The sequence below is a fragment of the Nicotiana tabacum genome, chromosome 6, assembly GCF_000715075.1.
Source record: "Nicotiana tabacum cultivar K326 chromosome 6, ASM71507v2, whole genome shotgun sequence".
NCBI classification, from domain to species: domain Eukaryota; kingdom Viridiplantae; phylum Streptophyta; class Magnoliopsida; order Solanales; family Solanaceae; genus Nicotiana; species Nicotiana tabacum.
The window spans coordinates 184579299-184651387 of NC_134085.1; the positions used below are offsets into that span (position 1 = coordinate 184579299).

The 72089-nt window shown below is 38.4% G+C and overlaps 3 protein-coding genes and 1 pseudogene across 11 annotated transcripts; 2 read left to right on the forward strand and 2 right to left on the reverse strand.

The window, feature by feature from the left end:
- Nucleotides 1-29173: 29173 nt before the first annotated feature.
- On the forward strand, nt 29174-36433 carry LOC107813408 (pentatricopeptide repeat-containing protein At4g14850-like). 9 transcript variants are annotated; one of them, XM_075256126.1, is made up of 6 exons: nt 29174-33314; nt 33581-33673; nt 34244-34338; nt 34839-34912; nt 35078-35421; nt 35906-36284. In XM_075256126.1, exon 1 carries the CDS (start codon nt 29855-29857, stop codon nt 32504-32506), a length of 2652 nt encoding a protein of 883 aa, XP_075112227.1. In that variant the 5' UTR covers nt 29174-29854; the 3' UTR covers nt 32507-33314; nt 33581-33673; nt 34244-34338; nt 34839-34912; nt 35078-35421; nt 35906-36284. The 9 variants fall into 9 exon arrangements, 8 of the variants coding, with proteins under 8 accessions (XP_075112227.1, XP_075112229.1, XP_075112228.1 ...); XM_075256128.1 differs by having other exon boundaries at nt 35152-35421; XM_075256127.1 differs by having other exon boundaries at nt 34244-34912; nt 35152-35421; nt 35906-36288.
- A 92-nt stretch (nt 36434-36525) lies between these two features.
- LOC107788421 (serine/threonine-protein kinase ATG1c-like) lies at nt 36526-43172 on the forward strand (annotated as a pseudogene).
- Nucleotides 43173-50311: 7139 nt separating this feature from the next.
- Nucleotides 50312-52814, reverse strand: LOC107803699 (trimethyltridecatetraene synthase-like). The gene is made up of 2 exons (XM_016627467.2): nt 51844-52814; nt 50312-51262 (listed from the first exon to the last, which is right to left on the reverse strand). The coding sequence occupies exons 1-2, from the start codon at nt 52744-52746 to the stop codon at nt 50633-50635; spliced, it is 1533 nt and encodes a 510-aa protein (XP_016482953.1). The 5' UTR covers nt 52747-52814; the 3' UTR covers nt 50312-50632.
- Nucleotides 52815-68374: 15560 nt separating this feature from the next.
- Nucleotides 68375-71298, reverse strand: LOC107803700 (cytochrome P450 71A1-like). The gene is made up of 2 exons (NM_001325739.1): nt 70344-71298; nt 68375-69034 (listed from the first exon to the last, which is right to left on the reverse strand). The coding sequence occupies exons 1-2, from the start codon at nt 71241-71243 to the stop codon at nt 68405-68407; spliced, it is 1530 nt and encodes a 509-aa protein (NP_001312668.1). The 5' UTR covers nt 71244-71298; the 3' UTR covers nt 68375-68404.
- Between the last annotated feature and the right edge of the window lie 791 nt (nt 71299-72089).

Genomic DNA, 72089 nt, shown 5'->3' on the forward strand with positions numbered 1-72089 from the left:
ACAGCGGGGCCAATTATTATTATTTTTTATTTCTTTTGGAGCGATTGTCGTGCGAAACAAAAATCACGTGCTCACAGCTGCCTCTCTTTGTTCGGAAACACGAAGAGTTTTCGTGCAAAGATAAAGTGAGCGTGTATGAGCGATTTTTGCCTGTGGACCACTCCGTATGAAGCATGTTTTTGAAGGATCTGACCGAATCTTGCTTCAAAGATTTCCTACATATCCTGGGCTAAACAGGAATCAGGTCAATGTAGTTCGAGGAGTTTTGGTAGCTGGGACTACCATGGGATTGCAATGCTTGCTGCTACTGCTGTTGCTGTTGTCACTGTTGCGTCACTGACCGCCTTATTACAACCAAACGAAAATTAGAAATTGAACTAGCTACTTATATGCATGTCAACTGCTAGTTACAAGATTCCTATCTATGATTCTTTTACGACTTGATCTTGGGTCTTAGCTGATTCTGCTTGTAGACTCCGATCTGAATCTTGATGCTTGCGAGTTGCGGCGACTTGTTTAACCTCTGGGATACTGAGTGAGACGCGATCGGCAGGGTTCAGGACCTTAATCAAATGTTGGAGTCAATCTACCTTCCATTTACTCTGATATCTCGGGACATCTTCTTTTTTCTTTTTTCTTTTTTTTTCTTTTTCTTCTTTGATTCCGAACTGGGAGTCATCTCGTGGTTCATTTCGATCCATGTGGCTCGAGGTCAGACCTGCGGGAGAAAACAAACGAACAAAATTTTCTGCCCCAGTTTCACTAGGAAAATTTCGTTAATTATTCGCCAGGAAGTTCATAAAATTGATGAAAGAGGATATGCATGCTCAGTTCAGGGTTGGAGCCCTAATACCGACTAGCTGGGGAAAGGTTCAGTTTAGGGTTTAAAACCCTAACGCCGAACAAAGGAAGAATTCAGTTTAGGGTTTAAAACCCTAATGCTGATTGCATGGAAAAGCTCAGTTTAGGGTTTATAACCCTAATGCTGGCTGAAAGGAAAAAGTTCAGTTTAGGGTTTAAAACCCTAATGCTGACTAAAAGGAAAATTCAGTTTAGGGTTTAAAACCCTAATGCTGATTACATGGAAAAGCTCAGTTTAGGGTTTAAAACCCTAATGCTGGCTGAAAGGAAAAAGTTCAGTTTAGGGTTTAAAATCCTAATGCTGACTAAATGGAAAATTCAGTTTAGGGTTTAAAACCCTAATGCTGATTGCATGGAAAAGCTCAGTTTAGGGTTTAAAACCCTAATGCTGGCTGAAAAGGAAAAAGTTCAGTTTAGGGTTTAAAACCCTAATGCTGACTAAAAGGAAAACTCAGTTTAGGGTTTAAAACCCTAATGCTGATTGCATGGAAAAGCTCAGTTTAGGGTTTAAAACCCTAATGCTGGCTGAAAAGGAAAAAGTTCAGTTTAGGGTTTAAAACCCTAATGCTGACTAAAAGGAAAACTCAGTTTAGGGTTTAAAACCCTAATGCTGATTGCATGGAAAAGCTCAGTTTAGGGTTTAAAACCCTAATGCTGGCTGAAAAGGAAAAAGTTCAGTTTAGGGTTTAAAACCCTAATGCTGACTAAAAGGAAAATTTAGTTTAGGGTTTAAAACTCTAATGCTGATTGCATGAAAAAGCTCAGTTTAGGGTTTAAAACCCTAATGCTGGCTGAAAAGGAAAAAGTTCAGTTTAGGGTTTAAAACCCTAATGCTGACTAAAAGGAAAACTCAGTTTAGGGTTTAAAACCCTAATGCTGATTGCATGGAAAAGCTCAGTTTAGGGTTTAAAACCCTAATGCTGGCTGAAAAGGAAAAAGTTCAGTTTAGGGTTTAAAACCCTAATGCTGATTGCATGAAAAAGCTCAGTTTAGGGTTTAAAACCCTAATGCTGATTGCATGGAAAAACTCAGTTTAGGGTTTAAAACCCTAATGCTGGCTGAAAAGGAAAAAGTTCAGTTTAGGGTTTAAAACCCTAATGCTGACTAAAAGGAAAACTCAGTTTAGGGTTTAAAACCCTAATGCTGATTGCATGGAAAAGCTCAGTTTAGGGTTTAAAACCCTAATGCTGGCTGAAAAGGAAAAAGTTCAGTTTAGGGTTTAAAACCCTAATGCTGACTAAAAGAAAAATTCAGTTTAGGGTTTAAAACCCTAATGCTGGCTGAAAGGAAAAATTCAGTTTAGGGTTTAAAACCCTAATGCTGATTGCATGAAAAAGCCCAGTTTAGGGTTTAAAACCCTAATGCTGGCTGAATGAAAAAGTTCAGTTTAGGGTTTAAAACCCTAATGCTGACTGGTTGGGGATAAAGCTCGAGAATACTACACGATCTATTTTTGAGTTTTCTTGTTTTAATAGAAGATAAAAGGGAGTTTCGTGGAAGCTTACCTTTCGAGTGAATTCATCATTGTTGAAGTACTTCCTGTACCCGTGTACATTCTTCTTTGGGCGACACCTGCTTCTTGCACGATTGTCTTGGATTAGACCTGTTTCAACCTTTCAAACAAAGAATCGTTTGTTAGTTCGGAAATGACGGTCGGTTTGGTGACCTTGATCGTTCCCAGTTGCTTTCTTGCATCTTTATTTCTGTCGTGAAGTTCCGCCATTGATTTGATTCGAATGGCGAAACCCTTCCAGACTGTTCAGGCTTGTATTTCCAGATTCTGCGATGATTTGCCTCGTAAGGCCTCTCTTTTTTTCTTTTTGTCCCGTTTTGATTGAAGGTTCTCAACGGGGATTTTATTGGGGGTGTTCTGTGGGAATTTGTACAAAAGGAAGCTCTTGTGGGGGGAATATTTACAAAGTGGATTTTTTGTGCGGATTCTGTACAATGGGGTATGCTGGGTTTTTTGTTTCAAAACGAGTTTCCCAGGGTTTGTTGGGGTAAGCTTGTTGGGGAATATTTACAAAAGGACTCGCTGGGGATGTGCTGATGAAATTCCAACGGGGATTTTTTTTTTCTCTTTTTTTTTCATACTGGGGAGACTTTGTGGGAGATTGTACAAAAGGAGAAACTCTGTGGGGATTTGTACAGGGGGAGACTCTGTGGGGATTTGTCCGAAGGCGGACTTGCTGGGGAATATTTCAAGATTTCTCTCTTTCCTCTTTACTCTGAAACACCATCAAACGTCATGATTCATCATGCTTGGGTAATCATACCAACGAGATGAGGCGCTTTCCTTCATGAGACGGGATTCCGTGCAAACAAACCATGCTACCTGTCCTTTCCGGTGTGTCCTGATTTTGGGGTTAAAACACAAAAGGGATTCGAAAAGAAACAAAGAAAGGGGAAAGCAAATCAGAAAAGGAATACCCTTTTCGGGACGAGAAAGACTTATCTGAGGAAGATAACGCTGGCTTTAAATGACATGACATGCTCTTTGGACTGGACGTCTGACCTTCTAAGAGCTTGTGTTTTCCTGAACCAGAACGGATCTGTGATTCCAAACCGGTGGCACTCTGCCGAAACTTTCTTGGGGTGGCGTCATTCTTTTTCGGCCAACAGCGCCCTTTGCGGGTTTTCGCTGGCTGACCTCTCTCATTTCTCTTCCTGTCATCGCTTGATAGCACTCTTTGCGAGTTTTTACTAAACAAGCTCTCTCATTTTGGTTTCTCTACTCCCGTTGCCTCGTGGTGCCCGAAGGTTTTCACCGCCGAGACTCTCTCATTTTATCTCTCTCAATTCAGAGTGTGCTGGTCTCCATTTGTGACGCTTATTGGTTCCCCACCATATTTGGTAATTGATTTGAAGGCTTGTGCTTGGTAAGGAGAGGTAGTGATACTAACCTCCCAACTGCTCGACGTGCCCCGGTTTTCAATTTCAGGGTGAATGGGATTTTATTGTTGGTGTGACTGAACCTCAGGGAGAGGCTGCCTACGTATCCTTTCGGAATCAAGTCAAACGTAGTTCAGGCCTCAATCAATTTTTGTTTTGTTTTGTTTTCTTTTTTTTTTGTTGTTTTTTTTGTTGTTTGTTTGTTCTTTTTTTTTGTTTTGTAAGCGGCTCGAAAGTTGGCAGAGAGAATTGGGTAGTGTTTGGGGAGTAGTGGGGAATAAAACCTTCGCCATTTTCAAACGTGTCAGGACCACTGGAGTATGATTTAGACGTAGTACCTCTTGACTGCATCTGCATTTACTGCTGTGTCGGGGTCATTTCCTTCGATATCACCTAGATACAATGCTCCTCTTTGCAATATCTTCCTTACGATGTATGGGCCTTTCCAATTCGAAGCAAACTTCCCTTTTGCTTCCTCATGATGCGGCAGAATACGCCTCAGTACCAATTGTCCTACTTCGAAATTCCGGGGTCGGACTTTCTTGTTGTAAGCACGGGCCATCCTTCGTTGGTATAACTGTCCGTGACAAACTGCAGCCATCCGCTTTTCATCAATCAACGTCAATTGCTCTAACCGAGTCTTGACCCACTCGCTGTCCTCGATTTCTGCTTCGACAATGATTCGAAGTGAAGGAATTTCTACCTCTGCCGGTATTACAGCCTCGGTCCCATAAACCAAAAGATAAGGAGTCGCTCCTACTGATGTGCGTACCGTAGTGCGGTACCCCAATAATGCAAAAGGTAACTGATCATGCCACTGTCGGGAACTTTGGATCGTTTTCCTCAGAATCTTCTTAATGTTTTTGTTTGCCGCTTCCACGGCACCATTGGCCTTTGGCCGATAAGGCGTGGAATTCCAATGCGTTATCTTGAATTGCTCGCATACATCTCCCATCAAGTGACTGTTCAAGTTTGCTGCGTTATCTGTAATGATAGTCGCAGGAATACCGAAGCGACAGATAAAATTTGAGTGTACAAAATCCACCACAGCTTTCTTAGTGACCGACTTGAGAGTGATAGCTTCTACCCATTTCGTGAAGTAATCGATGGCAACCAGTATAAACCTGTGTCCATTCGAAGCCTTTGGTTCAATTGGTCCAATGACGTCCATGCCCCAAGCGACAAATGGCCAAGGTGCGGACATGGGATGCAATTCCGGGGGAGGTGCATGAATCAAATCACCGTGCACCTGACACTGATGACACTTCCGAACAAAGCTAAAGCAATCCTTTTCCATGGTCATCCAGTAATAACCTGCTCTAGGATTTTCTTTGCTAAGACGTACCCGTTCATGTGAGGTCCGCACACACCTGTGTGTACTTCGTGCATGATCTTTCTTGCTTCCTCGATATCGACACATCTTAGGAGATTGAGGTCCGGGGTCCTCTTATATAACAATTCACCGCTCAAAAAGAAACCACTTGCATGTCGCCTAATGGTCCTCTTTTGATCTCCAGTAGCGTGCTCGGGGTATTCTTGCGTCTTCAGGAACCTCTTGATGTCGTGGTACCAAGGCTGCGTATTTGATCCCGCCTCGATTACATTGCAGTAACCGTGTCTTTCCTTGATTTGGATTTCCAAAGGATCGACGTGGGCGTTGCCCGGGTAGGGTAGCATTGAAGCCAAAGTAGCAAGTGCATCTGCCAGTTCATTGTGACACCTCGGAATGTACCTGAATTCTATTGATGTAAAGCGCTTGCTGAGGTCCTCCACATGTTGTCGGTATGGGATAAGTTTGACATCCCGAGTTTCCCATTCGCCTTGAGCTTGCCGGATGATCAGGTCAGAATCTCCCATAATCAGTAAGTCTTCGACATCCTGATCGATTGCCATATGCATACCCATAATGCAGGCTTCATACTCAACTGTATTATTTGTGCAAAAGAAATGAAGTCTAGCTGTGGCGGGATAATGCTGACCGGAAGGCGAGATCAATATTGCCCCAATCCCTACACCCTTGGCGTTCACGGCTCCGTCAAAGAACATCTTCCAAACATGAACTTCCTCCGAGATCACTTCTACGGTGTTTACCTCTTCATCTGGAAAGTAGGTATCCAATGGCTGGTATTCCTCATCGACCGGATTTTCAGCCAAATGATCTGCTAACGCCTGGGCTTTCATTGCCGTGCGAGTGACATAAACTATGTCGAATTCCGTAAGCAAGATTTGCCATTTAGCCAGTCTCCCAGTAGGCATTGGTTTCTGAAATATATACTTCAAAGGATCCACCCTGCTTATGAGGAATGTAGTGTGAGCTTGGAGATAATGTCTCAGCTTTTGAGCAACCCATGTGAGAGCGCAGTATGTCCTTTCCAGCAGAGTGTATTTGGCCTCGTAGCCGGTGAATTTCTTGCTCAAGTAGTAGATTGCTTGCTCTTTCTTTCCGGTTACGTCGTGTTGCCCGAGGACGCAACCGAAAGAGTTCTCCAAGACTGTTAGATATAAGAAAAGTGGCCTTCCCGGTTCTGGAGGGACCAAGACCGTGGGATTCGAAAGATATTCTTTGACTTTATCAAAGGCTTCTTGACACTCAGTTGTCCATTTGATCGCCGCATCTTTCCTTAACAGCTTGAATATGGGCTCACACATGCTTGTCAGCTGGGCAATGAACCGACTGATGTAATTCAACCTGCCCAACAGACTCATCACGTCTTTCTTTGTTCTCGAGGGAGGTAGATCTCTGATGGATTTTATCTTAGTTGGATCTAGCTCGATTCCTCTCCTGCTTACGATGAAGCCCAAAAGTTTGCCCGACGGAACTCCGAAAGCGCATTTGGCTAGGTTTAGCTTCAAGTCATACTTCCTTAATCTCTCGAAGAACTTCCTCAAGTCTTGGATGTGATTATCCTGCGTCCTGGACTTGACTATCACATCATCCACGTACACCTCTATTTCCTGATGCATCATGTCATGGAAAATGGCAGTCATGGCCCTCATGTAAGTAGCCCCCGCATTCTTTAAACCAAACGGCATGACCCGGTAGCAATAGGTGCCCCAAGGCGTGGTGAAGGCAGTTTTCTCGGCGTCCTCTTCATCCATCAATACTTGATGATACCCAGCATACCAATATACAAAAGACTGTATCTCGTGCTTGGCGCAATTATCAACGAGGATGTGGATGTTGGGCAGCGGTAAATTATCTTTAGGACTTGCTCTGTTCAGATCTCGGTAATCTACACATACCCGAGTTTTCCCGTCCTTTTTTGGTACTGGAACCACATTCGCCAACCATGTTGTATATTGGACTACCCGGATCACTCCTGTTTTCAGTTGCTTGGTAATCTCCTCCTTAATCTTGTCACTGACCTCAGTTTTGAACTTTCGTTGCTTTTGTTGAACTGGAGGACAATCAGGATGAATCGCCAATTTATGAACCACTAGATCAATACCTAGTCCCGGCATGTCATCATATGACCAAGCAAACACGTCTTTGAATTCAAGAAGAAGTTGAATTATCGCTTCTCGCGTTTTCTTGTCCGTGTGAATGCTTATCTTGGTCTTCCGGATTTCTTCCGGGGTTCTTAAATTTACCGGTTCAGTGTCATTCAGATTTGGCTTAGGTTTATTCTCGAAATATTCCAACTCTCGGTTTATCTTCCTAAAAGCCTCTTCCGCATCATATTCTGGTTCTGGGTTCATTAATTCGCAGTTAAATAACTCATTGTGATCTGGGCGTGAAGTCCGCAAGCATGTCATATTTAAAGCCGCATTATTAGGACTGAAAAGGAAGATAAAAGGAAAAATGATAAAAATCAGAACAAAAGAAAGAATAGGAAAGCAATGATGATTTTTTTTATTTTCTTTGGAAAGTTGGAAGACAACAATGTTTACAACTAGGAATTCAAAGCAACAATTGAAAAGAAGAAAACGTTCAAGTTATGTCCTGGGGATAACTTGTGACACAGGAAAGGTGACAGGACAGGTCTACCCGGACTTCCGTCTAGTCGGGAATGGCGTGGCCTCCCAGTTTTGAAGTTGGGCGCTCGGCCCTACGTACAGCATCTCAGCAGTGCTTGTTCCTTCACCTGGTTGAACCATATGGACCTCGTAGAGCATCTCTCTCATTGCCCCCCCATATCTCCTCGATTTCCTCAGCTGTGAAGACTTCATCATCTTCTTCTTCAATGTACCTCGGCCTGATGAAAGTTGCGTATAAATCTGGCAGTGGTTGTGGCAACTTCCAACCCTCATTTTTCCTTTTCTTTGCCCACTCTTCGTCTGCTGGAGTAGGTTTGAAACCTAGTCCAAAAGGTTTCTTGATGATTGGCAAAGTAATGGGTTCTGTTATTCCCTGAAGGGTTCGTCCAAGTCCCTTCCCTGGCCTAAATCCGTGCCGGATCATCTCTTTGGCCACCATAACCGAGGCGTTAGACAAGAAAGGCTGGGGGCAGGGTATTCCCTCTTCGTGCTGCTCTGCCAGTACAATCTCGAAAGCTTGATAGACCGTATGTTCACTTCCTTCTCTCGGTTCAAGGTATGGGATGGATGGGTCCCGATAAATGGCATGCTCATCTTCCCCATGGACCACGATCTCTCGGTCTTCGTACTCGAACTTCACCATCTGGTGAAGAGTGGAAGGCACGGCTCCTGCCACATGGATCCAAGGTCTGCCAAGGAGAAAATTGTAGGATGTGTCCATGTCGATCACCTGGAAGGTTACTCGAAATTCGACTGGTCCTATGACCAACAACAGGTCTATTTCTCCCATGGTATCTCTCTTGATGCCGTCGGAAGCTCTTACGCAGACATTGTTGGGTCGGATTCTTCCTGTCCCAATTTCCATTCTTTGTAGTGTGGAGAGCGGGCAAATGTCAACACCTGATCCCCCATCCAACATTACCCGCTTGACATAGTAGTCCTCGCATTTAACTGTTAAATGCAAGGCCTTGTTGTGTGCTGCTCCTTCCGGGGGTAAATCATTCTTGCTGAAAGAGATTTGGTTGACAGCGAAGAATCTTTCTGTCATCCACTCTAGTTGCTCCACCGAGGTTTCAACTGGTATATATGCTTCATTCAGGGCTTTCAGTAGGATCTTTTGATGCTCGGTCGACCTCATCAATAACGACAGCATGGATACTTGCTCAGGGTACTTGCGCAGCTGATCTATCACTTCGTAATCCGACATTTTCATTTGTTGGAAGAACACTTCCGCTTCTTCAACACTCACAGGCTTCTTTGGAGGGAAGCGCCTTTGTGTGGCGTTGTTCAGTTCTTGGGTATTTGAATACCTTCCAATGAAAGTATTTTCTGGCAGTTCTCCCATGACCTCTTTACCTTTGTACATTACCAAAGTCTTTTGATAATTCCACGGCACTGTGGACGGGTTGGTCATTGGCTTTTGTGGCACGCGTCCGATAATCACCGGCTCATTTAGCCGAGGTGGTTGAATCGTCCCCCGAACCACATAGGCCCCTTTCGGCACGTACATAGGTTTTGTCTTTTTGATCCCGAAGTTCTGCGTCTTCTTAGCTCGACCTCGTGGTATGTAAAGAACTTCATTTTTTACAGGGACCACTTTCTTCTCTATCTTCTTTTCAGGCTTGCTCTTTATAGCCTTGGCCTCTTCCCCCTTTTCTAGCTTCTGGTCTATTTCAGGCCTCTTCCCTGTGTCGACAATGGCAATTATGGCTTTCAGAGCAGGGTCGAACTCTTTGTCTTCACAAATCATTCCGATCAGCGGCCCATTATTGTGAGCGGGCAATGGATTGTTAGTCACATTTGGGGTCTCTTCGTCCCTTAGCACTATTTTCCCCTGCTCTATCAAATTTTCGACCACTCTTTTCAATGACCAGCAGTCGTTCGTATCATGTCCCTCGGCCCCTGAATGATAGGCGCATCTGACTCCGGCTTTGTAAGAAGGCGATGTTGGGTTTTGCCTCGTTTGGGGAATTGGTTGCAAGAAACCCAACTGGACTAGCTTAGGGAACAAAGTAGAGTATTGTTCACCGATGGGCGTGAAAGTCCGCCGTCGAGGTGGCTCCTGGGGGCGATAGTTATTCTGCGGGGGCTGTGGGTTATAGTGGTTGCGGTAAGGAGGCTGATTTCTGGGAGGTGGAGCTGGGCCTTGGTTGGCTTGTTGTGGTGGATGGTTATAAGGTTGGGCATTCATGACCATATAAGGTTGATGAGCATATGCCAAATTTGAGTGGGGGTAGTAATGTTGTGGGGCTCTTTCCGGAAAATGGGGCCTGGGATGACGATACTCCCTTGCTTCAGAGGCTGCCATAATCGCTTCTTCCTTTTTCTTCACCCTCGTCGTTCCTCCGGACCCGCTTTGGACAGCCTGGGAGGTTACCCTTATGGCTGCTTGACTCAGAATCCTACCTGTTTTCAAGCCATTTTCCACCATCTCTCCAATCTTGATTGCTTCCGCGAATGGTTTACCCATGGCTGACATCATGTTTTGGAAATAGTCAGACTCTTGAGCCTGGAGAAAGGTAGTGACCATTTCCACTTCATCCATGGGAGGCTTCACTCTCGACGCCTGTTCACGCCACTTAATAGCATACTCTCTAAAGCTTTCCGAAGGATTCTTCTTCAAATTCGACAGAGAGTTTCGGTCTGGCGCAATGTCGATGTTATACTGGAATTGTTTTACAAAATCTCTGGCGAGATCATCCCATATATTCCATCGGGACATTTCCTGATCCATATACCATTCCGAAGCTATCCCTACTAGACTTTCCCCAAAATATGCCATTAGCAGTTCTTCTTTTCCGCCGGCTCCCCGCAATTGGTTGCAGTATTTCTTAAGATGTGCAATGGGGTCACCGTGCCCATCGTATTTCTCAAACTTGGGGGTCTTCAAACCCGTTGGCAGGTGCACGTGAGGAAACATGCACAGGTCGGCGTAAGAGACGCTTTTTTGTCCGCTCAATCCTTGCATATTCTTCAGACTTTGTTCAAGGCTTCTCATCCTTTTGGCAATCTCATTTTGTTCTACAAATCTGGGGTTCTGATCCTGTCCTGGTGCGAGCTCGCACTGAGGCGGTAGAGGATTAGTACTGGTAGCGAACCTAGTTGGTTCCATTGAGAACGATGGCGCTTGGAATGTAAAAGAGGATGAGTCAAAGCTTGGCTTGTATGTGGTAGGTTGTGCCGTAACTGGGCAAGGCGATGCAGTAAAGATGTTCATGCTTGCATCAGTGGCCGACATTCGGGGATGAGGTTCAGAAGGCGATCCAGCGGAGAAGGCTGAGGTGGCTGGGTACCCGAATGGGGTAGCAGGATAATTTATGGGGACATTAGAAGTCCCACTTGACCTGGAGAATAATTCAGGGAATCCGGGGACGACACTTGGCGGCTCTTTCCCATTGTTCCAGTCGTCCAGCATTTCCAACATGCAGAGCCGTAGGATTCTATTTTCCTCCGCAGTTGCGGATTCAGGTGTGAGGACGGCTGAGATTGAGCTTTCCTCAGAAACAGGGATCGTTTGCAATGGAATTTCTGAAGACATTTCCACACTTCCTTTTGACCTGGTGAAGTAAGTGTGAGTACTGCTTCTGGCCCTAACAACAGGTAGTTGAACACTTCTCCTTGACCTCGTGAAATATGAGTGCGATGCCAGACTTTCACCAAACCAACCGTCTTTTCAAAAACCCTGGAGAAATGCTCAATGACAACCGCACGGTTAATTTGTAGCAAATAACAGATAGTTAATCTCACGTTGGGCATGATGCACCTATACAGTTAAGTGGATTACTATATGTTTGCTACGAGAGCATGCGTCATTCCGGCGTTTTTTTTTTCTCTTTTTTTTATTTTTTTTTCTTTCTTTTCTTTTTCTCTTTTGTTTTTCTTTTATGTTTTTTTTTATTTTGCAGTAAAAGAAATGCGACCGGATCCGATGAGGATTGCCTACGTATCACGATGCCTACGTGAATCAGATCATTACGTAGTTCGAAAAACACAAATGATCGTAAAAGAAAGCAACCTCTTTATTGTTGAAATGGTCTATTACAAACTACATTTTGCAAAAGAAAAGCAAACTTTGAAAATAAACCTAGACTCAAAATAGACTAAAAATCACCCTGATGGGAAAAACAAGCAGAAGATGCTAAGATACAGATTTGACCTATGAGTGCATTATGGTTTTGAAAATTGGTGTCCGCGGGGCATCGTTCGGCCTCACCGCGGTCCTAGGCGTGAGATCCCTCTCAAGTTGCTCCAGCTCATGCATAGTTTGCTTGACATAACCCAATACTTTCGAGAGGACGGTAACGCTGGACATGTTCTCACATCGTAGACATCGTCTGGTGATGGCATGGGCAATGGCCTTGATCCTATCTCTGGTTTGCTTTTTCTCTATGAGTAGGCGTTTTATCTTATCGCTACATGTCTTGAATACTTGAGCATCCTGTATATGCTGATGCTTCAGTCGCCGTACTTCCAACTTTATCTGGGCTATTGAGTCGTACCAGTATCTGCTCTCAATTTGGAAATCCTTGGCCTGATTAGCTGCTTTGATCTCAAGCGTAGCCATCTCTCTCTTCATTTTAGCAACAGTCTTCTCGTGATCGCCTTCCAATTGATTCAGGTATCTGCGACGCTTATCTGCTCTTGTATCCCACTGTGCCCTAAGCTCTGCTATGACGTTTTCAGATTTCTCCAAACCATCTTGCCACTCCCTGATTTCACTTTTTAGCCTTTTTATCAGTTGCTCGTCTGATCGACGCCTTGGCTGTTTATCCGCATCCACCCTCATCTGTTTGATCTGGGCTCTGAGTATTTCGTTTTCCTGAATTAACCTGTTCCGCTCTCCCAGATTGGTAGCAACTTGTATGTGTGCTCATATTTCAAGCTTCCCACTTGTTGCCTTAACCTGCTGATTTCGGCGCAATAGCCTCTTTCCTTTGCTAACCAATCCCACTGTCTTTGCGATGATTCGGTGAAATTCCGGATGTGGGGTCTCTTAGCTGGCCTTTCATGCTCAAGTTCCCTTCTATACCATGCAAGGTAACCTGGCGCCATCTCTCTTTTGGCTCGATCCCGCACGCAAGTACCTGATTTCAAATATTGACACTCACTCCAGATTTGGCGAATCTTCGCTTCTGGGAATTGTCCGTTAGGACTTATCTCAACTGCTTGAGTGCTAAGATCTTCCTCATGAGGTACTGTCTGGCATCTTCCGAACTGTCTCAAAACTCGACAGGGTGCGTAAGGTTGAATGCTCTTAAGCCCCATCAGTAAGAAATGAGTTTTAGCTGCAGACATATATAGGATCTCATCAACAGGCAACCATCCCAACGTCCATTGTATTTGGCTGGCAGTAAGAGCTTGAAAGAACGAGGTCCATGCCAGGACTCCTTTGGGCAAACTGATCTCTTTGGTTCTCGTGTAAGATTCTTCTATGCAGGTCTTTTCCGGGGAACCATGGCTCAAAATCTCGGAATGATGGCAGAGGTGCTCGGTCATCCATATCTGTAGGAGCAAGTTACAACCTTCGAAGAAATTTCCCCCAGCTTTACAAACCGTAAGAGCTCGAAAGATGTCAGACACCACCATAGGCGCGAGAGTACTGTCGTTTTGCGTGAGTAAAGTGCTGACGACCCCGGATATCTTCAAATCAATGTTTCCGTCTTTTCTTGGAAATACCAGAAGGCCCAGGAACATCATCATGAAAGCTACCCGTCTGTGTTTGTCCCACTTCTGACGAACACCTTTGCTGCACAATTTGTTGATTGGATTATTGAATCCCCCTCATGACCGTACCTATCATATAGGAAGCACGGAGTACAAAATCCGGCTGCCAGATCCGGGTTGTGGACTGTTCTAGGTATCTTCAATGAATCTAGGAACCGATGTACCGTGACGACTCTTGGGGCAACCAAGTATTTCTGTCTTAACGGAAGTTCAGCATTCCCGATGTACCCAGCCATTTCTTCCAAAGTCGGGGTGAGTTCAAAATCAGAGAAATGGAAAACATTGTGCGCCGGGTCCCAGTAGGTGATCAAAGCCCTTATGATATCTCCCCGAGGTTGGATTTCCAACAGGCCCACAAGACCTTTCAGATATTTCTTAACCTCATTTTGTCCTTCAACACCTAGATCATTCCACCATAGCCGTAATTTGACAGGGATTTTGGTCATTATTGAAAAATGTTCATTTTGCATCGTGTTCATCCTGCACATTTATTAAGGTGATTTTAACAAAATGACTGACTCAAAATATTTTTACAGAGGGGGTCAAGTTTTGAACACGGCCATTAAACACTTCGGGGATGAAGATTTAAAGGCTGTGTGGGTCAACTAAACAAGACCCAAAAGGTGGCTGTTTATGCAAAGTCAGCCTTCCGGCGTCCCTTTCGGGAACATTCGGCTATTTATGACAAAACAACGTCACCTGACTTATTTATGACTCTTTTAAAAATTTGACACATTTTTTATTTATTTATTTATTGATTTTTGGCTATTTAGCAAAAATGGGGTTGAACCCGACGAGGGTTGCCTACGTATCTCACATCCGGTGAGAATCAAAACGGCGTAGTTCGGGCATATCGTAAAATAGGAAAAAAAACTCGGATAAACCTAGAAATCAAGAATACGTATTTTTATTATTTTTGAAAAGAGATAAAGATTAAAGAAACTATTTTTTTTTAATATTATTTTTTTTAGGAAAATTTGGACTATTAGTCTGAATTCATAAAAGGGGTACTACGAAAGAAACAACACATTTTTTGAATTATGAATTTTCGTTTTTTTTTACTTTTAAAATAAATACCTTCTTTTTTTTTCGATTTTGAAAGTGATAAAAGAAATTTTTTATATTTTTTTTAATAACTCTCAATAAAAAGACAGTTTTTTTTTAGAAAAATTCCGGCGAGGTTTTGACACTACTTGGACATTGGTTTTATTTTCCAAAAATAAGTAATTATCTCCCCTACGCTACTATTTTCCCCTTTTTTTTTAGGAACCGGTCGACATGCGGAGCCGAAGCAAATAAATGCACAACACAGATAGGAATGCAGCATGATGGTCTTTTTCATTTCAGGTTGTCTGTCCTAGACGGACCCAACCCCTGTGTTGAGTCCCCTAAGTCAAATGCAACATGATGCAAATAACGTTCCTACTAGGGATCCGGCATGAAGTTTCGTTATACTAGGTTTAAACCTTGGGTATTTATTCTAGACTGTGTACCCGAGCAGACAACTCGAGTCGAGGAGGGGGCTACGTACCGGGGACCCGCGAGATCGTCCGGCTTTGTAACTTGTCTGACCACTTCTTATTTCAGGTATTGACACTAACAGAATAGGGAGTCTCGACCAGCGAGCTTCTCCCCGGAGGTAGGAAGAGAAGGGTTTCGGCACAGTTTATATACAGTTCAGATAATATCAAAGCGGTAAAAGACAACATTTAGTACGTTATGCAAAAACATGTAATAAAGATCAGATAATAAAGCCAAATATAACAATTATTCTAAGCTCGAATTCTTGAACCCTGAACCAGTGGTTCTGGGTTTTATTTCCCCAGCAGAGTCGCCAGAGCTGTCACACCTCCTTTTTGCGCGCCCGCCCCGAAGGGTTAAATGCGCGAGCGGAGTTTTTCCAATTTAAGTGACAATATTCGAAATGAGATTATTTATTTAATTCAGAGTCGCCACTTGGGAAAGGTTTGGCTTTTGGTGTCCCAAGTCACCGGTTTATCTTGAATCCCAAATCGAGGAAATTTTCGACTTTTCCAAATGAAGTCTGCGAACCAGAAATTCTAAGTAAGGAATTCTGTTGACCCGAGGGAAGGTGTTAGGCACCCTCGAATCCCGTGGTTCTAGCACGATCGCTTAAATTGTTATAATGGCTAAATATCTGATTTAAATACATGTTGTGACTTATGTGCTTTTATTAAGTTTAAACCGCTTTTATTATTATCATTTATTTTTATAGAATTGCAACGTCGTGAAAATGCATCTCGAACCACGTCACAATCAATGCACCCGTAGTTGTTAACACATTTCGACTCCGTTGAGATTTGAATTTGGGTCACATAAATGCGCACCCGAATTTAAGAATGTAATTTAATTAAGCCGCGCCTAAAGAGTCTAACGCGTTATTATTTTCTGAGAAGGCCATGAAATTCATTAAACGGCCTATCCTGAATTCTAAATAATTATTATGGTTATTTATTGAGGGCCCCGTAATTTTGCATTTTTTTTGCGAGGCTCGTCTTATTATTTACGAGAGGTATCCTAAAGTGGCTACATTTTCTATTATGTTTGTCTCTAAAAAATAAAAAATAAAAAAGAAAAAGGTACGTGCTAATTTACTTAACCAAATCCGGATTTCCTGTCAATCATTTGATTCATTTGGTGAATTGTTTGCAAGATGAAAAATGCAGTATTTCGCGGGCCCTGTCTTTGATTTTAACGAAAATGACATACAGGCTGGTGAAACGCTACATACTCCGAACATTTCTTGAGTTGAATTTAGCTAAACTTACTTAGGCAAGATTAAAGGGATTAACTACTAGGCATTGTTACTAATGGGATTTGAATGTGATCTTATGTACTACCTAACGAGACACAGCAAAAGGACTAAAATAAAACAAGGCAGCATAGTATAAGTTTGGAGTATCTATACCCCGTATTAACAAAACAACTACAAACTAAAACATGAAGGACTAAACTCAGATGAGTGTTAGTTAACATACATTTTCGTACTTGTTGAATTGTAAACTAACAACTACACAGGCCCATTAATATACCACAAATATTACAACAAATAACTTTGAACTTCTTCAACCGTTTTTCATTTCATGCTTTCAAACTGTTTCGGTTACACCAATATGGGGACTTGAAATGTGTACCTGGAAATACTAAAATGCAAAGGAGAAGGAGAAGAAGGTAGGGAAATCAGCAGCAGCAAGAAACAGAACTAGCAGTAGCAGCAGGACAGAAATGCAGCAGCAACAGGAAACAGAATAGCAGTAGCAAGAATCAGAGTAACAGCAGCTATCAGAACAGCACAACAGAAAGGATTCTATTGCGAGGTGGAACTAGAGTTGAAGAAGAAACAACCAAATGAAACAGCACACAGTGTGATGGCAACAACACTCCAGACAATCCAATTCCGGGATATACCAAATGCAACAAAACACTAACAATAATCTCGATTGAAACTTAGAAGAAGCAACACTGCCTAACGTATTGACAACAGATGAACTTCAGACAAACAAGACCAAGTTTCTGATTTCCTAATCTATTTTATCTCTTTCTTGCTCTCTTTTTCTTTTCTATCCTCACAGTGTGTGTATTTTTCTCCTCTTCTCTCTTAGGTCTGTCTGTGTCTATTCCCTCTATGTGTTTTTTTTAGCCTCTAATCCTCCAGCTTCTTTTTTTTTTCTTTGTGTATCTCTCTCTATCTCCCTCCCTATCTCTGTATGCTCTCCCCTCTTTATAAGCCTTAACACTACCCCTTTTAACAGCCTGTTTTAGAATATCATCACACCCCTCCCATGTGCCTTCCCTTTTCAGTTCCACTTTAGCTAATTAAGTATTAAAACCCCATCATTCCCTTGGCAGGCTTAACTTTTAAAAGGTTTAATACTTTTAAGCTAAAACAAGGTATGGGCAGTAGAATACATCTGACAGCATATGCTGTCAAACCATTTTTAACTCAAAAACCCTTTTATGCAGGAAACAGGCTGTGCACAAGTGCACATGCCATCAACTCAGATTTCAATTAAAGATCAGGCCTTAGGTTTCTGAAGTCATGTTAATAACTATAAGTAACTGAACTTGGTTCTTAATTGTTTCAGGCAAATGTTCAACAGAAGCAAATCGATTTATTTCGTTCAGGCAGTTGAAACTAATTGACGACTCATGTCGACTCAACTATATTAGCATTAACATACACAATCGTAGCCAAAAAATCAGACATTCAAAAGTATAGGACACATGACTCGACTTATACTGATTAAACAGAACTGTACTTCGAGGAATCAGTTAATCAGTACAAATTTGAAATTCAAACTAATTGCACAACAAATACATATGCCTTATCAGAATAGGAGGGGGATTCAGACAAACACAGAGGTTCAGGTAAAGTGGACAAACAAAAGTTGATAAAATTAAAACAAATATGAACAGACTTTTAAAACAAATCACACGGACTGAAACAAGTAAAGGAAAGAAAGCAAACTCACCTTAAAACTCGAAAAATCAAAAGTTTGAACTAGGATTTGGACAGACCTTTCTTAAGGCTGAACGGACTTTAATCGAAGTGTTTCTCAGATGAGAAACACTTCGATTAAGGTCCATTAGACCTTAATCCTTCGGTTTGAACAAAGTGGACCAGTGACGGAGGAACACAAAATTTCCAAAACTCAGATCTGGGATTCATGCTTCCCTGATCAGATTCGGACCAAACCAGGTATGGTTTGGTCACGAGGGGGTCTGGGGAGTGTCTGGTATGAATTTAAGGCAGATCGGTGTAGATTAGGTTCCGACTCGAATCTTCAAATGAAGATTCGAGAAGGTGGGATAGGATTCGAGGTGTGTGGTTGATAGATTTGGGTTCAGGACGGCAAGAGGGTTCTATGGTGTTAAGGGAAAGGTCACCGGCGTCCGTGCCGCCGGCTTTCATGGTGAAGGATACAGGGGCAGCTAGGGTTTGAAGGGGACGGGTTTGGTGAAGACGAAGGCAGGGGTGTTGGCTAGGGGGGGCAGGGTATGGTAAAGAGTTTATATAGTTAGTGGGTGGGCGGATCTCAACCGTTAGATCAATCTAGATCTACGGTCTGGATCTGAGGGCTTAAGTGGAACGGTGTCGTTTTGAGGGTAAAGGGTTTGGGTTGGTCCGGGTGAAAATGGGTCGGGGCCATTAGTGGGTTAAGGGGAGGTGATCGTGGCCGTTGATCAATCTGAGATCAACGGCCCAGATCAGTTTGGACCAAAACGGCGTCGTTTGGACACCCTGGGTATCAGCTGGACTGGACCGGCAGGCCTGGTTTGGGCATTGTTTGTTTGGGCCAATTTTAATAAATTGGCCCAATCCGGAGGAAGAAGATTATTTCTTTTTTTTTCTTTTTTTTTTTATTTTGAAAACAAAACTTAAGCAAAAAATCAAATTAAAAATTAAATACACACTCAATACAATTATTTGCATGCACACTAAAATATTTCAAAACAGGTAAAATTAAACAAAATAAAATCACGGACGAAGATGTCTATTTATGATTTTCTATTTAACGACCGGATTACGGTTCGAATTATGCATGACACACACATTTTTTGTATTTTGTTTTAATAAAGTAAAAATGGGCAAAAATCGCAAATAACCAACAAAGTGCCATGTAAAAATCCAAAATTTGTACAGCGGGGCCAATTATTATTATTTTTTATTTCTTTTGGAGCGATTGTCGTGCGAAACAAAAATCACGTGCTCACACCAGCTACCAAAACTTCCCGAACTACATTGACCTGATTCCTGTTCAGCCCAGGATATGTAGGAAACCTTTGAAGCAGAGGTTCGGTCAGATCTTTCAAAAAGTGCTTCACACGGAGTACTCGAACGGGCAAAAATCGCTCGTATCCGCTTACTTTATCTTTGCACGAAAACCCTTCGTGTTTTCGGACAAAGAGGGGCAACTGTGAGCACGTGATTTTTGCCCTATATGAGAATCACTCCCAAAAAAATTCAAAATAAAACAATTTTCCTTTGTGTGCAATTTTCGTATTTTTGTGGTATTTTTGTATAATTATTTGTATTTGTCCGCGCATGTTTATTTATTTAAATTAATAAAAAATATTAAAATATGTCGCATTTCCGTTTTAGTATTTATTTAAGTTTGTTTACAAAAATGAGAAAAATCATAAAAATAAATGTACGTTGCATGTTTAGCATTTAAACGTCTAAATTGTGCGATTTTTGTCGTTAATTGTTATTTAAATGTGCGATAATTATTTTTAGAGTTAATTAGTTTTTTTTTTAATAAGATAATTTAGTTTGTAATTTAATTTAGAATTTTAGTTTATTAATTAGGAAGTAAAAGAAAATAGAGCAAAAAATACAAAGGAAAATCGGACTGGGCCACTTCTTCAAATTTCAACCCCAGGCCCAAAAAATACCCAACCTTCCCCATGACCCGGTCCATTTTAAACCGGGTCGACCCAGTCCATAACCCAAATACCCAACACCCCCCTATCTTACATAAAACAAAACAAAAAACCCCAAAAAACCCTAACACTAACCATCCCCCCCCCTTTCTTATCTTCTTCTTCTCCAAAAAACACCCCAAGCTCCCCTCCCATGGCTTCCCCACCTTGCTGCTGCCCTACCCCCTCATCCCCATGACCACCCCCCTCACAACCACCCCCCTTCACACACACACGCATCAACACATACACACACGTACACAACAACGTACACACACACACACTTCGTCTTCTTCCTCACCTCAAACGATCTCCCATGGCTGCCCCTGCTGCACGTCTCCTTCTTCTTCTCCGTTCGTTGCTGCTGCTCGCTTTTGCTACGTCCAACCATGGACGAGCTGCAGCTGCTCGCTGCAACCACTACTTCCGCTTCTTCCAGCTTCGTCATCGTCGAGTTTGAGCTCGACACCCATGGATTCCGCTGCTGCCCGCGCTGCTGCCTGCCGCTGCTGCCTGCCGCTGCTGCCTGCGCCACTGCTGCTCGCTGCTGCCTACGCTGCTGCTGTCCATTACTTCTCCTTCAAGTTCTTCGTTTGTCCGTTCGTGATCGTCTTCGGCGTCAAATGGTTTTGGTGCGATATTTGTTTCCGGGCAGATTTGTTTGCGTTCGAGTTCATCATCGTTCCGATCCGGTTCGTTCCCATCCGTAATTTGTTTGATATTTTTCGGATATGAAATCATTAAATGCTTGATTCTTGTTCTTGATTTTTATTCAGTTGTTTTATTTTTCTTGTTTACTTTTGTAGAAAATTGTTAGTTTGATTAATTATATTGTTGATAGATTTAAGTTGAAGATTCAATTAAATTATTTTTCAGTTTGTTTTATTAATTTTAAGAGGATTTAGTTTTAATATAGAAAAGTGTTAGCTTAAATCGTTTGAATCCGTTGTTTGTTGTTAATATAGATTTAATTCGTATTCATTTTTTTTGAAGTTCGTTTTTAATTAAGTGATTTAATGTGAAGTTATGTTTTGGTTTTAATTTTTGGATCATGTATCTTTGTTATAATTTTGTTGAATTTAATTTAAAAAGATTAATTGATTATTTGAAGATTAGTGATTTGAATATGTTTATTTGTTTTGTTTAAATTTAATTCGAAGTTTGAATAAAGCTTGTTTGTTATTGTTGTTGAATCTTTTCATTTATGTTCATACTTTGTTTGATTGATCTTGAATCCGAAATTAGTATAGTTTGATCTTCTTGTTTGTTGATTATCATTTTTGATTATTTCTTCAGTTTGCTTCATGATTTTGTTTAGTTTTAATATAGGAATTGTTGGTCGTAAAATTGTTAGATTTTAAGTTCAAATGATTATTGAATTTAGAAATCTGAATATATTTGTTTGTTGTTGTTGTTGTTGTTGAATCTGAAGGTAGGTTTGTTTGTTGTTAAAGATGTTGTTCAATCAAGATAATTTTAGTTGTTTCTTTGTTGTTCATCATTTAGTTTGAATTTGTTGTTGAACATTGTTAGAAATTGATCATATTGGCTATATTTTGGTTAAGATTGATTAGGTGAATTGGTTATAGCTGATGGGGGTAGTTTGGTAATTTGCAGTACATTCAGGGGTAAATTGGTTATTGCAATAAGGTCGGAGGGGTAGTTTGGGAATTGAACATTTTGAATAATTTTATGTTAAGCATGGGGGACAAAATGTAATGGGGTGTGAGTGATATAATTGTTTATGTTAGGCATGGGGGACAAGAGGTAATGGGTTGGGGTTTGATATATTTATTTAATGTAGTGGGGGACAAAACATTAGGTAGTGAGATTAAAAGGGGTATTTTGGGAATGGAAAATGGGCAGAATTGACTAAATTAATGGTCCGTTAGTCAAGCACTAATGAGACAAAAGCTTATATATTAGTTTAATGTTAGTGGAGGACAGACCCTTATATCATGCCTTAATTTACGGAATAAAATAAGGAAAAGTATTCCTTAGTGGGATTTTGTTGAAAATTGGCAGATTTTTTGGGATTTTGGTCGGGTAAGTGAAGTTTTTTCAAAGGAGGGCGGATCTGTTTGGTTATTATATATACATAGAATGGGGGGAAAAGAAAGAGGAGATTATCTGGGAAAACAGAAAAAGAAAAGAGAGAACAGAGAAAACAGAACAGAAGGGAAAAGAGATAAAAATTGGAGAAATTTTAAAACTAAAGGAGAGAACAAAAAACTGAAAAAAAAAATCTTTTACTTTCCTTCTTTGTTTGAAATTAACATTAATTATTGTTGTTTCATCGAAGCTTGAAGTTTCTTTTTTGGGTTGCAAGCTTTGTTCCTGGGTTGTTACTGTTGCTGGGTTGTTGTTGCTATGTTGTATTGTTATTACTGCTGCTGATTCTCATCTTCATCTTCTTTTGTTTCCAATACCAGGTACACGACTATAATACTAGCTATTGCAAGCTAATAATGTGGAAGCATGAATACATATGAAGAATGAAATTTTGAAGTTTTAATTTCGTTTTTTTTGTGTGTTCCTTTTATTGATTGTATTTAAGCTATTTCATGTATTACTGAATAATAATTGGAACAAGAAAAAATAACATAAGTTAGTCTTTAATGAATCGGTTTGGCAAAACGGGTTAATTCACTAGTTATGAAGGTTTCAAGATTATCAACAGTAGGTTAATCATGAACAAGTAGTTAAATTTAGTTAAGACATGAATTTAAATTAAATTTCGTAAATTAGGCATTAAGGCATGATTTGAGTTCAGGCAAGATTAGAAGAACGTTTAAGTCTAATAAACTTTCTAATAAGCTTTAGTAATTATGGTTAAATCTAGTTTCAAATGGTTGTGAAGAATTAATCTCAATAGTTTTTTTAACAATGCTGAGTTTTAATCTAGCTGTATTTGTCTTTTGAATATTAGTTGTCGAATTTTTATTTTATTTATAATTTCAATTTTTTTTAGTAAAATTCCTTTTCATCAATATTTGTATTAATCTAGCAATTACTATGTCATGCTTTCTTAAATAAATAAAATAAAAACTCGTAATTAATTATGATTTTCTTTCTTTATTTTAGAGACTAAGTTTAATAGGAAAAATGTAGTCGCTTTAGGATTTGTCCATTTAAAATAAATGAGACGAGCATCGCCAAATAAAACACACAGATTGCGGGGCCCTCACAAATGCATGCGTTAATTACTTAGAATTCGGGATCGGCCGCTTAGCAAACTCCACGGCCTTATCCAAAATAATAAATACGCTAATTGCTTTAGGCGCACATTTTAATAATCTTACCTTCTTAAACTCGGGTGTGCATTTCATGCGACCCAAATCCAAATCCCAAAACATTGAATAAAAATGTGTTCCGGATTGCGGGTGCATTTCATGTGACGCAATCCAAAGACATGTTTTTAAACGATGTTCACATTCTTTTGAAATATAATAATAAAAGCGGTAAAGAGTTAAAACTTGCACATGAGCTCATATTTGTATAAAATCAGATAATCAAGCCGAATATGACAGTTGAGCGACCGTGCTAGAACCACGGAACTCGGGAATGCCTAACACATTCTCCCGGGTTAACAGAATTCCTTATCCGGATTTCTGGTACGCAGACTGTAATATGGAGTCATTCTTTTCCTCGATTCGGGATTAAATTGGTGACTTGGGACACCCTAAAATCTCCCAAGTGGCGACTCTGAAATAAATAAACAAATCCCGTTTGGATTGTCCTTTAATTGGAAAAAACTCCTTGTACCCTCGCGGGGGCGGAAAAAGGAGGTGTGACAGTGAGCCCATAAACATGACAACGATTTCAATTTTCGAGGCCTGCTAGTGTTTTATGCCCAAATAACCTTTTTTAATTCAAATTGCACGCTAGTCCTCAATCAATGGACACTCAGACCATTCAATTCATTTAACAGTGCACATATATGGTAAACGTGAACATTAATTTCATTTATAAAGGGGTGGGGATAAGATGTATCTTTCAACATGCAAATGCAACGTGTATTATTTCAGAGATGAGATGTATCTAGTGCTTTTGAATTCAAAACGTATATAGTTGTATAAACCCATCAATCCAAGTTAAAACTCAACTTCATGCTATTAAACTAACAAACTACGTGAGTTATTGATGGATTCCCTTAAGCACAGATTAAATTATGACTCAGTGTCTATGAATAAGGTATCTAATGCTAAATGAACTTGAATCATACTAAAGCTATACTAAACAGCTGTATTGACACAAATTTCCAATTACGCCATCCCAGGACAGTCCAAGACTAACTACAAATGAATTGAAATTAGTCCACTACTCGACTGTTTAATGATTAATTACAAAATGCAGATCTAGAACCAGTTAATTCTGTTGCTAAAGCTTTCAGTTAAACTAATCAACAAAATGACGTTATTAAGGATATTAAACTAAACAAAGTTCCAGCAACTAGATAGTCCATTAACAATCCAAAACAAATCTAATTATACAGTATACCATCCCAACCAATACCAATCGAAACTAAGCTATATTAAGTAATTACATATTAACTAATATCTATTTTGAAACACAGGTACATGGTAAGCTACATGAGCACAAATGTGGAGGCCAAGTCATGAATATTTCCATTTCATCTTTCAATCAAAGCTACATTAAAGCTTAATTCGAGTGTGTACCTGGAAATGAAACAAAGGGAAGGAGAAGGGGTCAGCAGATGCAGTAAGATGAGCAGACAACAGCAACCAAAATCCAGCAGTATAAAATCAAAGAGCAATCCAGGAAGTGATTTTTAAAACCCAGAAATATTCACTAATCAAGCAGATTCCCATAGATCAATCCAATACACATTCAAAATGCACTCAAAGCCCTCGAAATTGAACTTAGACGCCTCAGGACTTCACTGGAACAGAACTTAACCAAATCCAAGCTAAGTAGACTCAAACTCACTCTAACAAACCATTAAACACCTCTAAATATCTTTAGAATTAGAGCTTAGAACGGGAATGAAGCAATCCAAAAAAAGGAATTTGAAAAATGATTAGAATGAGCAATGAAAAATGTTTTTTGGTTTTCTGTTTTCTAGTCTTTTTTTTGTATTTTTTGTATATTTGAATGTCAAATGCAGATTTCAATTTTTGAGAAAAATCAGAGAGACTTTCAATGGGAATCTTTTTATGGCTGAAGTTCTGCCTCCCAGGGGTCTCCTCTCGTTTGATTTTATAGGCTTTTCAGAAAAGAGGAGCCCTCCCCCTTCAAAAATAAATAGGCTGCCCAGACATAAAGTATAATTCATAATCTGTCCTTTCCACCTTTTGTTGTCTAAGCATGAGTTTTCTTATTTAAAAATCTCCTCAAGTTCAAAAAGTAATACATATCCTACAGTACAACAGGTTTCACTACCTGTTCCATGTGCATTCTCAGCTTTTATTATTAAAAGTCATCCTACATCTGACTTCCCACCTTTTTAGATGTCAGCCAGGATGTATTTGCACTATAGATTCTCTCTTTTGATTAAATTATTCATTAATTTAATGGTTCACTACATACTCAACTAGCAGTCCACTTAATCTAAACCCTTTTTAGGTTTTCAAATCCCAAACTAAACTCTGAAATCTACATTAAAACTGCAGCTATAACCAATTCAACTTCCAAAATTCTGGACTGAACTTCAACCACAATGTGATCTTGACTCAAAACTATTCAATTATCCATTAAAACCTAGCAGTAAGCATATTAGGATTAAACAAGCCCAGACAAAATCAATTAACAGTGAGCTTAAACTAATGAGTCAAGCATCAGCAAAGCGAATCGAATTCTTAAACAAAAAAATGCAAACAGAAATTCCAACACAACCTAAAAATCAGAATCAGTAAAGTTTAAACTATCGATTAACATTCGTATCCAATTCGTAACGGATTAACTAACATACAATTAATTCATAGTCGATAACCGATACGAACAACCAAACAATCGACCTAATTATACGGGCTGAACCGGCGAAACTGTGAAGAAAAAGAAATCGAAAGAAAGGGTGGTAGGAGAACAAGACGACATCAAACGACTAAAAATAAACAAGAAAATGGAAACAGAAGTACCTGAAATTGATCTAAGCAAGAACAAACTTGGATTTTCGACATCTCTCCAATTTTGGTCCACTCGGACATTATTCGTGTGTTTTGTTTTAGCAAAACACAAGAATAAAGTCCAAACGGACCTAATCCGTTCACAATAACCCCCAATCGCCCATTTTTGGGATTTTAGGATTCATCTTCGATCCAATATTCGAAGGGTTCTACGAGGATTCGAAGAATAAGGTTAAGGGTTTTGGAAAGAGGGTGCTTTGGCGGTTCAGGTGTGTTATTTTGGTCGGATTCGGAGTGGTTGCCGCCGGGTTTATGGTGAGGGGATGGATGAGCAGCACTTAGGGTTCAGAGGTCGTTTGGTTCGTCTATTTCAGAGACGAAAGGGGGGGCGGTGTTTGGAAATGAGACGGGTAAAAGGGGTTTGGGGGGTCTTTTGACATATTAGAAATTGATCTCTTAATCTGGGCCGTTGGGTGATGGGATCCAACGGCTCTGATTTAAAAGAAATGATGGGGCAGTCCAGTTTAGTAACGGGTCAGGGTCGGATAATGGATGTGGGTGAGGGTTGGACGATCTAGACTGTTGATCAAGTGAGATCAACGGTCAGGATGGGGGCATGACGGAACGACATCGTTTGGGACGTCTGTGAGGCTTGGGCCAATTGGACCGGGTAAAGGAATGTTTGAATTGGGATGATGATTATTGGGCCTGGTCCGATTTCCTTCTCTTCTTTTAATTTGTTTCTTTTTCTTTCTTTTTCAAACTAATTTTCGAAATTTAAAAGCCTAAAATCCTATTCTAACTTATAAAAAGCCAAATTAACTTAAATAATATTAGGTTAAGTACAAAATCACAGTTAAACACAAAAAATACAAAATGCCTATTTTTTTTTTATGATTTTTCGATTATTGCCAAATAAATTATGATTTAAGTTTTAACCCACAAATTATAAAATTAAATCCTAAGGGTATTTTTTTTGTATTTTCCTTTATATGACTAATTAATTCTAAAAATTCAAAATTAATTACTAAATGCACATGCATATATATTATTTTTTTTGTATTTTTCATTAATTAAGAAAAAATAAACATGCACGCACAAAAATGCAAATTATTAATAAAATGCCACAAAAAATTCTCAAAAATTGCATGTAACGGAAAACTATTTTACTTTTTTATTTATTTCTTTTGGAGTAATTGTTATGAAGTAAAAATCACATGCTCACATGCATAACCTATTTTTATTTTTTCTTTAGCGTTTAGTCATGTATTAGGATAATGTCATGACATATCTCATATTTTGTATTATTTTCTTGAAAAATACTTTATATAGTTGTATCTAACTAGGACTAAAGAAATATTTTGAGCATAATTTATATGTTTTGTTCTACGGAGATTTTACCGAAAAAACCCGAATAACCCGAGAAAACCCGAGAAAAACCGATAATGAAAAACCCGAGTTTTATTGGTTTGGTTTGGTCTTTAGATTTAATAATCCGACACAATTGGTTTGGTTTGGTAATTGTAAAATACGAACCAACCCGACGTATGTACACCCCTACTACTTGTACTAACAATATACTAATGTTTTAATAATTATCTTTTTCTCTTATTGATCAATTTTTTTAAAATCTTTTTCTCTTGATCGGAGAGAGGTAGCTTTCAATCTCTTTATAAGAAAATTATTTACATAGCTAAGCTAAGTCTTAAAATATTAGTGTGCTAAAATTTACTAGGCAAAATTAAATTACATTGTCATTGTGTCACATGTGTCATATGTGTGTTTGTGCTAAAATTTACTAGGCAAAATTAAATTACATTGTCATTGTTTTTTTGGTAACTAAAATTTTATTTCACCAAAAGAATTATGTATATGTATCTAAGCAACAAAAAGCTCTAAAGTTAGGCATGAAACCTCAAAACTCTCAGCAACTACATAACTTCTATGCAGTTACAAAAATATCCGCCTACTATAATCTAATGTAGCAACCTATCAGTCTAATTACGCTATGGATAGAAGTTTAAGCTTTCAAGCCTCCTGGCCATTGTATGTTTCATGCTTTATCTACATAGTATGTCTTGGATCACTTATCTTGTAACCATCCCAACACTTCTTTGGTAACTCTGAAATACCTTTAGATTCCTCTCTTGCCAAATGTAGTAAACACAACCTACAAAGGCCATTCTACATATCTCAACATTGACATTCTTGCCTTTCATCTTGGTAACAGTCCAACATGGTTCTTCTTACCATGTCATCACAGATTTTCTTATCCCTTGCCATAGAAGCCTCTTTCCCCATAGGTGTAAGTAGCATTTACATTGTCATTGTGTCACATGTAAAACACACATGACAATAAGTATGTCCACCATGTTGCCCAGAATGCAAATCCTACTTATTTTATTTCATTTTATTTTTTTAATTGTTCTAAAATCACACCCACATCGAAACACGTAGAAATGACATCATGTAGCCACTCTGAAGGACTGCTATTTAGAAATTAGCTAGTACGTCCTGAATTTCAGTTTTTCAATTCAATATTTCAGGACAAAAATATCCTGAATTGTCCTAAAGTTAAGATTTTTAGTTTAAAATTTTAGGACAAAATAAGTGCTGGCTAATCTCTAAACAACATCCCTAAAAATGATTATCTATGCACTTCCCCCTCAAAACATGGCAAATGGGCAAGGTCAGCATGAAAATGGACCAGCCCGAAAAAGTGCGACAGGATAGGAACCTGGACTGGCTCAAAGAAAAATGGGCAGCAGATGTAGGCTTTCAATCTGATGATGTTAGAAACCGGTGACAGGCGGGAATACGTAAAAATTGTATGGGGTAGCCACTATTGAAAGTGGTATTTACTTTTTATCCAACATTTTTAATGCTGAGCAAAAGTAGCCACTAGTTTATTAAAATTAATATGAAAGGACGTTGTTACTTTTTCCTTCCCAAACGGAAATACAGTGGTATCATAGTAGAGCTATCTGAAATGTTCTTTGCCGCATAATGATACCCAGTAGAGCTATCTGATTTTGTATTTTAAAACCTTTCATTCTATGTCGAGCATTAGTTATCGAAACTCTCTGTGAGTTCTAACTTCTACAGGCTGCAGTGAAAAGTTGTGAGTTACATACATGTTCCATCAATTTTATAGATATTTTTATAAAATTGAATATTTCGTAAATTTATCCCATGATTTCTGTTCCAAAACTTTTTTTTTCTGTATATTGCATACATAGGCTGTCTGTGTTGCAACTCCATCATTTCCTTAAGTTTCTCTCTATTGAAATGGCAAGAATAAGTTCAACATAGATCATCCTGAACTTAGGCTAAAAAGCTCAAAAGTTAAGGACAATAGGTCCTCAACTTAGGCTAAGAAGTTCAAAAGTTAAGGACAATAAGTTCTGAACTTAGACTTACAAGTTCAAAAGTTAAGGACAAGTAGTCATTAACTTAGAGTTACAAGCACAGAACTTAGTACAGGTGGTCCTGAACTTCGAGTTCCAAGTTCAAAAGTTAAGGACATGTGGTCATGAAGTCCTGAACTTAGAGTTGCAAGTTCAAAAGTTAAGGACATGTAAGGACGCTTGGTCCTGAACTTTACGAGCAGAAGAGTGTTCTCGTCTGGGCAGGTAAAGTATATTAAAGCAGTGGCTAAAGTCTAAAGACATTTTAAACAGTGGCTTAATAATAAATACACGTGTTATTAGCGGCTAACCGTCCATTACGTAATACTCACCACTATACTACAACGACCTTTGCTTGAAGACGTAGGCTTCCAATCTGATGACGTTAGAACCTGATAAGTTATCCCGGATCCTCCTTTTATTACCCCTAACCCAGTTGGAAAATTGCTTTCAATTCAAAGCATGACAAACCTTTGGCGCCTTTCCTACACAAAGCTACTTTCACAGCTTTCCCAAACAAAGTCTTTGAACCCAGGTCTTCAAATTCAAGCCCATTTAACCAAAACTGGATTATTAAATGATAGCAAACATAGGAACCATTTAATCAATTTGTATTCAAAATGTGGCGTATTTGACTATGCATGGAAACTGCTTGCTGAAAGTCCTGAACCAGATTTAGTTTCTTGGTCATCTTTGATTTCTGGGTATGCTAAGAATGGTTTTGGTAAAGATGCTATTTGGGCTTTCTTCAAAATGCATTCATTGGGTCTTAAGTGTAATGAGTTCACTTTTCCTAGTGTGCTTAAAGCATGTTCTATTGAGAAGGAACTTTTCTTGGGTAAGCAGATTCATGGGATTGTTGTGGTCACGGGATTCGAGTCTGATGTTTTTGTCGCGAACACTTTGGTTGTTATGTACGCGAAATGTAGCGAGCTTCTTGACTCGAGGATGTTGTTTGAGGAAATCCCGGAAAGAAATGTTGTTTCTTGGAATGCTTTGTTTTCTTGTTACACACAGAATGATTTTTTCAGCGAGGCGATGTGCATGTTTGGGGATATGATAGTTAGTGGAGTCAGGCCCGATGAATATAGTTTATCCAACATACTGAATGCTTGTACTGGGTTAGGAGATATTGTTCAAGGAAAGAAAATTCATGGGTGTTTGGTGAAGCTTGGCTATGATTCTGATCCTTTCTCGTCTAATGCACTCGTTGACATGTATGCTAAAGGGGGAAATCTAAAGGATGCCATTACGGTTTTTAATGAAATTGTGGTACCTGACATTGTTTCGTGGAATGCTATTATTGCTGGTTGTGTTCTTCATGAATGTCACCACCAGGCTATAGATATGTTGAATCAGATGAGAAGGTCAGGAATTTGGCCAAATATGTTCACATTGTCGAGTGCTCTCAAAGCTTGTGCTGCACTGGAGCTCCCTGGATTGGGTCAAGGGTTACACTCTCTTTTGATAAAGAAAGATATCATGCTGGATCCGTTTGTGAGTGTTGGCCTTATCGATATGTATTGCAAGTGCGATTTAACCAAGTACGCGAGGTTGATCTATGATCTGATGCCCGGGAAGGATTTAATTGCATTGAATGCTATGATCTCTGGTTACTCACAGAATGAGGCAGACAATGCATGTCTAGACCTTTTTGTTCAGACATTCACCCAAGGAATTGGATTTGATCAGACAACTTTATTAGCCGTCCTAAACTCTGCTGCTGGCTTGCAGGCTCCTAACGTCTGCAAACAAGTTCATGCACTTTCTGTGAAGTCGGGATTTCAGTGTGACACCTTTGTCATAAACAGTCTTGTTGATTCTTATGGAAAATGTAGCCAGCTGGATGATGCAGCTACAATTTTTGACGAGTGCCCTACTCCGGATTTGCCATCTTTTACCTCTCTCATAACAGCTTATGCTCTACTTGGTCGAGGTGAAGAAGCCATGAAACTATATCTGAAGCTACAGGGCATGGGTCTCAAGCCAGACTCATTTGTTTGCAGTTCTCTCTTAAATGCTTGTGCAAATCTATCAGCTTATGAACAGGGGAAACAAATACATGCTCATGTGTTGAAGTTCGGGTTCATGTCAGATGTGTTTGCTGGTAACTCTCTAGTTAACATGTATGCTAAGTGTGGAAGTATAGAGGATGCTAACTGTGCTTTCAGTGAGGTTCCTAGAAAAGGTATTGTTTCATGGTCTGCAATGATTGGAGGACTTGCCCAACATGGATATGCGAAAAAGGCACTTCATTTATTTGGTGAGATGCTGAAAGATGGTGTATCTCCCAATCACATAACATTAGTTAGTGTCCTTTATGCATGTAACCATGCTGGGTTAGTTGCAGAAGCCAAGAAGTATTTTGAAACAATGAAAGACTCGTTTGCGATTGAACCAACTCAAGAGCATTATGCATGCATGATTGATGTCCTGGGCCGAGCTGGAAAATTAAATGACGCTATTGATCTCGTAAATAAGATGCCTTTTGAAGCTAATGCATCTGTCTGGGGTGCACTTCTGGGTGCTGCAAGAATCCATAAGAATGTAGAGGTAGGGCAACGTGCTGCTGAGATGCTTTTTAATCTTCAACCAGAGAAATCTGGCACTCATGTTCTTCTTGCAAATATTTATGCATCAGTTGGGTTGTGGGGAGATGTCGCAAAAGTAAGAAGACTGATGAAGGACAGTAGAGTAAAAAAGGAACCTGGTATGAGTTGGATTGAAATTAAAGATAGTATTTTCACATTTATAGTGGGAGACAGAAGCCATTTGCGAAATGATGAAATATATGCCAAACTAGAGGAGTTGGGACAGCTAATGGCTAAAGCTGGTTATGTTCCTATGGTGGATACTGATCTCCATGATGTAGAGAGGAAACAAAAGGAGATTCTTCTCTCCTATCACAGCGAGAAACTAGCTGTTGCATTTGGGCTGATTGCTACACCTCCTGGTGCTCCTATTAGAGTGAAGAAGAACCTTCGGATTTGTTTGGACTGCCATACAGCATTCAAGTTCATTTGTAAAATCGTCTCTAGGGAGATCATTATTAGAGATATTAACCGGTTTCACCATTTCAAAGATGGCTCTTGTTCATGTGGGGATTACTGGTGATATTGAAGGTGGACCACTGTCTATTTGGTTGCAAGATCTTGCCAATGAGCAAGTCTGTGGTAATTTTTTTGATAAGGTAAATTGTATTAATCAAAAGGGAGAAAAACTCCCGTATACAAGAAGTATACCAAAAAGTAGAGAATTTACATCAAAACATGATTCTCTACAAAAGACGCCCAATCTTCTACACAAGTAGGGGCTATATGAGTGCATCAAAAAGCGATCAAAGATAAAAGACTATTTGAAAAAAGGAGACTCAATCCCCTCAAAAACTCTCCTATTTCTCTCCCCCCAAACTATCCACATGAGAGGTTATAAATTCCTTCGAAGCTGATGATAGGTTGGTTGAATGATTTCAAACAAAAATAAATTGTTTCTTGCTTCATGTTCCTTCGTATCATCCCTTTAACTGCTCTTTGGCTTATAGTAGATGTGCTATAGTCTATGCTACTTACTTTTGTCGAACTATTATGCTCCTAAAACTCGAACTGGCAGTAGAATCTTTTGACAGTGGAATTTCAAGATAAATTAGCAGATTACTATCCATTGTGAATGATAAACTAATCTTCTAAACCCATTTTCAGTTTTGATGGGATAGATCATTTCTTGGGTTACGATTTCAGGATGGCTTCGTTCCTTGTGTGGGTGAGGACTTGCTGTGTGACAGTGCTCTGACCTGTTGCCTAAGAGGGACCGAAATGATCGTAGAAGTGCTGGAGTGTTGTTACCAACTTCGTTTCCTGGACTTTACGTTATCAGTGACCTTGGCTCCAGGCTTTTCAGTTCCTTGATTGGCTTCATCTTGCTGGTTGCTCCATTGACAAGTTCAATTGCTCTTTTTTTAATTAATTAATTTATTTTTTAATTTTTTATTTATATTCTTGAAAAGATCATATTTTGTAGAATTGGGAAATTTGCTGTATTAATATTGTCTATAAGTAATTAAACGAAGAGCGGAAAAACACTTACCATTTGGTTGTAACATTGTGGTTGCAAGCTTGTAACTCAATATTTTTATTATGTCAGCAAAAACTTTTCATGTCAATATTTTTTTGCCTTTTTTTGTGGTTGCAGGGAACATACGGGTTATGTATTAGTGGAAAGATTACAGATATGGTGAAACAATACTGTAGCTAGCAGAATTAAAAGCTAACCCACATAGGAGTTGTAAGTACATTTTTTGTTACTTATTTGTCAGAAGAAAAATAATAAAAAAAACTTACAAGTTTAGTTACTTTGCTTTCAAGAAATTAGCATCTAGATCACAGGGATCTTGGCATCTCAGTTTTGCACTTCATCAGCTCATGTATGTAGGTGTTGGAACCTTAAAAGTTTGATGCTTGGATTGTAATTTATTGGTGATTTGGCAAGGTGAATAGCTGCTCACTTACTAATAAAGGGTCGAGAAGTACCTTTTTTGGTTATTTAGCTTTTTCTCTTGGCCTGGAGTTTGTACTCTCTTGTTTGCTCCTTGTCCTTGTAATGAATGTTTGGGAGAAACTTGTCGTCTTAAGTTATATGGTCTGGAACTTCCATGATGGCATTGGTTGTTGTATATTTATATCTTGCATGACATGATGTAGTAGGTATACTTTCGAATGTTTACTTAAGAATATAATAGTCTAATCTTAAAATAGGAGGTCACCAAACAATGTAGCCAAGCTGATTCTAACTTTCTCATAAATAATTGGAAAGTGAAAGGTGACAAGACATTCATGTTTCTGTGCTTGTTTGCAGGTTCTTCCACTTGTACCAGCTGGGAAGTAGAGCCAATGAAGAAGGATCACCCTATTCAGGACAGGCGTCATGAATTTTCCTATTTTACATTTTAAGTGAGATAAGCATCCTTTCTGCGCAGCATAAAAATTCAACAGAAAGTAGGAGAAGCATCATGTTTCTTTAAAACAAAATTTTACCTAGAATTTAGGATAAAATGCTGCAATATGAGCTGATTTTATTAATTTCGAATCCTTAGTATTCCAATCTTTAGCTAATGATGACGGAGACACTTTCTTGAGCTCTCTCACACAAGCATATGTACATGCTCTACTTCTAAAATTTTAAACTAGTCAGAATCTGCTGCTACCAAAATCTTCAAATTGCAAGAATATGCAGTTGTAGAACTCACAGGCGCAAGCAAACTTGGAACAGTGTTTTTGACTTTTATTTTGTACCCTTCTCAGGTTGAATGTAGTTTCTGTTTTTGTTCTTGTTTGTTTCCTCCAAAAGCTACAATTTCCATAAACATGATAAAAAACTAATTCACACGCTTTAATTTTGTAACAGTGTTTTTTTGTCAGTGCAGTAACTCTAATTATATTTGAACCGACAGGAATTCCAGTACGTTGCATAAATAGACCTGGTTCACAATTGCTGGGTGCAAATGGCCTAGATGATGGCCCAATAGTTAGTACTCATTTATGCATACTCTTCTATCTTGTACATTTTGGGAGTGGCAGAATAGTTGTACATATATGTGCTGGCAAAACTCTCAATGACTATACGTTAATGTAGTTGTATTTCATGTTTGCTATTGCAATTTCTTGGTTTTCTTATTGAATATACATACAGAAAGGCTTTTGGTTTCCTGGATGCTTCTCTCAAGTTTATGTCTTGATGTTTTGACCGGTCACACCATGCTCCAGAGATGGAATTGACAACTACAACAACAACAACCCAGTAAAATCCCACAAGTGGGGTCTGGGGAGGGTAATGTGTACGCAGACCTTACCCCTACCCGGAAGGAGTAGAGAGGCTGTTTCCGAAAGACCCTCGGCTCAAGAGAATAAAAAGACAAAAGGAGACGATATTAGTTTCACCACAGAGATGGAATTAACAAAATTATATTAACAGGATGTGATGCTCGTGTCTTTTGCTTGGGGGTTAGACTTGTAAATCGCCGTACTTTCCAACAGGTAGTCAAATTTTCCCAATTACACATGTAACTTATTTGCATTTTAAGTATTCGGAGGCGCTTGTAGTATTATTTTGGAAATATTTATTGTGTATAGTATCACTTTGTCTCATCTTGTTTTCTCTTTTATCGTATTGTCATTAGCTGCTTTGAGTGTTTCTAAGAGTTGTGCACTATATCTGTGATAATGAGCAGTAACTGCTGTTATCTCTGAGATTCTCAAAGACTAGTCAGATGGCTACTTGACTCTTGAGCAAAATTCAACTGGGGGTTGTGGAGTTCGAGTATATGTACTTGTAGAGTTGTAGTTGAGAATCTTTTGTAAAAGCTATCTTCTATTATTACTTTTATCTAGCTGCTGCTGCGGTAATATATTTCTGGTGGCTTTAGATCTAGCTTGACTAACAATAGACATGTATATGTGCCTTGGACATGTTGTAATGATCCTGTTATGGTGTCCGAATAAAATTTTGTTTTCTTTCTAGGTTCTCAATGTGATCCTTAATGAGGCAGATGGTGAGGTATTTGATGATACTCTTGCTCGCGTTTGTCCTTGTGTTGGTGGTAGGACTGCCACTGAAAATGCTGACAGCGACAGTGACCTTGAAGTGGTTGCTGATTTTGTTCCAGGCAATCTTGGATGCCCTCTAAGCAAATGCCAACGTTGTATTCCTTTTTTATTTGCTGCTGCTTTTTGGTGTTTTTATCATGCTTAATTATTGTATGATCTCTTCTCCACTTTCTCTGTGGTAGTTAAGGATTTGGAAAAAAAATTTAACTTTAGGAAGTACTTGGCATGACTTACAGGTGATTGAGGCATTCAGTTGCTTTATTCTTGAATAGCAAATCACATTTCTCCAATGTAGGTTTCTCATTATTAGCTCATTAATCAAAACGAAATAACAAAGGAAAAGGAAGCCATTCAAGGAGAAGATTGTTCGTAGACAGATATATTAGTTCGCAATTTGGTATCTTAGTTGAGGGAACGGAACCAAATGTGTGGTTTTCTATGAATGAATAGTGTCTCTTTCTATGAATGAATAGTGTCGTAGTAATTCTTTCTTTGGGAGATAGGAGCTATTTTGGAAAAAATTTCAGAAATTGAATGGGTTTTAAGGTAGAATTGTCAACTCATTGACTATTGCCCTTTGCCTTGATCAAACAGAATCTTTTGTTGTCCGTGTTGAAATTGGCAAAATGTTTGTCCCACATCGGTGGGAAAACAAAAGTTGGGGGGATTTTCCCCCTATAAAAGAAGGCTTAATGTTTAGGATTTAAACACACCTCTCATTGGCCTTCTCATCTGTTTAAGGCATTTGTATCTTCTCTCTTTAGTATTATTTTACTTGTATTTTTGGAGTGAAATAAAATATTGGTTGTGTCCGAGAAGTAGGCAAAATTAGCCGAACCTCGTAAATTCTGGTGTTCCCTTTATTGTTGTTTTATTGTCTTATTTATTATTTGGTGGCTGTCATAATTTTTGGTATAATAGTTGTGACTTATTCACACTATATACATTTGGCTTCCGTAACAATTAGTATCAGAGCCAAGGTACTGTCTAAGTATGCTCTGTGGTTGCAACATAGTCTGATCTTCCACATCAGAAAAGATTTATCTTGGTAACTGAGTCAAGGTTCTGTCTGAGTATGCTCTGTGGTTGCAGCTTAGTCTGATCTTCCACACCAGAAAGGAAATAATCTTGATTTGTGTCGTCAGCTATTAAATAATATTTGTGTCAAAGATGGGAGACAATAAACAAGAAGAATCTACATCAAGTGTCAACAATACGTCATCATTGACATCTTCGCTTATGACAAGAATTGTGTCAAATGCGAAATTTGCGGTAGAAATATTTGACGGGTCCGGACATTTTGGGATGTGGCAAGGCGAGGTTCTAGATGTCCTTTTTCAACAAGGGCTAGATCTGGCCATTGAAGAAAAGAAACCAGATGTTATTGGAGAAGAAGATTGGAGAATTATCAACCGTGTTGCTTGCGGTACTATTCGATCCTACCTTGCTAGAGAGCAGAAATATCCATACACAAAGGAAACTTCTGCAAGTAAATTATGGAAAGCACTGGAGGATAAATTTTTGAAGAAAAACAGTCAAAATAAATTGTACATGAAGAAGAGACTGTTTCACTTCACCTATGTTCCTGGTACCACGATGAATGAACATATCACCAGTTTCAATAAGTTGGTCACAGATTTGCAAAATATGGATACAACTTATGATGATGGTGACTTGGCCTTAATGTTGTTGGCGTCACTTCCTGATGAATACGAGCACCTTGAAACTACTCTACTCCATGGAAATGACGAAGTTTCTCTCAGAGAAGTTTGTTCGGCTTTGTACAGCTATGAACAAAGAAAGCGAGAAAAACAGAAGGGCGGAGAAGGAGAAGCACTATTTGTGAGGGGTCGTCCTCAAAATCAAATGAGGACAAAGAAGGGAAGATCCAAGTCAAGATCCAGACCCAGCAAAGATGAATGTGCTTTTTGTCGAGAAAAAGGGCACTGGAAGAAAGACTGTCCGAAGTTGAAGAATAAGGCCAAACATAACAATGGAAAGGCCATTATGGATTCAAATGTAGCTGATTGTGATGATTCAGACTTCTCATTAGTTACAACAGAGTCATCAACATCATCAGACATATGGTTGATGGACTCGGCTTGTAGCTATCATATGTGTCCCAACAGGGACTGGTTCGTGGAATTTCAAGAAGGAGAATATGGAGTCGTCCACACAGCGGATAACAGCCCTCTTACCTCATATGGCATTGGTTCAATACGATTAAGGAACCATGATGGAATGATCAGAACATTAACAGATGTTCGATATGTACCGGATTTGAAGAAGAATCTCATCTCTGTGGGAGCCCTAGAATCAAAAGGGTTCAAAATCATTGCAGAAAATGGAGTGATGAGAGTATGCTCCGGTGCACTAGTGGTAATGAAGGTTAATCGGAAGAATAATAATATGTACCGCTATCGTGGCAGTACAGTTATTGGGACAGTGACAGTGACATCCAGTGACGACAAAGAGGCAGAAGCAACCAAGCTATGGCACATGCGCTTGGGACATGCTGGAGGAAAATCCTTGAAAACTCTATCAGATCAAGGATTGTTAAAAGGAGTCAAGGCTTGGAACTTGGAGTTTTGTGAGCATTGTGTCAAAGGGAAACAGACAAGGGTTAAATTTGGTACAACGATCCATAATACTAAAGGCATTTTGGATTATGTACACTCTGATGTTTGGGGTCCTTCCAAAACACCTTCATTGGGTGGGAAGCACTATTTTGTAACCTTTGTTGATGATTTTTCTCGAAGAGTGTGGGTGTATACAATGAAAAACAAAGATGAAGTGCTAGGAATTTTTCTCAAATGGAAGACGATGGTGGAAAATCAAACAGGCAGGAGGATCAAGTGTATTCGCACAGACAATGGAGGTGAATACAAAAATGATCATTTCAATAAGGTCTGTGAAAATGATGGCATCGTCCGACACTTCACTGTTAGACATACACCACAACAGAATGGAGTGGCAGAACGTATGAACCGGACCTTGCTGGAGAAGGTACGGTGTATGTTGTCCCATGCTGGCTTGGGCAAAGAATTTTGGGCTGAGGCAATTAAATATGCATGCCACCTCATTAATCGTCTACCATCTGCTGCTATTGATGGCAAGACACCATTTGAAAAATGGTATGGAAAACCTGCTGTAGATTATAACTCTTTGCACGTGTTTGGCTCAACTGTATATTATCATGTGACGGAGTCAAAATTGGATCCAAGGGCAAAGAAGGCTATTTTTATGGGAATTACTTCTGGAGTCAAAGGATATCGCTTATGGTGTCCTATGACAAAGAAAGTAATATTCAGCAGGGATGTTACCTTTGATGAATCTGCTATGGTAAATAAGGTAACAGAAGACACCAAACAAAATAAAGGTGCTTCTAAGCAGGTGGAGTTTGAGGGAAAATTTATTTTTCCTACACAAGAAGCAGAGGAGGAAACAAATGAAGATTATCCTCTAGAAGGAGAGCCAGTAGAGGAGATTCCAACTCAGGAACCTCAACAACAACTTGAATCAATAGCAACCAGCAGGCCAAAAAGAACAATAACGAAACCTGTTCGTCTCATAGAGACGGTTGCTTGTGCAACCTCAATTGTAGCTGATGATGTTCCTACTACTTATAAAGACGTTGTCCAAAGTTCAGAAGAAGATAAGTGGAGGATTGCCATGAATGATGAAATACAGTCCCTTCATCAGAATCATACATGGAGATTGGCCAATCTCCCGAAGGGAAAGAAAGCAATTGGGTGCAAATGGGTATTTGCAAAGAAGGAAGGATTTCCTAACCAAGTAGATGTTCACTACAAAGCAAGATTGGTGGCCAAAGGATATGCTCAAAAGGAGGGAATTGATTACAATGAAGTGTTTTCTCCAGTTGTAAAACATTCCTCCATTAGAATTATGTTGGCTTTAGTAGCACAATTGGATTTGGAACTAGTTCAGATGGATGTAAAAACTGCGTTTTTACATGGAAACTTGGAGGAGGAAATCTACATGACTCAGCCAGAAGGATTCAAAGTTGCTGGAAAATAAAATATGGTGTGCAAACTTGAAAAATCGTTGTACGGATTGAAACAATCTTCTAGACAATGGTACAAGCGATTTGACGAGTTTATGTTGCGGCAAGGGTACAAGAGAAGCAAATACGATCATTGTGTGTATTTGCACAAGCTTAAAGATGGTTCCTTTATATATCTTCTCCTATATGTTGATGATATGTTGATAGCTTCCAAGAATTCGGAAGAAATTGATAAGTTGAAAATTCAACTGAAGAAGGAGTTCGAGATGAAGGATTTGGGTGAGGCAAAGAAAATTCTTGGCATGGAGATAATAAGAGATAGACGTTCAAAGAAACTCTGTTTATCTCAGAAAGAATATTTGAAAAGAGTACTACAACGTTTTGGCATAGATGACAAGACTAAGCCAGTTAGTACTCCACTTGCTCCCCATTTTAAGCTAAGTACTAATATGTCGCCAATGGATGAAGCTGAACGAGAGTATATGTCAAAGGTACCATACGCAAATGTTGTTGGTAGCTTGATGTATGCAATGGTTTGCACAAGGCCTGACATTTCACAAGCTGTTGGAGTTATTAGCAGATATATGCACAATCCAGGGAAGGAGCATTGACAAGCTGTGAAGTGGATTCTACGGTATATTCATAATACTGTAGATGTCAGGTTAGTTTTTGAGCAGGAAGACAATCAGTCTGTAGTTGGATATTGTGACTCAGATTTTGCGAGTGATCTGGACAAACGACGATCAACTACTGGTTATGTGTTTACTTTTGCAAAGGCACCAGTTAGTTGGAAGTCTACTTTGCAGTCAACAGTTGCTTTGTCTACAACAGAGGCAGAGTACATGGCTATTACAGAGGCTGTGAAAGAGGCAATTTGGCTTCAAGGATTGCTAAAGGAGCTTGGTGTTGAACAAAAAGGTATCACAATTTTTTGTGATAGTCAAAGTGCTATTCAATTAGCGAAAAACCAAGTGTATCATGCAAGGACGAAGCACATTGATGTTCGGTATCATTTCGTACGAGAAATCATAGAAGAAGGTGGAGTCACAGTGAAGAAAATTCATACTACGGAGAATCCTGCTGATATGCTGACAAAGGTGGTGACTGCGATCAAGTTTCAACATTGTTTGGATTTGATCAACATTGTTGAACACTGAAGATTGAAGATGAAGACACAACCAAAATTTGTTATTGAGAGAAAATTGAAGATGTGGAATTTTGCCAAGGTGGAGATTTGTTGAAATTGGCAAAATGTTTGTCCCACATCGGTGGGAAAACAAAAGTTGGGGGGATTTTCCCCCTATAAAAGAAGGCTTAATATTTAGGATTTAAACACACCTCTCATTTGCCTTCTCATCTGTTTAAGGCATTTGTATCTTCTCTCTTTAGTATTATTTCACTTGTATTTTTGGAGTGAAATAAAATATTGGTTGTGTCCGAGGAGTAGGCAAAATTAGCCGAACCTCGTAAATTCTGGTGTTCCCTTTATTGTTGTTTTATTGTCTTATTTATTATTTGGTGGCTGTCATAATTTTTGGTATAGTAGTTGTGACTTATTCACACTATATACATTTGGCTTCCGCAACAGTCCGCAGCTGATGACAACTCCACCCTGAAGATTGCTGATTTTGGGTTTGCAAGGTAAAGTTATAGTACACTGTTTGCTACCTCATTCTCCTAATGCCCACCCTTCCTTAACATTTCATCTCTTGTCAGACAACACATTTGCAGATTTTCTTTCATTCTTCCCTTCTATTTTAGGATTTGCAGCCTTAGGGTTAAAGGTTCTCCTAAGTAATTCACTCAAAATTCCAAACATCTCAAAAGTACCATCCCCTCTTATCAGGTCTTTGCAGCCTTGGGTGCTTGCAGAAACTCTATGTGGGTCGCCATTGTACATGGCTCCTGAAATAATGCAGCTTCAGAAGTATGATGCGAAGGTGGTATTCTCTTTCTACGAAACCAGTCCATAGGCTATTCTCTTTTAAGTTCCTGTTAACTTTTGGCCCCGAACACAGGCAGATCTCTGGAGTGTTGGTGCCGTTCTGTTTCAGCTTTTAACTGGCAAAACCCCGTTTACTGGGTCGCCATTGTACATGGCTCCTGAAATAATGCAGCTTCAGAAGTATGATGCGAATGTGGTATTCTCTTTCTACTAAACCACTCTATAGGCTATTCTCTTTTAGGCTCCTGTTAACTTTTGGTCCCGAACACAGGCAGATCTCTGGAGTGTTGATGCCGTTCCGTTTCAGCTTGTAACTGGCAAAACCCCGTTTATTGGAAACAATCAAATAAAGGTTTAATACCTTTTCAGCTGTGCATAGTAACTTACCTTATTGTTTCTTTCGTTTTCAGTTTGATTGGAGAAATTCAAATGCCTTGTAGCCTTGTTCTAAAAAATTTCTCTCCATTCTTCCTGTAGTTGCTCCAAACATAGTGAAATCCACTAAATTGCAGTTTCCTCTAGATGCCAAGCATTTAAGTCCTCATTGCATAGATTTGTGTCAAAAATTATTGCGCCGTTATCCAGGTACTTCATTTATGTTGTCTAGATTTCAACAGTTTAAACTCCCTCGTGGATGGTAACTTGAGTACTTATGTCGTAGTTCTCTACATGTTTTGACATTGAAAAGGCCATAAGATTTAAAGCCAGAGTAACCATTGCCTGCCATTTTCTAATGCGAAGTTCAAAATTCTCTTTTTCTGCATATCTGAAAACACAGTGGAGCGCTTGACATTTGAAGAGTTCTTTAACCACCCATTTCTTGCACAGAAGCATCCAGATGAGTTGTCTCGGTAAGCTAGTTGATGAATTAGAATTCTTGGCACTATATACCCGTTTCCTCACTTGGACTTTATGTGTTGGACATGGTACACAGGAATCAGCAACCTCAAAGGGTAATAGATGGTTTTCTTCTGGAAAAATCCAAATCCTGGAAGGAGCACTGAGGAAACTTTTCAAGAAGATGGTTTACCTTTTATTCTAGATAATGATTCCAGCAGTCCTCGTGGTGGTCCTCCTTTCGCTGGAATACCACAGAGATCTTCATGTGGATTTTCCCAGGATGCAAGAGCTGACAGGAAAGAAGTTTCTAGTGCTCCAAGCAAAATTGATCCTCCTCTGGATTGTAGATTCAATGAGATTCCCATCAGGTAAGTGCCACCGCCCTAGATCCCCAAGATTCCTTCGGTCGCCTTCTGCTTTGCACGCCAAGAACCATTAGGTTTTACTTCAATCTCAGTCACTTCTTCTCCACAAGTTCGCAGCTACACCCGAAAAGCAAAAAAAGGAAACACAAGTAAGAATAATGAGGTTAATGGAGTTAAGATCACAAGCAACACTAGCAATACCTGGGAAGTGAGACCAACAAGGTTAAAACAACGTATGATAACAAGAAATTACTAACCATACCTGAGAATTTTAACGAGCTTGGGGACTTAAAATAGCAGCTTATTGTGGTCAAAATAATTGTGTAATCTGTTGAAGTTTGGCAAAATGCCAAAGTCCCACATTGGTTGGGAGTTAAGTTTGGGGGGGATTTTTCCCCTATAAAAGAAGGCCTAATGTTTAGGATTGAAACACACCTCTCATTTGCCTTCTCATCTGTTTAAGGCATTTGTATCTTCTCTCTTTAGTATTATTTCACTTGTATTTTTGGAGTGAAATAAAATATTGGTTGTGTCCGAGGAGTAGGCAAAATTAGCCGAACCTCGTAAATTCTGGTGTTCCCTTTATTGTTGCTTTATTATCTTATTTATTATTTGGTGGCTGTCATAATTTTGGTATAGTAGTTGTAACTTATTCACACTATATACATTTGGCTTCCGCAACAATTGGTATCAGAGCCAAGGTACTGTCTAAGTATGCTCTGTGGTTGCAGCATAGTCTGATCTTCCACATCAGAAAAGATTTATCTTGGTAACTGAGTCAAGGTTCTGTCTGAGTATGCTCTGTAGTTGCAGCTTAGTCTGATCTACTACATCAGAAAGGAAATAATCTTGATTTGTGTCGTCAGCTATTAAATAATATTTGTGTCAAATATGGGGGACAATAAACAAGAAGAATCTACATCAAGTGTCAACAATACGTCATCATTGGCATCTTCGCTTATGACAAGAATTGTGTCAAATGCGAAATTTGCGGTAGAAATTTTTGACGGGTTCGGACATTTTGGGATGTGGCAAGGCAAGGTTCTAGATGTCCTTTTTCAACAAGGGCTAGATCTGGCCATTGAAGAAAAGAAACCAAATGTTATTGGAGAAGAAGATTGGAGAATTATCAACCGTATTGCTTGCGGTACCATTCGATCCTACCTTGCTAGAGAGCAGAAATATCCATACACAAAGGAAACTTCTGCAAGTAAATTATGGAAAGCACTGCAGGATAAATTTTTGAAGAAAAACAGTCAAAATAAATTGTACATGAAGAAGAGACTGTTTCACTTCACCTATATTCCTGGTACCACGATGAATGAATATATCACCAGTTTCAATAAGTCACAGATTTGCAAAATATGGATACAACTTATGATGATGGTGACTTGGCCTTAATGTTGTTGGCGTCACTTCCTGATGAGTACGAGCACCTTGAAACTACTCTACTCCATGGAAATGACGAAATTTCTCTCAGAGAAGTTTGTTCAGCTTTGTACAACTATGAACAAAGAAAGCGAGAAAAACAGAAGGGCGGAGAAGGAGAAGCACTGTTTGTGAGGGGTCGTCCTCAAAATCAAACGAGGACAAAGAAGGGAAGATCCAAATCAAGATCCAGACCCAGCAAAGATGAATGTGCCTTTTGTCGAGAAAAAGGGCACTGGAAGAAAGACTGTCCGAAGTTGAAGAATAAGGCCAAACATAACAATGGAAAGGCTATTATGGATTCAAATATAGCTGACTGTGATGATTCAGACTTCTCATTAGTTACAACAGAGTCATCAACATCATCAGACATATGGTTGATGGACTCGGCTTGTAGCTATCATATGTGTCCCAACAGGGACTGGTTCGTGGAATTTCAAGAAGGAGAATATGGAGTCATCCACACAGCGGATAACAGCCCTCTTACCTCATATGGCATTGGTTCAATACGATTAAGGAACCATGATGGAATGATCAGAACATTGATAGATGCTCGATATGTACCAGATTTGAAGAAGAATCTCATCTCTGTGGGAGCCCTAGAATCAAAAGGGTTCAAAATCATTGCAGAAAATGGAGTGATGAGAGTATGCTCCGGTGCACTAGTGGTAATGAAGGCTAATCAGAAGAATAATAATATGTACCGCTATCGTGACAGTACAGTTATTTGGACAGTGACAGTAACATCCAGTGACGACAAAGAGGCAGAAGCAACCAAGCTATGGCACATGCGCTTGGGACATGCTGGAGGAAAATCCTTGAAAACTCTATCAGATCAAGGATTGTTAAAAGGAGTAAAGGCTTGCAACTTGGAGTTTTGTGAGCATTGTGTTAAAGGGAAACAGACAAGGGTTAAATTTGGTACATCGATCCATAATACTAAAGACATTTTGGATTATGTACACTCTGATGTTTGGGGTCCTTCCAAAACACCTTCTTTGGGTGGGAAGCACTATTTTGTAACCTTTGTTGATGATTTTTCCCGATGAGTATGGGTGTATACAATGAAGAGCAAAGATGAAGTGTTGGGAATTTTTCTCAAATGGAAGACGATGGTGGAGAATCAGACAGGCAGGAGAATCAAGTGTATTCGCACAGACAATGGAGGTGAATACAAAAATGATCATTTCAATAAGGTCTGTGAAAATGATGGCATCGTCCGACACTTCACTGTTAGACATACACCACAACAGAATGGAGTGGCAGAACGTATGAACCAGACCTTGCTGGAGAAGGTACGGTGTATGTTGTCCAATGCTGGCTTGGGCAAAGAATTTTGGGCTGAGGCAATTACATATGCATGCCACCTCATTAATCGTCTACCATCTGCTGCTATTGATGGCAAAACACCATTTGAAAAATGGTACGGAAAACCTGCTGTAGATTATAACTCTTTGCACGTGTTTGGCTCAACTGCATATTATCATGTGACGGAGTCAAAATTGGATCCAAGGGCAAAGAAGGCTATTTTTATGGGAATTACTTCTGGAGTCAAAGGATATCGCTTATGGTGTCCTATGACAAAGAAAGTAATATTCAGCAGAGATGTTACCTTTGATGAATTTGCTATGGTAAATAAGGTAACAAAAGATACCAAACAAAATGAAGGTGCTTCTAAGTAGGCGGAGTTTGAGGGAAAATTTATTTTTCCTACACAAGAAGCAGAGGAGGAAACAAATGAAGATTACCCTCTGGAAGGAGAGCCAGTAGAGGAGATTCCAACTCAGGAATCTCAACAACAACTTGAATCAATAGCAACCAGCATGCCAAAAAGAACAATAACGAAACCTGTTCGTCTCATAGAGACGGTTGCTTGTGCAACCTCAATTGTAGCTGATGATGTTCCTACTACTTATAAAGACGCTGTCCAAAGTTCAGAAGAAGATAAGTGGAGGATTGCCATGAATGATGAAATACAGTCCCTTCATCAGAATCATACATGGAGATTGGCCAATCTCCCGAAGGGAAAGAAAGCAATTGGGTGCAAATGGGTATTTGCAAAAAAGAAGGATTTCCTAACCAATTAGATGTTCGCTACAAAGCAAGATTGGTGGCCAAAGGATATGCTCAAAAGGAGGGAATTGATTACAATGAAGTGTTTTCTCCAGTTGTAAAACATTCCTCCATTAGAATTATGTTGGCTTTGGTAGCACAATTGGATTTGGAACTAGTTCAGATGGATGTAAAAACTGCGTTTTTACATGGAAACTTGGAGGAGGAAATCTACATGACTCAGCCAGAAGGATTCAAAGTTGCTGGAAAAGAAAATATGGTGTGCAAACTTGAAAAATCGTTGTACGGATTGAAACAATCTTCTAGACAATGGTACAAGCGATTTGACGAGTTTATGTTGCAGCAAGGGTACAAGAGAAGCAAATACGATCATTGTGTGTATTTGCACAAGCTTAAAGATGGTTCCTTTGTATATCTTCTCCTATATGTTGATGATATGTTGATAGCTTCCAAGAATTTGGAAGAAATTGATAAGTTGAAGATTCAACTGAAGAAGGAGTTCGAGATGAAGGATTTGGGTGAGGCAAAGAAAATTCTTGGCATGGAGATAATTAGAGATAGACGTTCAAAGAAACTCTGTTTATCTCAAAAGGAATATTTGAAGAGAGTACTTCAACGTTTTGGCATAGATGACAAGACTGAGCCAGTTAGTACTCCACTTGCTTCCCATTTTAAGCTAAGTACTACTATGTCGCCAATGGATGAAGCTGAACGAGAGTATATGTCAAAGGTACCATACGCAAATGTTGTTGGTAGCTTGATGTATGCAATGGTTTGCACAAGGCCTGACATTTCACAAGCTGTTGGAGTTATTAGCAGATATATGCACAATCCAGGGAAGGAGCATTGACAAGTTGTGAAGTGGATTCTACGGTATATTCATAATACTGTAGATGTCGGGTTAGTTTTTGAGCAGGAAGACAATCAGTCTGTAGTTGGATATTGTGACTCAGATTTTGCGGGTGATATGGACAAACGAAGATAACTACTGGTTATGTGTTTACTTTTGCAAAGGCACCAGTTAGTTGGAAGTCTACTTTGCAGTCAACAGTTGCTTTGTCTACAACAGAGGCAGAGTACATGGCTATTACAGATGCTGTGAAAGAGGCAATTTGGCTTCAAGGATTGCTAAAGGAGCTTGGTGTTGAACAAAAAGGTATCACAATTTTTTGTGATAGTCAAAGTGCTATTCAATTAGCGAAGAACCAAGTTTATCATGCAAGGACGAAGCACATTGATGTTCGGTATCATTTCGTACGAGAAATCATAGAAGAAGGTGGAGTCACAGTGAAGAAAATTCATACTACTGAGAATCCTGCTGATATGCTGACAAAGGTGGTGACTGCGGTCAAGTTTCAACATTGTTTGGATTTGATCAACATTGTTGAACACTGAAGATTGAAGATGAAGACACAACCAAAATTTGTTATTGAGAGAGAATTGAAAATGTGGAATTTTGCCAAGGTGGAGATTTGTTGAAGTTTGGCAAAATGCCAAAGTCCCACATTTGTTGGGAGTTAAGTTTGGGGGGGATTTTTCCCTATAAAAGAAGGCCTAATGTTTAGGATTGAAACACACCTCTCATTTGCCTTCTCATCTGTTTAAGACATTTGTATCTTCTCTCTTTAGTATTATTTCACTTGTATTTTTGGAGTGAAATAAAATATTGGTTGTGTCCGAGGAGTAGGCAAAATTAGCCGAACCTCGTAAATTCTGGTGTTCCCTTTATTGTTGCTTTATTGTCTTATTTATTATTTGGTGACTGTCATAATTTTGGTATAGTAGTTGTGACTTATTCACACTATATACATTTGGCTTCCGCAACATAATCGACGGAGGTCAAAATAATTCTGTCAGGTGTTTGTGTAATCGACAGGGGATTTCATACAGCTTTTATGATGTTCCGATTTGGTTTATTTCCGGATCCTTAAATCTCTCGTTTTCTCATTTCTTCTTTTATTGAATGATTACGCTTAAATGACAACAGTCAGATATGAAGAACATTTCTTCTAAGGCAGGGAAGGAAAAGCTGCAGTAGAGGGACGGAGTTGTTCTAGGGAACATGAAAACTTATTTTTCCAAGTTTGATTAATTTTGTATTGATTAATTTGGTCAACATATTTAGTCCAAATTGATCCAGATTCTTAGATGGACTAACTTGGGCTACGTCCAAAATGATCCGCCAATAATCTGTGCAGTGGGCACTTATATTTTGATGGGCTGAATTTGACGCCACTGATTACCACCAAACTGCCTAGCAAATACCCTGGTTATTAGTCGCGACCAACCCCAATGCATAACCTAGTAAAGAAAAGGAAAATGGTAGCTTGTTTTGGTCATTTTACTAAATCGGGAAAATTTGAGGTCGATTAGAAAATCTTAAATGGTGAAAAGTATTAAGAGATCTATTTAAATGGATTAACCACAGTAACTTGTTTTGGTCATTTGTGCTGGATTATTGTTCCTTTTCCTTTCAATGTCTACGTTCTGTTTGATTTAGTAGTAAAGACGGAATCGTAACTTAACATCCTAAACATATGATTTTAGTTTGAAACGTTTAATTCGTTTGTTCTTGAATAAATGTAAGGGAACACCTATAGCATGAAATATAGAAATTGTTTCTGATTATATATAAAGAAGCAAAATATATAATTTTTTAAAATAGTTTAAGTAACTCTAAAACTTGATGTAATTCTTTTTGTTTTTTGTTTTAAATATATTATACAATACCTAAAGCAACATATAGGACAACCACTCTCGTCTTCATCAGAGGAACAATGTGCAGCCAACCAGTTGTCTCTTATGAAAATAGCATGGACATTAGACTCTGCTCATTTGGATATACGAAAGAAAGCGCTCGAATTCAAGAACTCGGACGGAGAGTTGGAGATTTCCAGGAAATTGTGTGAATTACTTTTTGTTTCTTTTTAGTTTTGTTATACGTAGACTGTAACTTACTTGAAATTCTAGAAACCCCAGTAAGTTTGACAGAGAAAATTGATGAATTTTTAGTGAAAAACCTTACTTATCCTTGTTTTTTCCGACTAATTAGTTTGGTCAATGAACATATTACTTAGTTCCTCTAGATAATCTTGTGTCATACGCTACAGAAAACGTGTTTCCTCTGTATTGATATTTTCAGGCATGCTCCTTATATTTCCTTCTACTATTTTTTCTTCAAGCTATTATGCTTGTTCTTTCATTGTTAATCTTCTGCCGTTTGTTTACATTTTTATTGCTGAACCTGTTGATAATGGCCTGAAGCAGTGTGGTTCCTATGAAAAAAAATATATGATGTGCACCTCAGGGGTGGAGCTAAGAGTGTCGGCAAGGGCTTCGGCCCAACTTTGGTTCAAAACCATGTATTTATCTTAAAAAATTCATTACATATGTACAAATTCTTAATTTATAACTCAGTAGCTTGAAACGATTCGAATTCCCAAAATCAACAATAACAACAACAACAAACCCAGTATAATCCCACAAGTGGGGTCTGAGGAGGGTAGTGTGTACGCAGACCTTACTCCTACCTTTGAGGGTAGAGCGGTTGTTCCCGATAGACCTTCGGCTTAAGAAAGAAAAAAAAAGCAGTAACAACAACAATACCAATAGCAAGATAATAAGAAACAAGCAGTGACAGGATAATAAGAGAACCAGCATTATCAACAACAATATAATAAGAAAACATATAGTAATCAAGGCCGACAATAACCGAAAAATAAGGCTGACTAACTACTACTATCTGTATGGGGAAGTCACACACTCGACTACCTACCAACCTTCTACCCTAATCCTTCCCCAAAATCATAAGCTTCAAATCCTAGCTCTGCTTCTAATCATCTTGTGACAATGTACCTCTAAATCACAGTAGCAGCTGTTAGCTTTCTAGCTTTGTTTTTCTTGCAGACTGTCTAGTTTGCTGTTATATGCATGTTTTTTCTTCAGAGTAATAAAATTAGTGCTAAATCAAGCAGAGTAAAGCGTTGGTGCAAGTCTTGGCTCAACCACAGCAGCAAGTGGAATCTTTTTTGGTATGGAGAGGCCAAAAATTTCCTCCATGTTGAGGTCCTCAGGGGTCATATTATCGGGCAATGACCATTTAAATCCATGTAGAAGATTAGCTAAGCTAGCTTGAATCACCTTAAGCCCTAAGTTGTATCCCGGACACATTCTTCTCCCAGCTCCAAATGGCAGTAGCTCAAAATTATGTCCTTTGACATCAATGGAATTTCCGAGAAACCTCTCAGGTTTGAACGCCTCAGGCTCGTCCCACAAAGTAGGATCTCTTGCGATAGTCCATACGCTTACTAGGAGCCTGGTTCCTTTCAGAATGTCGTAGCCGGCTACTTTACAATCTTCTCCGCAGAGCCGTGGAGTTAGCATTGGTGCCACGGGGTGAAGTCGCATAGTCTCTTTAACAATTGCCTCTATATAAGGAAGATGTGGAATGTCCTTTTCTTGTACCCATCTGTTCTGCCCAATCACTCGATCCAATTCCTCTGTAGCCTTGTTGAAAATCTCCGGCTTCTTTAGCAGCTCTGAGATTGCCCACTCCACGATCACTGCTGAACTCTCGGTTCCACCAGCCAACAAGTCCTGATTGTGCAATACATATTTTTAACTCTTTATCATCAAGCGCCAAAAAAGAAAGAAATACTTGACCACTGACTTTGACTTTCTCTCGACCCGTAGCCCTCCAACTTTCATAGAAAAAGTGGAGTTGGCCATCGATTTCGTCAACCATTATATGTTTTAACATGCGGATAGACATTGGAACCAACTAAATCTCGGTCAACCATAAAGATCCAAACTTTTAGTCCTAGTTAGGGGCGAATATAGTGTTCTACTAACTGGTTTAATTGAACCCATAACTCTCGATGCGGAGTAAAAATTCATTAAAATTGTAAAAATAGTAGATATGAACCCACAACTTTAAAAATATAATGAGTTCAATGCTAAAAACCTGAAAGGTGAATTTTAATTCTGGATCCGTCTATGGTCCTAGTGAGGAAATTATCAGTGGTGACACCCAAGTGGTAGAAGCAATAAAGGATCTAGTACGTGGTTAATAAGATTTTTCATAAATACTAGAGTAGTACTTTTATTTTTGTGTGCTATTATTTTTCTTTTGTCTGAAATTGATAAGACGTTATGAGTTGTGAAGGTGATATATATACCTGGGTGAAAGCCTTGACTCCATGTCTCTCTAGTTTAACCTCCAGAGTGGGATCATCAGCAAACTGTAGTAAAACATCCACCATGTCTTTGGCAACGTAATTCTCCTCAGCGTTTCTCCTAGCGTTATGCTGGTCGAGAACATGCTCCAAAAACCTGTCAAACTTGTTACTTAATACCTTCATCCTCTTAACATAACCTTGCAAGTCCATGAAGTCAATCCAGGGGATATAATCTCCAATATTAAGTACACCATTTAGCAAGAACAGCTCGTCCAACATTTTCTTAAATTCCTCGGGAGTCACGATCGAATTCTTGGATTCGTCCAAATACCTCTTTCCCAGCACCATCCTGCTAATAACATTTAAACTCAGGGTCATCAAATAATCTTTCAGCAGAATCGGTTTTCCTGTACTTAAGTTATACAAATCATGGAGGAGAGAATGTAACTCCTCTGTACGAATATACTCGAGTGACTCGAGCCGTTTTGCGGTGAACAGTTCCATAAGGCACATCTTACGTGCCTGCCGCCAATAGGGTCCGTAGGCGGACCAAGTGATATTCGAATAGTTGTAGGTGGTGTACTTGCCAGCAGCCATTTTAGGCCTGTCTACAAAGTTGATATCCATTGATTTGAGGAAAACCTTAGCCATTTCGACTGAGGAGCCCACCACAACGGGGTAAGACCCGAAGCGGCGTTGCAAAATGGGCCCATACTTGAGGGAGAGTTCATGGACAGAGCGGTGAGCAAGGGGGCCAATGAGGTTAAAGTTTCCGATGATTGGCCATGGTTTTGGGCCGGGTGGTAAGTTGAGTTTCCTTTGGCGGAGATATTTGGAAAGGAAAAAAAGAGCCAGTGTAGCTAGACATGCAGCTGCATAAGCAGTATAGGTAGGAGTTTCCATTTGGAATTACTGATAGTGAATCAATGGTTGAGTTAATGGCTCCTCAGATGGGCTAAATTTATATTAATGTTGGAAAGAAGCTTGAATAATATTGCTCGTAGCACGAATAACAGCTGGCTTATTAGTTATATTGATCATTTTGTATTGTTTCTCCTTGCTTTGTGATCTACTGATCTGTGATCTGTGATTTTTTGTTATATTAATGCTAGAGGACAAATTCTCTAAATAAACAATCTTAATGAGAGTAGTTAGTACTCCTCATTAACTTAAATATAGTGTCAAACTATTAAGAATAATAGTATAAGGACATCCTACTTGAAAGTTGGAATACAATAATGAGTTAAAAACTCAAGTATAAACACAGGCTCAAAACAGTATTTTAATGAGTGATGGAGACAAAGGCTCCAAAAGAGGACAAGAACGAGTGGAATCGGAATGGAAAATAATGTATAACTTTCTAGTGCATAGATCTAGCAACGCATTCTAGGCACAGATCATTGGTATTGGATGTATCGTTAAGTTGTGCCGAGTCAAATCTGCTCTTTCTCTTTTCCAATGGATCAATATTTTCGATCCAAGATTCCAAGACATAAAAAAAAATGAGAAATTAGCTCAATTCCTTACTTCTTACCACCTAACCAATTTCTTTTTTGTCCTTTGATCAAATTTAAAACAATTATCAATCCTAACACACCCCATGTCACTTCAAACACTTCCCAATCTCCAACAATCCAGGTGTATTATGACAAAAAGTAAGGAAAAATAGTGATTTTGGTCCTTGTATTATTACTATATTCTACTTTTGATCCTTGTGATATTTGACCTAGTACATCAAACCTTCAATCAACTGAAGTGTGCATTTTTTATTTTTAAGCTAACAAAACTAACGAAACTAAACGGAAAACCTAGCAAGAAAGAATTAAGACTGGAATGTAACTAAAGAACTTTAGCTATTTTTATCCTACTGATTGTTATCCATATTTCTTGATATTCCTCACCAAAATAGGCAACGTCACGTAGATCATCTGGCAGCTAACTATTGAAGATCCAGAAGAATATTGTTGGCTGTAAGCCATGTTTAACGGACAAGGTAATTAGTGATTGATGTTTAGGTAAGTTTTCGTTTTATTCGGCTATCTCATTTGTCTCATTCTATTTTATCACCAGATAAATGTTTATAATACAAGCTATGTATGTATGTATGTATGTATGTATATATATATATATATATATATATATATATATATATATATATATATATATAGCCAAAGTACAAAATTTATTTAAGACAAAAAAAAAAACAATTTAAAGCTTGACATTCAACATTGTTTTCATTCTTCAGGAGTATCTAAGAAGATGATAAGTTTCTTGACTTTCCATTGACCCATTTTGGTGCAGTAGACATTCCCAAGCTCAGAGCTTCGAATTGTCATGGCTTCGTTAATATTAGTGCACTAGACATTCTAGATGTGGGTTTATTTGAACCCACGGCTTTTAGTCTAAATCTAGATTTATAAATTGTTGAGAATATTGAATTATGAACTCCAAAGTAATGGGTTCAGTGGTTGAAACCCCATATGGAACCCATAGAATTAAAATTCTGAGTAGGTTTCTTCTGTGGGGTCCATACCTCACCTACCAAAGAAAAATAAAAGAAACGAAAATGAGACGATTGCCGAAACTTACGGCTTAGGCGGTGGACAAAACCAATTTTTCTAAAGTTGGTTTTCTGATTGAAGATTCCAATCTTTGATTAGTTAGAGGTGCGGTGACTTCTCCTATAAATAGAAGTATTCAGTTTCATCTCGAACACACCCAAATAACGAGAGAAGCAGAAAGCAGTGAGAGTAATCCACAGATTGTTGTCTGTGAGATAACTAGTGAGTGATTGTAATATTGTAGTGAGGTGTTTTAAATAAAGAGTGTTATTTCTTTCAAAGTTGTAGTAGTCTTTTGACACTACTGAGTTGTAATATTGCTTCGCTCGAATATTGTATTTTACCCCACTAAAATATTTGGTGTCATTATTACTCTCTTGTGTTATTATTTGCTATGGATATTATTCCTGGGCGGAATTATTATTTTTTATCCCAACAACGTGGTATCAAAGCCATGACAAATAATGGTCCGCTATCTTTTCAGTACCCACGTCTGATAAAAGATAATTATGAGAAATGGTGTCTACGTATGAAAGTCATTCTTGGCTCTCAGGATGTGTGGGAAATCGTAGATAGAGGATATTCAAAACCAGATAATGAGGAAGCTCTGCCTCGAACTGAAAAAGAAGTCTTGGCAAAGACAAGGAAAAAGGATCAACAGGCTCTCACGCTCATCCACCAATGTTTGGATGATGCCATGTTTGAGAAGGTGGCAGATGCTACCACCTCAAAGGAAGCTTGGGGGATTTTACAAAATTCTCTTCAAGGAGTTGACAAGGTGAAGAAGGTAAAACTTCAAACTCTAAGGGCTAATTTTGAAGCTTTAAAAATGAAAGAATCCGAATGCATCTCAGATTATTTTTCAAAAGTGAAGGCTGTTGTAAATCAACTAAGAAGATACGGGGAGGACATAAAAGATGTCCGTGTGGTAGAAAAGATCCTTCGCACTTTAACACCTAAATTTGATTTTATGGTGTTTGAGGAGTCTAAAGATTTAGACTCTATGATGGTGGAGCAATTGGAAGGTTCTTTACAAGCCCACGAAGAAAAGATCAAAAGGAGAAAAGAAGTGCCATTGGAGAAACTTCTTAAAACTCAGGCATCCTTCAAGGATTATAAAGGTAAAACAAGCTATCGAGGAAACGGACGAGGACGAGGCCGTGGCGGTCATGGAAGAGGAAGAAGTAACGGTAACAACTTCAACAATGAAGTTAAAATCCACCAAACATTCAGAGGTCGTGGTCGTGGACATAGAGGAGGAAGAGGACGTCGCTACTACCAAGAAAATAATGAACAAAGGTATGACAAATCAAAAATTGAGTGTTATAATTATCATAAATTTGGCCATTACTCCTGGGAATGTCGTAGCAATGTTGAAGAAAACGCTAACCTTGTTGACGGCAAGAAAGAAGAAAATGAGTCAATGTTGTTGATGACACTCAAGGAAGAAGACAGAGATAATTGCAGCTCATGGTATTTGGACAATGGAGCAAGCAATCATATGTGTGGATGCAAAGAGAAGTTTGTGGAGATTAATAAAACGATGAGCGATAATGTGTCCTTTGGAGATACCTCAAAGGTTCAAATCGAAGGGATAGGTACGATTCTGATCTCCTGTAAAGATGGTAGTCACAAGTTAATTCAAGATGTTTATTATGTGCCAAAATTAAAAAGTAATATTTTGAGTTTGGGCCAACTTCTTGAAAAGGAATATGACATCCACATGAAAAATATGCATCTTTGGCTTAGAGATTCAAGTGGAATTCTAATTGCTAAAGTGCATATGACAAAGAATAGATTGTTTTCTCTGAATCTTAAAACAATTGATGCAAAGTGTTTGAAGGCAAATGTGCAAGATGAATCATGGTGTTGGCACATGCGATTTGGGCACTTAAATTTTGAAGCACTCAAATCAATGGGAGAAAAGAACATGGTACATGGGATACCATCAATCAACCATCCAAATCAATTGTGTGAAGCTTGTCATCTTGGGAAACATGCAAGGAGGAGTTTTTCAAAGGAAGCCATGTCAAGATCAACCAAGCCGCTCCAGCTTGTCCACACTGATGTGTGTGGACCAATCAATCCACCTTCTTTTGGTAAAAGAAAATATTTTTTGCTTTTCATTGATGACTTAAGTAGAAAGACTTGGGTTTATTTCTTGAACAAAAAATCTGAAGCTTTTGATGCTTTTAAAAATTTCAAAGTACTTGTGGAAAAAGAAAGTGGCTATGAAATTAAAGCTCTAAGGTCCGATAGAGGAGGCGAATTTACTTCAAACGAATTTAATGACTTCTGTCAACTTTATGGAATTCGTCGCCCTCTAACGGTACCTTATTCACCTTAACAAAATGGTGTTGTAGAGAGAAAGAATCGAACGATTCTTAATATGGCTAGATGTATGTTGAAAGCTAAAAGTATGCCCAAGGAATTTTGGTCCGAAGCTGTTTCTTGTGCAGTTTATTTGAATAACAGGTCTCCAACAAAAAATATTAGAGATCAAACCCCTCAAGAAGCATGGAGTGGAAGAAAGCCAAGTGTCAAGCACTTGAGAATCTTTGGGAGCATAGCCTATGCTCATGTGCCACATCAAGGGAGAGCGAAGCTTGACGATCGAAGTGTCAAGCATGTGTTTGTCGGCTATGATACGAGTTCATAAGGCTACAAATTATACAACCCAAGTTGTGGCAAGGTGGTGGTAAGTCGCGATGTTGAATTTGATGAAGAATTGGCATGGAACTGGGAAGCTCAGGAAGAAACTTCATATGATTTTGTTCCATACTTTGGTGATGAAGAAGAACCAGAGACCGTGGAACCTGTGTAGGATACAACTCCACCTCCTTCTCCAGCCAACGTTGCATCTCCCTCTTCTCAAGAAAGTTCAAATGAACAGTCGCAAAGGACAAGGAGTATTCAAGATCTCTATGAGGACACAGAAGAAGTTACTAATTTTGATTCTTTATATTGTCTCTTTGCTGACAGTGAACCAATGAACTTTGATGAAGCTATTACAGATAACAGGTGGAGACAAGCCATGAATGAGGAGATCGAGTCAATAGAGAAGAAAAACACTTGGGAGTTAACAACTCTTCCCAAGGGTCATCGAGCAATTGGAGTGAAATGGGTATACAAGACAAAGAAGAATGTTAATGGAGATGTGGAGAGATACAAGGCACGACTTGTGGCTAAAGGCTACAAGCAAAGGCAAGGCATCGACTATGAAGAAGTCTATGCACCTGTTGCCCGCATGGAGACGATTCGTTTGTTGATCTCTTTGGCGGCGCAAATGAAGTGGAAGATTTATCAACTAGATGTCAAGTCAGCCTTCTTGAATGGCTATCTTGAAGAAGAAGTCTATGTTGAACAACCATTGGGTTTCGTGGTCAAAAACCATGAAGATAAAGTGTTACGGTTGAAGAAAGTTTTATATGGATTAAAGCAAGCCCCACGAGCATGGAATAGTTGCATTGACAAGTATTTTCAAGACAATGAGTTTACTCGTTGTCTCCATAAATATGCTCTTTACCTTAAAGCTCATACTAATGGAGATATCTTACTTGTTTGTTTTTATGTTGATGATCTTATTTTCACGAGTAATAACCTAAGTTTGTTTGAAGCTTTCAAGAAAGATACGTCCCGTGAATTCGAGATGACAGACGTAGGGCCCATGTCATATTACCTGGGCCTAGAAGTGAAGCAGATGGAGGATGAAATTTTATCTCTCAAGAAAGCTATACAAAAGAGATATTGAAGAAGTTCAGCATGCTCGATTGCAACCGTGTGAACACACTGATGGAAAGTGGGACAAGATTGTCCAAGTTTGATGACGGAGAAAAAATGGATCCCACATTCTTCAAAAGTCTTGTGGGAAGTTTGAGTGATTATGCAGGAGATATTGATGATAGAAAAAGTACAAATGGTTTTGTATTTTTCTTAGGTGATTCTGTTATTTCTTGGAGTTCAAAGAAACAGTCCATTGTTACTCTCTCGACCTGTGAAGCCGAATATATAGCAGCAACATCATGTACCTGTCATGCTATTTGGCTAAGGAGATTATTAAAGGAGCTCATTTTGCCATAAATGGAAGAAACAAAGATTTGTATTGACAACAAATTAGCACATACACTTGCGAAGAATCTAGTGTATCATGATCGAAGCAAGCATATAGATACAAGGTATCACTTCATCAGAGAATGCATTGCCAAAAAGGAAGTCGAGCTCAAATATGTGAAGTCTCATGATCAAGTTGCTGATATCTTCACAAAGCCTCTCAAGTTTAAAGATTTTCAGAGATTGAGAACAAGACTTGGAATGAAGAAGAAAAAATCAAAATTAAGGGAGAGATATGTGGGGTCCATACCTCACCTACCAAAGAAAAATGAAAGAAACGAAAATGAGATGATTGCTGAAACTTACGGCTTAGGCGGTGGACAAAACCAATTTTTCTAAAGTTGGTTTTCTGATTGAAGATTCCAATATTTGATTGGTTAGAGGTGCGGTGGCTTCTCCTATAAATAGAAGTATTCAATTTCATCTCGAACACACCCAAATAACGAGAGAAGCAGAAAGCAGTGAGAGTAATCCACAGATTGTTGCCTGTGAGATAACTAGTGAGTGATTGTAATATTGTAGTGAAGTGTTTTAAATAAAGAGTGTTATTTCTTTTATACATTTATGTTAATGTTACAACCCATATTTTTGTATGTGAAAGTACGTCGTAAGTCCGTTGATGTAAGCTCGAAAATGAGATCCTCTTGGAAAGTATATAAAGTAATTTAATGGTGTTACATCCCATATTACACACCGTACTTCAGATGTTACTATCATTATAGGATTATCTAATGTAAACTCAAAAAGGATGAAATCCTTCTACACGGACAAGAAAGGGTTGCCGAAGTGTTACGCAAGTTAAGATGAATATGAGACTTGTTAATCATGATTTAAATGAGTTTAAATACATGATATGACTATATATGATATTTGAATATGAAGCATAAAGTTTGAGAAAAATCGGATTTAAGTTGCGGAAAAACCGACTAAGGATTTGCATTGTAATGAAGTTTTTTTAGTAATATATTTCGTGTGCTATATGAGATTTTTTTGGGACATATTTGCCAAATTGAAGGTCTTGGAATGTAGTTTCCAATGCTCTTAACCGTTTGTTTATACGACATCCGGATAAAAAGATATAAGCGTTTGAAAAAAAGGCCAATGAGAGAGTGGCACGTGGCACCTTTTTGACTTTTAGAAAAGGGGATGTTTATCTCTCTGTCTCGTCTCTTACTTTGGTTTTCCAGAGAGCTCGACCATATAACACCCCTAAACTCATCCTCAAGTCCTCCATAAGGATTTTCAACGATACTATCATCCGAGGCACGAAATCACGAAGCAATAACACAAGAACGATCCTCACGACGTAAGTATTGCTATATAACCTCTCTTTTTCTTTGTAGTTTGAGTTTTGGAAGGTAGTTTGAAGTTAATAAAAATGCCTAATTGTTGGTTTCAAGATCTTAAATATCAAGGTCGATTAATTCATTTCATAATATTTAGAACTCACGGGACGGTGATCGGAAGCCGTGAGTTCGAGTTATTTGATTTGTAATGGACTATTTTATGGGTTGTTTCGTGTAGCTTTTGAGCTGTATATTTTGCTGCTATTTAATGGAGTTTTTGGAGGATAAATGGTGTGGAGAAACACCACATATTGGTGAAATAATGGATTAGTCATTCTTTATAATACTTTCGGGGTGTTGGACACTACTATAGTCGTTGTTTTTGGTATGAATTGATTGGGGTATGTTGGGCTATTGTAAGCTAAATATAACATGGATTTCGACTTGAATCTACTGTAGGAGGTAATTATATTGTGTTCCAACAAGTTCTTAAGGTTATATTGACATCGGTTGAGTTAAATGGATGAACTAGACATGAACTAGTGAATAAAGTTGCCAATTAAGAATAATTGGAGTTGTGGATCATTTTCTTTGTTATGGATGTGAGCACGTGATTTTTGCACTATGAGAACTACTCCCAAAAATTCAAAATAAAATGGTTTGGTGTTGTTAGTGATTTATTTTGTATTTTTGTCTGTGCAAGTTTATTTCTTCTTTAATTAAGAAAAATACAAAAAAATATGTGGTGCATGTGCATTTAGGATTTAATTTTACAATTTAGGAATTAGCAAGTTTGTTTTACAAAATGGGAAAATCACAAAAAATATGTACTTTGCATCTTTCGCATTTAATGTCCGAATTGTGTGATTTTTATCGTTATTGATGTTTAATTTCGTGTGATAGTTATTATTAAGTGTCAATATTTTTAGTTAATTGCCAATTTTATAATTTAATTAGGATTTTTAGTTTTATTGTTGAAAAGAAAAAATTGAAAAAATAATAAGAAGAGGAAAATTCAGTTGGCCCAATTTGGCCAAGCCCAAATCCTTACAGCCAAACCTGGCCAAAAACCAGCCCATACCTGCCCCAAATCCAGTCCACCTGCGACTCAACCAAACGACGCTGTTTCAGGCGTTTCAATCTGGACCGTTGATCTCAGCTGATCAAACGGTCCCAAAGCTTTGACCAAACCCAACCCCCGACCCGTCACTCCAATACACGGACCGCCCTAGTACTACTCCAAACGACACCGTTTGAGTTAAGTGAACTGATCTGGACCCTCGATCTCTCTTGATTGAACGGCCAAGATCAAACCACCCCCTACTATATAAATGAAGCCTCATACCCAGCCCCCCAGTCCAAACCCCTGTTCATCATCGTCTCTCAGAGACGAAGCCCTTCCCCCAAACCCTAGCCATCATGGCATTCCTTCGCCTGAAACCCAGCGGTAACGACGCCGCCGGCCACCAAAATAATACCCCTGAACCTCCTAACCACCCCCAATCCAAATCCCTCACTCGTTTTGCTCGAATCAACCTGCAGCTTCTCGAATCTTCAATCGAAGATTCGAGCAAAACTTGAAACCCACCCCAACCAGTCCCAAACTCACACCAAGGCACCCCCTGACCACCCTTGTTACGGATCTATTGACTGCTTACCTCGAATCAACCTCCAACTTCTCGAATCTTCAATCGAAGATTCGAGCAGGACCTAGATCTACCCCAACCAGTCCCAAACTCATACCGGACATGTCCATGACCTCCCTCGTCACCAAACCACCGTTGGTTTGGTTTGAATCTGGCTAGAAACACTCGAACCCCAAATCGAAACGTAAAAACCCTAGAAAAACCAAAACTGGTTTCTGTCCGAAGTTTAAAAGGTTTTAGGTGTTTAACTGACCTTAGTCGAAGTGTTCTCAGTTGAGAACACTCGATTAAGGTCCGTTTGACCTCAAAAAAGTTCAAGTATGAGTTATTCAAATCCGTCTGTTCTTTGTTCCATTTTAAGGTATTTTTCTTTTTTTTTTCTTTTATTCTATTTTTGATGTTTTAAATGTCTATTTATGTGTTTAGTATTGTTATATTAATTTTTCAGTTTTGTCGATTGTTCTGTTCTTCTCCCTCAAACCTTTTTATTTGGTCGAATTTGTTTCTGTTCTTTGTTGTGTATAATTATAGGCTGTGTAATCGATTCAAATAAGTTTCGTCGATTAGTTAAGTTTTATTATAAATCCCTGTTCTTGTCGATGCCGTTTGAATTGCATGATTGTCCATTTCTGATTGATTGTTGTCAATTGTTGTAGGCAATTGGTTAATTAGTTATCATCAATTAATTCAAGTTTTATTAGTAGTTTCGTCAAATGATTTAAGGTCGAATGTTGTATGTGCTGATCTTTAGGCAATTAGCTTCAGGGCATTGTCAATATGCTGACAATGATCCTGCATTTATGTTGATTTTGGTTCAATGTTCAGTTTCAGTTTTAATGGTTCTGTTGAGTTTTGTGTGGTGTTAATATTGTTTTGATTCAAGTTCAGTCTGTTGGTTCCAGTTAGAATTCAGCCTTAGTCATTTAGTTGTTAGAAATTTGGTAGGCTGGATTGATTATAGCTGTTGTAGTTTGCTGTTTGATCTAATCTGTGAGGTTTGAGTTGCTGTTTGATTTTGATTAAGGAAATTGGTTATAGCTGATAAAGTACAAGGGATTGGGCTAGGACAGTAAATCATAGTAGTTTCAGGGGTAATTTAGGAATTGAAGAGTTCAGAAATTGGCTAGTTTAAGTGGGCTGTCAGTAAAATACTAAAGTACCATTAAACTAATGCAATTTTTTTTAGTGCTAATGGGGAACAAAACATAATGGTGGGGGAAAGGTTTAAAGGATTTGAATAGAAAATAGGCTGCCCCATACCCGCGTGGGATTAATAAATAAAAAGAAGTTTAGTGGGGAACAAGACATATTCTAGTGGAATTGAAAAGAGATCATGGCAGAATTAGCTTAAAAAATTCTGCCTAAGTGTCCTTGAAGGCTAGGGTCAGGGTTTGGTTATAAATAGGGTCATCGAAGATAGATTTAGGGGGGATTTTCCGAAGAAAAATCTGGAGATGAGAGGTTTAAACAGTACAAGTTTTTTTTTACACAGTTAAAGGGTTGGTTTCTGGGAGCTAAAAATCAGTTTCTTTCTATCTTTTGGTGGAGAGTCTGGGCTGACATCTCTTTAGGCAGACTTTAGAGGAGAAAAACATTCTGAAAATCTTGAGGGTATTGGATATTCTAAAAAAACTAGAAGAGTCTTAAGAATGAGCCTAATTCAACTAGTATTATTCCATTGAGACTGAAAAGAGCTCCAGCTTAACTGTGGAATTGTATGTTCGAGTTTTCCCTTGATTACTGAATTCTAGGGGCGTTTCTGCTTGTGTTTTTGATTGGTATTTGGTTGCTATCAAGCTGCTTTAGGGTCGGTTACTAGGTGTTTGTGTTGTTGTTGGTATTGCTAGAATTCTGCTGGTTCCTTTTAAATCTGTTACTGGGTTATTTCTGTTGGTTGTTGCTGGTTATTGCTGCTGTTGCTGGGTTACATACTACTATGCTGATCTTCTTCTTCTTGTATTCCAATACCAGGTACACTACCCTGAACCCCATTGATGTAAGCTCATTAAAGTTTGAAAGGAAATGTTCGAACACATTTATTGATCAACTGAGGACTGCCTGTATTTTAATTGATGTTAGTTTAGATGTTTTCCTGTTATATAGATAGTAGTTATGTGTATAATCAAAACTGTTTTTTTAAGGTGGGTTATCTGTTAAGCATTGTGTAACATTGAAATGTTAAATTGAATCCTTGGAATGACATGAAGTGTAGTTAGTTCTACAGGTTTGTGAAAATGGGATTGTTGAATCAGTTTTGAGGAACTCGAATGTCATCAGTAATAGGCGGGTCTAGATTAAGGTCAGGTTAAAAGGGTAATGAACTTGTAATAGGATTCCAATTCATGAGCTGATCTAGTAATATTCACCCTACTCGCTAGTCATTTTATCATTAATCATGCCAGTATACTAGGATGTCTTCGGTGAATAACAGTTTCTGAATTCGATAGTAAGCAAAACCTGAAATGTTGTTGGTAGATTAGTGTTGAAAACAGTTAAAAGTCAGGAAAAGAAAGGATCATTTACACTATATTGGTTCATTAAAACCCATAGTTCGTAATAGTTAATGGGTATGATAAATTAGTTTAGGAATTTTGGGAGTTCACGTCTGTCAATTAAAATAAAGGTATGTATTGTCGTTGAGGTGCGTCACCGTTAAGTTGTTGGTTCGAACAACAAAAGCTGGGACATTGCACGCTTGTAATTAATTAGGACTTCTCCTTTTACTTTAGAGACAATAAAAATAGCAAATCATAGTTGCTTTAGGTTTACCCTCTTAAATAAAAAATGAGACGACCCTCGCCAAATAAAATGCACAAGCTGCGGGGCCCTCAACAAATGGATATCATGAATGCATAGAATTCGGGATGAGCCGTTTAGCAAATTTCACGGTCTTCCCCAAAGTAACAATGCGTTAGTCACTGTTAGGCGCGTACTTTAATAACATTACCTTAATAACCCCGGATGCACATTTACGTGACCCAAATCTAAATCTCAACGAAGTTGGAACGTATCAGAAATTGCGGGTACATTTATGTGGCGCAATTCAAGATGCATTCTCACAACGTTGCAATTCTTTGAATAAATAATAACACAAGCGGGGAACCGTTAAAATTTGCACATAGGTTCATAATTGTATAAAAATCAGATAATTAAGCCTAATATGACAGTAGAGCGACCGTGCTAGAACCGCATAACTCGGGAATGCCTAACACCTTCTCCCGAGTTAACAGAATTCCTTATCCGGATTTCTGGTGCGCAGACTGTTAAACAGAGTCATTCTTTTCCTCGATTCGGGATTCAACCGGTGACTTGGGACACCACAAATCTCCCAAGTGGCGACTCTGAATTAAATAATAAATCCCGTTTCGATTGTCCTTTAATTGAAAAAACTCCCTTTACGTCCCTTCACGGGGGTGTAGGTGAAAAAGGAGGTGTGACAATGGATATATGGTATAAGGATGGAATTACTGATGAATGACTTCATTATCATGTTAATGATACTATTAAGTTAAAGTAAAAAGTCTATAAGGGATGATATGGGGTATACGAATTCCAATTGGAGCTTGTCGCTCGTCGTAAAATAGTTATGACTTGTTGTTGTTTTATGGTGTCTTGTTATTGATGATTATGTATTGCTGGATTTCTCTGGTAATTTTTGTGGGTATATTATATTGGAGGAGGCTCTTGTTACAGGGGAGATGCTGCCCGAATTTATATAAACGAGCTACAAGTTTAAGTTGCAGATTTAGCCTTTATCTCTCGATTAGTTAAAACTCAAATTTTGAATCTCCTTATGTAATGAAGGTAGTTATTTCAGTTTACCAAATATAGTTAAATTCTTATTGTTAATATATTACTGTGCAGGTAGACATAGGAAGCAATTTGGTGATAAATAGTTAAATACATATCATAGCCAACAAAATTTGGGTCGACCAAAAAATTTTAAAACCATCTTCTCAGCTTTCATTTGGTTCACGTGGAAGAAGTCATTGGTACTAGCACCATAAGAGGAGAGGAGCAATAGGTATCTAGTACGTGCAGAGTCGCACCCAAGATTTGAGCGCGACGGGGCACCATCATTTTATATATGCAAATTTCTAGCGACAAAAGGCAACTCTTTGAAAACTTAATGATTATGATAACAAATCAACATAATACAAATTTAAAATTGCCGAATATCATTAATTTGGTATTAATATAATAAAAGTACATCGTCGCTCATACTTGAACGGTATGCATTTTCATATGCAAAGGACAAATGTTTAAACTTTATTGTGTAAATTTCTATCTATCTATCTATCTATCTATCTATATATATATATATAGAATGTCCCAATGTGATTGTAGCTAATAAATATGTTAAATGTTTAGATATCACTAATTAGAATTGTGAAAATATATATCTTGCTGATGCATAGAAAATCACAATTCACTTGTGAATGTCCATATGGAAGAGAGTATCACATTGGAAATTGTTCAATTTTTATTTTATTTTGCAATCTTCAAAAGTAAACTTTATTAGTCATTACATGTATCAAATTGCCCTCCCATTCTTGTAAAGACAATAATGTTTTACTTGCCCGTCATTCTTAATTCTTTATATTTTTCCATCATTCTTAGTACTTTAAGTTACCTGTTTAGATTTTCTCTCAGGTAAAGCTTTCAAAAGAAAAGAAAGTTCAAAGCAGAGAGTGAGTGAGGGACTTGAAAAAGAATAAAATAAATGAACTATTACGTACTAATAACAAACTAATTTAAAAAGATAAAAGAAAAAAATAAACTAATTGCTAGTAAGGGGGTAGTAGTAAGTTAAAAAAAAAGGAAGTGAAGGAAGGATTAAAGAAGAATAAAATAAAATGACAATTACGTAATAAATAAACTAATTCAGAAAAGATTATAGAAACAAAAATAAACCAATTGACTAGTAAGGGAGTAATATTAAGTTAAAAAAAAGGAGTAACCGTAAGTTTAAAAAAAAAAAAAAAAGGAACAGTAATAGTCCGTTTGGCCAAGCTGCAAAAATCAGCTTATTTTGAGAAGTGTTTTTTTCTTTCAAAAGTGCTATTCTCAATAGTACTTTTGTTGAGAAGCAGTTTGTGTTTGACTAATTAGTTTGAAAATCACTTCTGAGCAGCAATTAGTGTTTGACCAAGCTTTAAAAACTGCTTTTAAGTGTATTTTTATCAAAAGTGCATCTCAAAAAAGTGCTTTTGGAGAAAAGCTATTTTTTCCGCTTCTCCAAAACTGCTTCTGTTTCTCCTCAAAAACACTTTTTTTCTTTTCAAAAGCTTGGCCAAACACCTCAATTTTTGGACCAAAAAAGCACTTTTGGCCAAAAAGAAGCTTGGCCAAACAGGCTATAAGTATCCATGATCTTTATTTTTTAAAAGTAAACCAAAAAAAAAAAAACCATTTAGAACAAAAAGAAAAGCTATAGAATTGGTTTCAAACCCAGGTAAAAAGGTAAACAAAGGATCTTGCACGGTTCAGCAAACCAGTTTCACCGTCCAACTTTAATGTTTATGGGGGGCAACGAATATATAATGGGTTCTCAGTATGCATACAGACATATATAAGATATTTATACATGATTTTTGCTGAGGCTAAGTCGGGACCCCAACACGCTTTGTAGGTCCGCCCCCGAGTATGTGGTTAATAAAAATTACTCCATTCATAAATACGTAAACTCTTAACTTTAGCGTGTAACTATTATTTTTTTATATGTGATGACTTGTCAAGTGAATACCTGAGTGAATACTTTGAATCCATGCCTCTCCTAGCGTTATGCTCCTCAATTACAGGCTCCAAAAACCTGTCAAACTTGTTGCTTAATACCTTCATCCTCTTAACATAAACCTTGCAAGTCCATGAAATCAATCAAGGGGAGAGAATCTTCAATATTGAGGACACATTTAGCCAAGAACATCTTGGACAACATCATCTTAATCGACTCGTCCAAGTACTTCTTCCCCAGTACCATCCTGCTAATAACATTTAAACTCACAGTTGTCAAATAATCTTTCAGCAAAATCGGTTTCCCTGATAATTTGTTCAAATTATGGAGCAGAATATGCAGTTCCTCTGCCCGATTTTTGCTGTCTAGTTTTCTAGTGTTTGAGTAGTAGTCTTGAGGGTCCGTGATGTGTAATTGTGTAGAGGTTATACTGGTGCACTTAATGTGCAGTTTATTTATTTTTTGGAGCTGTAACTATTTCACAAGTTTGATAAATAAAATTCTTTAATTACCAAAAAAGAGTTTACTCCAAAAAGTGGTTTGAGAAAAAAACCAAGAAAAGAAAATCTGCTTTGACCTAAATTCTCCCGCGCTCCCCCTTCATCCGTTCATCGTATTATCTGGCCACATTGGCCTAAAATTAGTCGATTTTCTTCTCTTCAATATTACAATAGCATCTTTGGTAAGTACCCTCCACTTCCAACCAAGAAGTTATGAGTTCGAGTCATCCCAAGAGCAAGGTGGGGAGTTTTTGGAGGGAAGGATGCCGACGGTCTATTGAAAACAGCCTCTCTACCCCAGGGTAGAGGTAAGGTCTGCGTACACACTACCTTCCCTAGACCCCACTAGTGGAATCAAAATACACGAATACACTCACAACGCTCCAAAACTCAAAACCATCCGCTTTTATCTTCAACAGTTTAATTTTGCTTAAACAGTCTAATTTAGTAATCATTCTGCAAAAGGTTATACACTCTATAACAATATCTCTCCATAGACACCATCAGAACAAACACAACACTGTAATGTTATTATTTCTGAAAATATAACTGCATTATAACATACATACATAAATACTTGTGTGTTCACTATTAAAACCACTTTCAAGCAAAGAAAAAGATACAAGATTTAAGTTGGATAAGTAGACGATACCATTACAAAAGATTTAGAGCACAGGTTCAAACGTAACAAAGTCTATCTTGACGGAACCATAGAACTGCTGAATCAAACAGAGTAAAGTTTTGGTGAAAGTCTTGGCTCAATCACAGTAGCAAGTGGAAATTTTTTAGGTGTAGAGAGCCCAAAAATCTCATCCATGTTGAGGTCCTCAGGAGTCATATTATCAGGCAATGACCAGTTAAATCCATGTAGAAGATTAGCTAAGCTAGCTTGAATCACCTTGAGCCCCAAGCTATAACCCGGGCACATTCTTCTCCCCGCTCCAAATGGCAAAAGCTCATAATCATGTCCTTTAACATCTATGGACTTTTCATGGAATCTCTCCGGCTTGAACACCTCAGGCTCGTCCCACAATGTAGGGTCTCTTCCAATAGTCCATACACTCACGAGAACCCTAGTTCCTTTCTGAACGTCGTAGCCTGCTACCTTAATATCTTCTCGACACTCACGTGGCACCAACATTGGTGCCACGGGGTGCAGTCGCATAGTCTCTTTGACTATTGCCTCTATGTAAGGAAGATTTGGAATGTCCTTTTCTTGTACCCATCTATTCTGCCCAATTACTCGATCCAATTCTTCTGTAGCCTTTTTGAAAATCTCCGGCTTCTTTAGCAGCTCTGAAATTGCCCACTCCACTGTCACTGCTGAACTCTCGGTTCCACCAGCCAGCATATCCTGATTGCGCAATTACACATTTTACTCTTGTCATCAACTATAACAAAGCACTATTGTTATAGTTTAGGTATCACTAATTAGAATTGAGAAAATATATATCTTGCTGATGCGCGTAGAAAATCAAAATACTCGGATTCGGGGAATGGCCGGACCACAAGGGTCTATTTTATGCAGCCTTATCTTGCATTTCTGCAAGATGCTATTTCCACGGCTTTAAACCGTGACCTCCTGATCACATGACAACAGCTTTACCAATTACGCCAAGGCTCCCTTTCATCAACTATAACAAAGCATCGAAAACAAGTACAAATATCCTGACCAACTTGACTTTCTATTTTCAAAATTTTTCTTGTAATTTATCTACAGTTGGATTCACTCCATTATCCGTTCTACTTCGACAAAAAAGTGAGCCAGATATCATTTCAGTAACATTATCAACAGGTCAATTATTACGAGTATATTCTTTTTCTTGTTTTTTTTTTCAGTACGACAGACCCATACATAGCCAACTAAATTTCGGGTTCCAAAATATCTTGTCAATGTCCATTAATTTCCATTGGTTGGAGGAAGTCATAAGTACTGTCGACCCGAGTGGAGCAGAGCAATAGGAATCTACTCTGGTTTATTAAAATTATTCTTAACTATAGTCTATGTGCCTTTTTAAGTTTTCCGTGCTATTAAGTAGGCGTTTGGACATAAAAATTACTAGTATAATTTTTGAAAAACAGTACTCTATCCGTTCACTTTTACTTGTCCATTTTGGACTTTTCGCGCCACTTAAGAAATAATAATTGTAATATGTGTTTTACCATAACCCCTAATAATGATAGCATTTCAAAAAACATGGGAAATAAATTGGGGAATGAGTACTTAATGATAAAGGTAAAACAAGTTTTTTTTTTTTTTTGTCTTTCTCTTGATTTGCTAAAAAGACAATTAAAAGTAAAAATGTATTTTTAGTATAATGGACAAGTAACAGTGAACGGAGGGATTATTATTTGGAGTTAAAGTTGAAAAATGATACTATTTGGAATTTGAATTTGTGTTTGGACATATATTTCACTTGAAAAAATATTGTACTTTTGTGAGTGGGAATTTTTTTTGAAAAAATCATTTTCGAATTTTTTTTCAAGAATTTGTAAAATTTCACGGAGAAACATATTTTTTGGAAAAAAAAAATTCGAAAAAAGGAAATTCTTTTATGGACAAACAGCAACAGGTACTAAGTATTACTCCTATTATTTTCTATAGTTATAATTTAAAGATATTATGATAAATATGAATTGATATCTTTTGTTTAGTACAATACCTGAGTGAATGCTTTGACTCCATGTCTCTCCAGCTTAACTTCCAACTTCGGATCATCAGCAAGCTGCAACAAAACATCCACCATATCCTTAGCAACATAATTCTCCACTCCATTTCTCCTAATGTTATGCTCATCAATAACATGCTCTAAAAACTTGTCGAATTTCTTGCTCACTACTTTCATCCTCTTAACATAACCTTGCAAATCCATGAAATCAATCCATGGAATTGAATCTCCAATATTAAGTACACCATTTAGCAAAAACAATTCGTCCAACATCTTCTTAAATTCCTCAGGATTCACGAACGAGTTCTCGGATTCGTCCAAATACCTTTTCCCCAGTACCATCCTGCTAATAACATTTAAACTCAACGTCGTCAAATAATCTTTCAACACAATTGGTTTCCCTGATATTTTGTTCAAATTATGGAGAAGAGAATGCAACTCCTCAGCCCGAATATACTCGTATGAATCGAGACGTTTCGTGCTGAATAATTCCGTTAGGCACATCCTACGTGCCTGGCGCCAATATGGTCCGTAAGGAGACCATGTAATATCGGAATAATTGTACGTTGTGTATTTTCCGGCAGCCGTTTTAGGCCTGCCTACAAAGTTAATATCCATGGATTTGAGGAAAATCTTAGCCATTTCGACGGAGGATCCAACTACAACGGGGAAAGACCCGAATTGGAGTTGCATAACGGGTCCGTACTTGAGGGAGAGTTCGTGGATTGAGCGATGAGGAAGATTGCCAATAAGGTTTAAGTTTCCGATGATCGGCCATGGTTTTGGGCCTGGAGGTAAATTGAGTTTCCTCTGGCGAAGAAGTTTGGAAAGGAACAAAAGAAACAGAGTATCAAGAAATACTGCTGCATATGTAGTCAAGTTTGTACCTTCCATTGAATTGTTGGTACTTTTGGTGGTGAATCAGTGATTTGGGAGAGGACTCAATGTGTTTGTTAGTTGATTTAATGGTGGAGTATATGGTTCCACGAATAAGCTGTATTTATAGTGTTGGAGAGAAGCTTGAATAGTACTACAAATATATTTTTTAAGTAGTATTTTTCAATTATTTTTCATCACTTTAAAATTTGTGATCGTCATTTTCTAAAAGAAAAATCTAGTAATATTTTTCCTCGAAACTTTGTTTCAGTTGCCTTCGGTCTTCCAGGAAAGTATTTTTAAGTTCTTCAGTACCTTCAGCAGGGTGTGAAACTGCTACTGTACTACTTACTTTGAATAAAATAACAAGGTACCCCACAAAAAGAAAGGAAACACTTTAAAAAAAAAAAGAAGGTTCCCCACAATCCACTACTTGGAAATAATTCAGTGAAGTTTCACCCATTAAAAAAAACATAAAGGTAAAGTTGAGATTTGAACTTTATAGATTTGAGATTCTAGTTTTCTTAAATTATTGAATTTTAAATTAATAATTTGTACATATTTAATAATTTTTTAAGTCTCGTAGCAAACACGCTAGCTTTGCCCCTGTTTATTGTTTATGTAGGGGCGACTCTAAGGCTTTGGGCAGTGAGGCCATTGCCTAAGGCTAGAGGTGATAAAATGGTTAAAATAAAATAATTAACCATACATATTATTCATTAAAAAATGGGTTGGATAATAAACTTTTTAAAAACGGATCAAATATGAATAAAAATATGTTATCCATTTAGAAAATGGATAACCAATAGGTAACCAATGAGTCTAACTTTTACATTTGTAAAGCCTTAAATTGGGTGTTCCTCA

Coding starts and splice junctions, on each gene's coding strand:
- LOC107803699 (XM_016627467.2), bottom strand. CDS start 52,746: ATGGAAACTCCTACCTATACTGCTTATGCAGCTGCATGTCTAGCTACA. Junction 51,263..51,843: donor GAGTCAAGGCTTTCACCCAG/GTATATATATCA, acceptor TTGCACAATCAG/GACTTGTTGGCTGGTGGAAC.
- LOC107803700 (NM_001325739.1), bottom strand. CDS start 71,243: ATGGAAGGTACAAACTTGACTACATATGCAGCAGTATTTCTTGATACT. Junction 69,035..70,343: donor GAGTCAAAGCATTCACTCAG/GTATTGTACTAA, acceptor TTGCGCAATCAG/GATATGCTGGCTGGTGGAAC.
- LOC107813408 (XM_075256127.1), top strand. CDS start 29,855: ATGACAAACCTTTGGCGCCTTTCCTACACAAAGCTACTTTCACAGCTT.